The sequence below is a fragment of the Rhipicephalus microplus genome, unplaced genomic scaffold (assembly GCF_043290135.1).
Source record: "Rhipicephalus microplus isolate Deutch F79 unplaced genomic scaffold, USDA_Rmic scaffold_16, whole genome shotgun sequence".
NCBI lineage: Eukaryota > Metazoa > Arthropoda > Arachnida > Ixodida > Ixodidae > Rhipicephalus > Rhipicephalus microplus.
In genome coordinates this window covers 8,789,090-8,861,178 of record NW_027464589.1, presented here as the reverse complement: position 1 = coordinate 8,861,178, position 72,089 = coordinate 8,789,090, and positions in this window count along the sequence as shown.

Below are 72,089 nucleotides of genomic sequence, written 5' to 3'. Positions count from 1 at the left end.
AGCACGCGGATGTCGTAGTCTTGTAAGCGAAGAGCCCAACGGGCGAGACGGCCTGAGGGATCCTTCAAGGATGAAAGCCAGCATAGTGCATGATGGTCGGTGACGACATCGAATGGGCGACCATACAAATACGGTCGAAACTTTGTAAGAGCCCAGACGATCGCCAGGCACTCTTTCTCCGTGACGGTGTAGTTTGTCTCAGCTCTCGTGAGCGTACGGCTTGCATATGCTACGACATATTCAGGGAATCCGGGTTTGCGCTGCGCCAGGACAGCGCCGAGGCCTACACCGCTGGCGTCTGTGTGCACCTCCGTCGGGGCCGTAGGGTCGTAGTGGCGTAGAATGGGAGGAGATGTCAACACATGGCGGAGCTTCGCGAACGCGTCGTCGCACTCAGACGACCACGAATTGAGGGACCCGTTACTTCCAAGGAGCTTCGTCAGCGGTGATATGATTGTGGCAAAGTTTCGTATGAAGCGTCGGAAGTACGAGCACAGGCCCACGAAACTACGCAGTTCTTTGACGGACGCAGGTTTGGGGAATTCGGCCACGGCCCGAAGCTTGGATGGGTCAGGAAGAATGCCATCCTTAAACACGACGTACCCAAGGATGGTGAGTTGCCGTGCTGCAAAGCGGCACTTCTTCAGATTTAGTTGCAAGCCGGCATTGCTGACACGTGCAAAAACTTCTTTCAGACGTTGGAGGTGCGTAGAGAAATCTGGAGCGAACACAACAACGTCATTGAGGTAACACAAGCACGTGTACCATTTCAAGTTGCGCAGAACGGTGTCCATCATGCGCTCAAAGGTCGCAGGTGCATTACATAGACCAAACGGCATGACGTTGAATTCGTACAAGCCGTCGGGTGTGATGAACGCAGTCTTCGGTCGAGCGTCATCAGCCATGGGTACTTGCCAGTACCCCGAGCGCAGATCGAGAGAAGAAAAAAATTCGGCTCCGTGAAGGCTGTCAATTGCGTCATCGATGCGCGGCAGTGGGTAAACATCCTTGCGAGTGATCTTATTGAGCCGTCTGTAGTCTACACAGAACCGCGCAGAACCATCTTTCTTCGCAACAAGAACAACAGGAGACGCCCATGGACTGTCCGAGGGCCGAATAACGTCGCGTCTGAGCATATCATCAACCTGCTCATTAATTTCCCGACGTTCAGCAGGCGACACGCGGTAGGGACGTTGCCGTAATGGTGGATGGGCACCAGTGTCGATACGATGCGTAACAGCGGACGCACGACCGAGAGAACTTCGCCCGACATCGAAAGAAGAACGATATTCTCGCAACAGGTTCAGAAGCTGGGAACGCTGTACCGACGTGAGGTTGTCATCAATGCAAGGGCCAAATACATCAGGAGATGACGAATCAGAAGTGGAAACAGCACTGATGGTACGCAAATTGGGACAACGCGAGTCATCAGGTACGTCCAGGACTTGTGCGTTATCCACTGGTTCCACTCTGCCGAGACATTCCCCTCGAACCAAGGCAACAGTGTACGGGGATGGGTTGGTCACGAAAATAGAGGCGTTGCCCTGGGTGATTTGCACGGTCGCGAAAGGTACTAGCAACCCTTTCCTTCGGCAAGCACGGTCGGATGGCGAAACGAGTGCAATTGTGTCGGAGAGTCCAGCGCAGTAGACAGATACACCCATCGTGGAGCTTGGAGGCACTATGGTATCGTCTTTCACGAGAATCTTGCTCACTTTCGAAGAACTGTCTTCCGGCGTCAAATGCGAGAAGGGGGAGAGTTCAATTTCGGCGGCGGCACAATGGATGACGGCGTCGTTGCGGGAGAGAAAATCCCACCCCAGGATGACGTCATGAGAGCATGCGGGAATGATGATGAATTGGGCGACATACAGAACGTCCTGAACGACAACGCGAGCTGTGCACCCTGCTGTAGGATGGATACGATGCAAACCGGCGGTACGAAGGGACAATCCAGAAATTGGCGTCGTCACTTTACGAAGCAAGCGGCAAAATTTTTCGTCCATAACGGATACTGCAGCTCCTGTGTCAATAAGAGCAGATGCGTGAACACCGTCCACAAGCACGTCAATGACATTAGATGGGCGACTCTGAGGGCTTTCACAATGCGATAGCATCGCAGTCCTTGCCTCGGGGACTGCGACGACTAGTTTTCCCGCTCGTGAGCAGCTGAACTTGGCCGCATGGGGGACGGGGAACGACGTCGTGGAGACGGTGACCTACGAGAAGATGAAGCTAGGCGAGTTGGCGGTGGCATAGACGGCGTTTCCTCGTGATAGGTACGCCTAATCTGGCCAGCAACAGGCGACGAGATATGGGGCGTCTGTACGCGAGTGCAATAACGTGCTACGTGGCCGGCGTAACCGCAGGCAAAGCAAATGGGCCGGTTGTCGGATGTGCGCCATCGGTTCGCCGGGGTAGGTCTATTCCATGACGCAAGAGCCGATGGACGGAACGGTGGCTGGAAAGGCTGCAGGGGGTGCTGGATCTGAGTCTGAGAGGTCACGTCAACATACGTAGCCGGCATACCCGCTGCAAAGGATGGAGGTCGTGCGGCAGCTTCGGCGTAAGTCAGTGGGGCGGGCGCTTGAACGACTGGAGGCGGCCTGGCGACCACTTGGGCGTAACTTGGGGATACAGGAGCCGGAAGCTGTTGTGGGTGGTACGCAGGTATAACCTCCGCTATTTCTTGCTCAATCGTTCGGCGGATGGGGGGGAAAATGGTAGGGGCCGATTGTTGAGCAGCCGGTGGGTGGGCGAAGGGCAGGAGAGAGAACTGCCGTGCGATTTCCTCACGTATGAAGGACTTGAGGTCTGCCAGCAGTGCCACCTGGTCACAGCTCGCCTCCAAGCCTGCAAGCCCTGCATCTCGTGGTGTGGAGCGACGGGTCATAGAACGCTGCCGGCGGAGCTCCTCGTAGCTCTGGCACAGCGTGATGACCTCAGCTACTGTGCCTGGGTTTTTGGCCAGCAGCATCGTGAAGGCATCATCGGCAATGCCCTTCATGACGTTCCGGATCTTGTCTGATTCGGACATGCTGTCGTTGCATTTCTTGCATAAGTCCAAGACGTCTTCAATGTAGCTGGTGAATGATTCACCGGCCTGCTGAGCGCGTTCGCGTAAGCGCTGCTCGGCTTGCAGCTTACGAACGGCAGGGCGGCCAAAAACGTTGGTGATAGCGGTCTTAAAATCGGACCAGGTTGCGAAATCAGACGCGTGGTTGTTATACCACATGCCAGCCACACCCGCGAGGTAGAAAACCAGGTTGCCGAGTTTACCTGCCTCGTCCCAATGATTGGGGACGCTGACGCGTTCGTACATGACGAGCCAGTCCTCGACGTCGGTGCCATCCGCGCCGGTGAAGACAGGTGGGTCGCGGATGCGGGGTACACCGGAACATGGCGTCGGCGCAGGAGGAAGCGTTTGCTGGGCGGCGTCTTGTTGCATGATTGAAGGCACGGTACGGGATCTAAGCTCCAAGGGCATCGAATGTGAACCGAAGATGTTTGAAGGGCACAGCACTCTCCACCAAAATGTTAAGGCGTTTAATAGCCGGTCCACAGCGAGCAAGCACAATGGCGACAGTAACGGCCAAGCACGGGCTCTCAGTGCGAGCGGCGTCCTTGTTGGGTAGCCCCACTAGAAGGTACTCAAGAGTTCGACCCATTTCATAGTTCGGAGGCTTTGCTACAATATATATATATATATATAGGGAGTAATAATATATATATAGTAATATATATATAGGGAGTAATAATATATATATAGTAATATATATATAGGGAGTAATAATTCAATGGGCCAGTTAGTCTTCGTAAAGGTATGGGATATGGCATAACGAGAGCGTTGTCAATAAGGATAAATATATTTATTTCCCAACAGTTTCGGGAGGGGTCCGTCCTGCCTTCATCAGGGAATGAGTCATATATATATATATATATATATATATATATATATATATATATATATATATATATATATATATATATATATATATATATATATATATATATATATATATATATATATATATATATATATATATATATATGTGTGTGTGTGTGTGTGTGTGTGCGTGTGTGCGCCTACTCTGTGCATATACGAGTTACGTGATTCACCACTGCCTGCCTACGCTTTTGACACTTAAATATAGAACCACGCTTATAATACAAAATATCGTCATAAATTTGCTGGCTTGCAATGGCGTTACGCCAATAGATATTTTGGAAAGCAGCACACTTTAAGCAGTTCATACAGAATGAAAACTAGTTACAATGAGTTTACGCAGATTAGCTGATGGGCTATATATATTTATATATATTTGGCACTTTTTTATATGTTTGTGTGTTGTTTTTATATGTTCATTATGGTATAAGCCTTTCAGAAAGCAATATCTTCCGCAAAACTGGCATGATAAATCCGAGTCGTCACTGATATAAATGTTGCAACAACGTTACTTAAACGCGGGTTTCTCTTGAAACATTCGAGCACATGTAGGCTCATATGAGAAACACTGTGCTCTGGTTATCGTAAAGACTGTCGACAACACGAGCGTATGATTTAATCGCTGTTTTGATACTTATCCTCTATTCGCCAGTAGTCACTTATGATGCAACGCAGCCCGAAATGCTGCTTGAGTGAGAAGCTAGGCGGATGCGTGCCAATTTCGATTGACACTTTGGGAGGGGGGGTGTAGGGAATCTTGAAAATTGAAAACTGTGACTGTATCGACGCGATTTCGGCGTGCCTGCATATTCACTCGTGCACCATGGCACGTCACAGGTGCGTCCACAGATAAAGGCTCAGAAACTCGTTAAATGCGCCAAAAACGGGATATCACAAGCTTTCGCAGGCTACGGCGCGCGCACTCTAAATGCAGACGCTCCTCAGATCTTCAGTACCATGGCACAACAGCGCCGCCGCTGCTGTCACCCGCCGGAGAATCAGCCGAGATGCGGAGCGGCCACCTCCGACACCTTATCCATTCTACTGCCCCCTTCTAGTACACTGTAACGGAAGGGATCAGGCGGCGAGGCGCGGTGACGCTACAGTGGCTGGAATGGGGAAGGTTGAGGAAGGCCCGGCGGCTCGCATGCGCTTCTTGGATGCAACCGCACGGTAGCGCTCATGCTTGCTTTCATGTCGCCCGACGGGCTGGTCAGCGCGCGTCAGTTGCAATCGGATGCTTTGGGATAAATGCTTTAATTTGCGATGCGTTTCTTTTACATCAAATTAGTTCAAAATCCAAGCAGTCATGCAATAATGTAGGTGCACTATTATTTCCACATAGAACATGGTATTAGCGTCGCAATGAAGGCTGACTACGTGTTCTCATTGGAGGCGGTCAGCCTGCTAATTTCGCTTCATTGGAGTCGTATTTGGCGCAGAAATTAGACCGTGCGAACAAAAACTCTGAAGAACCTTTCAACCTTCACATGAAGGGACCTAACCAAAACATTTGCCCTGCTTGTAAAGTTGAATATCAGCCTGAACTGCTTTTTTTAAGAGATGCCTTGGGTCACTGAATATTTTCGCTTCTGCGCAATTTATAGAAAATTTACTACGCAAAATATGAACAAGTGTGGCCGGACATAAGCAAAATATGTAGGAATTTCGACTCAATGTTTTCAGCAATCACTGCCTTTCTTATGCTGTCAAATGTTGATTCATTATTCTAAGCCATATTAGTTCCGGGTTCGTTACCTGCAACAATTTTAATTTTAGTTAGTTTTGAAATAAAGCACGCAATACGTCCGACAAGAATAACAGGCTTGTTTGACGCAATGCTGGTTAGAAAACAATGCCCAAAACAAACTCTTAATCATACTCTTTTTTTAAAAACAGACAGGTTTGCCTCAATAATGAGAGCATGACAAGTTTAATTTCTTGCACTTGCGCATTTTTATTTGGGAGGACCAAGGAAAACAAGTAATAGGTCGTCAGCGCATACACTTAGAGGTGGCAGCATAGGATACAGCAACACTGACAATTGAAATTGCAGCAACACTCATTTACTTGTAATTACTATGTCATATAAGCAGAAGTATCAATTTATACAAAATATATGCAAAAAATACAATAACTATCTGAGAACTACACAAAGCATACATGAAAGACAGAGAACAGACCCTGAAAAAGCCTTTTTGTAAAGCAGAAATTAAAAGTATATGACTAACATACTAAATCACTTCACAATCCGAAACAACATGTAATGCAATGGGATGGTAACTGAATACATCATTCTCTTTTAGTTCTAAAGTCACCCTGCGAAGCTTTAATTGCTTCTTCTTCTCTCTTTTCGATGCTCGCTCTTTGTTGAGAGACTTCGTGTGAAAGTGAAGGTGAGTCAACATGAAAAACTTCACAATGCTGCTAGTCAGTGCCTTATTGTGGGTAGTGCAGCCTACAAGTGGCAAGTTATGCAAAGAGTCCATCATTTCACTCATGCTGTCCCTGGGCAGTTCGTTCCAACTAAACCAAAGTGTAAAAGAATCTTCAAGAGCTCCTATGAAGGAAAACACCTCTTGTGACGGGTACAGCAGCCCGCCATTGTCACAGAAAGCAGTGAACGATGAAATATCCTTGTCTGCATCTTCTGCTGATGTGAGGAGGTCCTCGAAACAGCCACGGCACTTTGCAGTCAGGATCTTACGTCGGGCAACATATCCAGCGAACTAATATATCAGTCTTGCATCGCTTGTTTGTTTTGGATATACATGATCGGGGACTAATGAGGAAGCTTTCAGTGTTTTTGATGCTTCATCCAGCTTCCCAGAGTCTAGGAGAATATCTACATGGCCGGCCACGTCACTTGTTCCAACTAATGCCATGAGTGCTCCACCAGCACAATTTACAGTGTCTGGAGCTTTCACCAAATTATAAAAGCTGAGGCAGTTTACTGCCGTCAAAAACTGTGCAGAAGTGGGGTGGTCATTGCAGCGAAAAATTGGCGAATGATACCAAACAGGTTTTCAATGGGATCTTGGCTCAACCGGGATGTCAAAAGGTATTTGTAGCCAATTTTCTTGATTGGGTATGCGAGAAAATCCAGTGCGCCCTTCAAAGTGACTCTGAGGCCCAGTGCTGTGCTTTCCGACAAGAAGCCTACCTTTTTACTTCCAGTGGCTGCTTCCCACTCATCAATGTAACTAAGGGCTTCCAAAAGCACCTTTTCTTCTCTGGAGCCAGGCTTGTGTGCACCAGATGGTAGCTTTGACGTTATAACAAGAATTAGCTTCTACATGAAACTAACAACTTCCCAGTTTGATCGCCATAGTCGTAAAATTTTACAATTTCCTTCTTGTAATAAAAGGCCACGTAAAACCTCTGCACTGAGAAGATGGAAGGCAAAGTTTACTTTCATTTTTTTCGAAGTCATTAGGACGAACATGCACGGTGGTAATTTTGGGCATTACCTTCAACGTGGTAGCACACTTGTCATTCTCGTGAGCTACTATGTTAGGCTTGACGTCTACATGCCCTTCTGATGTCTTGTAACCGTGGCTAACGAAGCCATTGCGAATACATTTCACAAGGTGTGGGAAGTCTGACAGAAAAAAAAAGACGCCGGTCTTTTTCACACGGATGAGGCATTGATGGCTTCATAGCGTTTGCTGTTGCTGAAATGCCAAACTTCTGCCACATCGCACGATTCCAGCTTGCGCCATCACAGGTAACAAAATCAACCTTAAGGCCAGCATTTTCTGCTAGAAGCACAGCTTTCATGACTTTATTAGAAAGCAATGGTGCTTTAACATTGACTTTGGAGGCAAACACACAAAGAATTTGGTGCCATGATCCCGAAAGTGGTTGAAACATAATCACTAGGCCATGGTCACATGTCTGAGATTTGTCAGCCTCGGTCGTGAATGGTACAATATTGATACACAACAGCCGGCACAACCTGTCTGCAAGAAAGAGAAAGACAACGTTGGTGGCTGGTTGTTGATGAACTGTCGCCATCTTGTTCGCCGAGCACGGTGCATCGTATTTATTTATTAAATAAGTTACCCGTAACATTCTTGGTGGAGGTGGACGACTCCCGTACCTCGATGGAGACGCGCAGCGGTCGCAACACCGGGGACTCTTCGGCTACTTCAACTGCCAGTGCCTCATCCCCACCGGTTTCTCGATCCGAGTCGACAACCTACGTCACCCTGCCACCCCTGTGGGATCCTGTAACTTTCTCCGCTGACGGCACCATCGACATTGACTCCTGGCTGCACCGGTGCGAGCGAGTCAGTGCTACCCACCGCTGGGATCCCACGCTCATGCTCACCAATGTTGTGTTCTACCTCGACGGCACGCCGCGGACATGATTCGAAACCAACGAAGCCGAAATCACAAGCTGGGATCTTTTCAAGTCGAACATCCATGATCTTTTCGGCGATTCATCTGGTCGTCAGCTCGCTGCCAAGAAGACTGTCGCCACTCGAGCCCAGACGTCTACTGAATCGTACGTCTCATACATTATTGACGTCTTGGCGCTTTGTAGCAAGGTCGACCAGTGCATGTCAGAAGAAGAAAAAGTTAATCACGTCCTCAAAGGGATTGCTGACGATGCCTTCAACCTGCTGGTTTCTAATAATGTCACGAGCATCGACACGATCCTGACAGAATGCCGCCGTCTAGAACAGGCTAAAGCCCGCCGCGTCACCCAAGGCATCACGTGCCTGCCGAACACAGCTGCTACTTTCTCTTGTAATGACTCCGTCCGCCCAGTTCCCCGATGTGACAACCTCACCCGCATCATTTGTCGTGAGGTCGAGGCAGCCCAACCAGTAGCTACTCCATTTCCAACGCCTAATTCTTCACCGACCACTATCTCACTGATACAAGCCGTCGTTCATCAAGAATTATCGAACGTTGGCCTACACCCCATTCAACCAGTCTAGTCTGCCGAGCCTTTTTATCGTCGTCCCTTCGCTCCTCGATTTGGTTCCAACTACTCTCGACAGCGCAATTTGTCCGAATGGCGTACACTGGACGCCAAGCCCATATGCTTCAACTGCCGACGTGTCGGTTATATTGCTCGCCACTGCCGCAATCACTGGGCTCCACCGGCACGCTATGGGCCTCCTACTCAGGCCACTTCTGACCACCAGTCTTCCACAACATTTGATTTTGATTCCCCTATGCCGACCACATCCTCCGATTCTGCCGCACCTCTGACAAGACCTCGCTACGCCCGCTCACCATCTCCTGCTCGCCGTCAATCTCGTTCGCCCCCACAACGCCGTCCTGCCTCTCCGACCTATTCGCGGCACCCCCGACTGGAAAACTAGGCAGTGCAGCTTCTGGAGGTGAAGCTGCATTGACGACGACTTCTGCAAGAAATCCTCGTGTAACATTACCAACCACCCGGAATATGTTGAACGTTACTTTTGTAGTGAAGAGGAATGCCCACTACCCAAGCGACATCGACACGTTCGCGCGAGGCGCGAGCTGGGACTGCCTGGTTGCTGCTGCGATGACGCCCGTATATTCGGCCAGCTCATGCTGCTTCTGTCCTGACGCTGCTACCTCTTATCGTCTTGCATTTCACTCTGCAACTGCCTGAAGCTTGGCGGCGTCAGGAAGAATACCGTCTTTAGAGACAACATGGCCGAGGATTGTGAGCTGACTTGCACCGAAGTGGCATTTTTTCAGGTTGAGCTGAAGGCCGGCGTTAGTTAGGCACTGTAGTACTTCATCTAGCTTGCAGAGATGCGTGGGAAAATCTGGCGAAAATATAACCACGTCATTTAAGTACCACAGGCATGTTTTCCACTTCAGGCCACGCAAAAGATTGTCCATCATCCGCTCGAATGTTGCGGGCGCACTGCAAAGACCGAAAGGCATGACGCGGAATTCGTAAAGACCATCAGGTGTGACAAAGGCCGTTTTAGGCTGATCTTCAGGCGTTATAGGGACTTGCCAGTAGCCGCTCCGTAAGTCAATAGAAGAGAACTCCGCACCTTGGAGGCTCTCAAGGACATCGATTCTCGGTAGGGGTAAACGTCCTTTCGAGTTATTTTGTTAATACGACGGTAGTCAACACAGAAGCGAATTGACCCGTCCTTCTTCTTAACGAGAACGACTGGAGATGCCCAGGGGCTATTCGAAAGCTGGATGACGCCACGCTTGAGCATGTCAGCTACTTGGTCACTGATAACCTGGCGCTCTGTCGTGGACACACGATATGGTCTTTGACGCAGTGGTGCATTGGTACCCGTGTCGATGCGGTGACACACAGCGGATGTGTGGCCGAGGGGACTATGCTGGCAGTCAAAGGAAGAACGGAACTTGTTCAGGAGTCGTGGAAGCTGAGCACGTTGCGAAACGGTTAACGTGTAGGCGATGGAGCTGCTCAGTATGTCAGGTCTAGGTTTCTGCGGCGTAGAGGCACACGTTAATCCAGCGACTTCGTGTTTGGCGAAAGAACCAGTTGGCATGTCAATAATTGCAGAAGGGTCGAGACTGTAAACACGCCCGACGCACTCGCCCCGGAGTAGTGTCACAGGAGATGACAGCAGATTCGAGATGAGCATTCTGCTGACACCGTCATGAAATTCCAAAAGGGCATGAGGTAGCGGCGAACATTTGCGACGAACGAAAATGGCAGATGGCGTGAAAAGGGCACTTGACTCGGCGAGCACGTTGCAAGACACCATGGCAAGGGCGAAAGAGTGCGGCGGTATCGTAACGTCTTCAGCAACAAATAGTTTGTCCCCGGTTTCAACAGCGTCGTGTAAAGTAGCGTCGCTAAACACTTCAAATGCCACCTCAGCGCGCGAACAGTCGATGACGGCCTTATTAGCGGAAAGAAAGTCCCAGCCCAAAATGAGGTCTTGGGAGCAGGAATCTAACACCAGTAATTCGACGACATAGATAAGGCCATCAATCGCAATGCGAGCAGTACAGGCAGCGGCCGGCGTGACGTGCTCTGCGCTTGTTGTACGAAGCGATATACTTGCTTGTGGCGTCATAACTTTTTTGAGCAAGCGGCAGAGTCTGGCACTGGTCACTGAAACTGCGGCACCAGTGTCGGCGAGAACGAGTGCAGCGACGCCGTTCACATATACTGCCAGTACATTCGTCGGTGAAGAGAGAGGCCTTGGTCTTTTCGCGGGTGTCGCAGTTCCTGCCTCTGAAACTGCGGCAATCTGTTTTCCCGCTCCGGCGATGAAGGACGACGACGCATCGGCGATGGCGAGCGGCGTCGAGGTGATGGCGAGCGACGGTTAACAGGTGAGTGGTGGCCGGCGTACGATGACATCTGGTCGGGATGCTGAGAGCCTGCGAACGAAGGGCGCTGTGGCACATAAGAGACAGGTTCGAAGCTCTGGTGGTAGTTCTGCTGATAGGCAGGGACACGCCGGTGGCAGTATCGCGCTATGTGGCCAGGCAAACCACAGGCAAAGCATATCGGCTGATTGTCGGGTGTACGCCATTGTCCACTACTCTGGAGGGACCTTGGCTGAGTGAACCGAGGAGTGGGCACAGCTGATGGTAGTAACCTGAATGTCTGGAGAGGTGGCCTTGCGGCAAACTGAGCATAGCTTAGAGGTGCATTCACCTCGGCACAGGCCACAGGGGTCGACAACGGCGAAGTGTCACGGGCAGGTGGCAGAGCCGCGCAAACTTGCTCCTGGATGACCTCACGCATGTTCGCTGGCAGATGTGATGGTGGTTGGCCGGCTGTTGATAGCAGCGACAGCTGACGAGCAACCTCAGCACGAACAAACTCCTTGATCTGCGATAGCAGCGAGTGATGGTCAGAGGTGGTTGTTAAGCCTGAGAGGGTGTCATTCGGGACGTTAGGGTGTCGCGTGAGACGACGCTGTCGTCGGAGTTCGTCAAAACTCTGACACAGCTCGATGAGCTCCGAGACACTGGCCGGGTTTTTCGAGAGGAGCATTTGAAAGGCGTCGTCGGAAATGCCTTTCATAATGTGTAATACCTTGTCAGTTTCCAGCATCGTCAGGTCAACACGCCGGCAGAGGTCGAGGATGACCTCGATGTAGCTGGCGAATGTCTCACCAGTTTGTTGGGACCGGCTTCGTAGGCGTTGTTCTGCGCGAAGTTTTCGCACCCCAGGGCGTCCAAAAACAGCTGTGATGCAGGTCTTGAAGGTCGTCCAAGCAGGAATGTCCGTCTCGTGGTTTCTGTACCACAGCTTGGCGACATCCGTTAAATAAAACATCACGGTACCCAGTTTCATGGCATCATTCCATTTGTTGGTAGTGCTGGCTCGTTCGTAGATGATGATGATGAACCTTCGGGTTTGCTGGCACTCGCCCACAAAAGGGGATCGGCCAAGAACCGGGCGGCAGGATCATCAAGTGTGTTCAGTCAGGCATTCAGGTAGTCTCGTAGCCGTAAATAAGAACAATAGGCTAACAGGGTAATCTCTTTGTTGCCCTTATGTACTCGCACACAGCAGAGAAAACCTCCCTGTGGCTATAACCTAATGTAATCCCTCCGAAGGATCAAATTAGTTCCACGTTTACTTTAAACCTAGCTTCTCAATTGGTTCGACCAAGTATCTTTTCCTTTGATAAGCATAACGTTTACAGGATAAAAAGAAATGATCTATTGATTCCGATTCCTTGCAAAAGAGACACAATGGAGATGCTGTTAGTCCAGCTTTATGTAGGTAGTAATTCAGATGCGGAATTCTGCATCGTAACCTGGTGATTGTAGTTTCTAACTGCCGAGATACACACAACTGTTTGTTCCAGCAATATCTTAGATGTACGAAGTCTCTGACTTTATCCAATGATAACTTTTCTATTTCTTTGTGCAAACAAGCCTTTCTATATCTTAGTGCTGTTACGTAGGCGAAATCAGGTAAAATAGGTAAGATTGGTCCGCTTAAAGATGCTTTGACTAACGAGTCTGCCATCTGATTTGGATAAATCCCGCGGTTGCCGGGTATCCATAGCAAGTGTAATTTTTTCAGGTTTTCTGGTAATAAACTGTTAATCATACTCATTAATGTCAAATTTTTTGCTGTAGATTGTGCAGTGTATACTGATAGAGAATCGGTAAGTATGACCGCTTCTGATTCGCTTGCAGGAAGTTTACGAAGCGCTAGAATTATAGCAAATAATTCAGCGATGAATATAGACGTGTATTGTGGTAATCGAACTGAGAAAGACCAGTCGAGAGAAGTACAGAAGATGCCTATTCCAGCCTTTTTGTTCAATACGGATGCATACGTCGCAATAATGTTGTTTATGAACAGATGAGTCAAGTAATCTTTTAACCGAATATTTAAATATTGAAGGGGCAGTTGTTTTGCATTAGAAAGGAAAATATCATCAAATTTAATTTCATGTTTTAAATTTGATGTCTTCGTTATGCAAATCTGATAAATATTTACATTGAGAGGCTTTAGCAACGCTTGTACGAACCTAATCTGAGGGGAGTGCATTCTAGACCATTGTGTTCCAAAGAATGCGGTTGGTTCTTGAATAAAAACGTATGAAGCTTGTCGCAGAGGCGAATTGTATATTTTTAAGAAAGTTTGAACTGTAAGTATTCTAAAGCGAGTTAACAAAGGCGGAAGGCGCGCTTCCACATACAAAACAGTATTTGCCACAACTTTTGGGAGTCAAAGACACAAGCGCAAAGCTTCTCTTTCTTATATTATTAATTGTTTCATTTTGTAAGCCACGCTGCCTGAAAATAATACACACCCGAATTACATATTAGGCCGTACATACATCTTGTAAATCATTATCAATGAACTCCTACGCAATCCTATTTTTCTGTTTCCCAATTTGCGTAACCACCCCAATGCACGTGACGCTTTACAGCCAACCTAGTCTATATGGCTTTGCCAATTTAGCGTCCTATTATATACGATGCCTAGGTATTTCAGGAAATCGACCTGGGGAATGAGCTCGGTACGATACATCAGGGAAATCTTGACACGATCCTTAAAAGCGAATGGCAGAAGCGCGCTTTTTTTGACGTTCAATGACATATGGATATTGTCAAGCCATCCTTCTAGCATGTTCATGTAATTTTGTAATGCCTGATACAATGAGTGCAGATCACTGTTTGTTGCAAAGAAAGCAATGTCATCTGCATATACGTAAATTTGAATATCCTGATCAGTTGGAATGGAACTTAGTAATACGTTGAATAACACCGGGGATAATACTGAGCCCCGAGGTACACCTCGTGTCTGCTTATATTTTTTAGAAGAGCATCCATCGAAGAAGCAATAAAATTCTCTGTCTTTCACAAACTCTGTAATCCATGCTGTTATATATTTTGGAAAACGATGGTCTTGCATCTGCTGGATTAGGATAGGATATTCCACTTTGTCGTACGCTTTAGCTAAGTCTAGAGTGACTAGTGCACAGTATTCGCGGCGATGCCGAGCCAGCTGTATGCGACTTTCCAAATCCACATGTGCACACCAAATGAAGAATCCCAATCTAAAGCCAAATTGTCTGGGGTTTCGTATTGTATGTTCATTGATGTAGTTTATTATACGGGCATTAAGACTCTCTCTACAAGCTTGACCAAGTTAGATGTCAATGAAATAGGCCTTATGTTATCCAGAGTAAACTCCATACCCTGTTTCTTAAGTATTGGAATTATTTTGGAAAGCTTCCAATCGGCCGGAATCCAAGAATTTTTCAGTGAATAATTAACTATATTACGGAATTCATGTGGCGATATTTCCGATATTTCGTATAACACTTTAATCATTGTAGAGGTCACCCCATCAGGTCCGGGAGCAGCGGGCGGTGAGCTCTTCATCACATCCGCCAGTTCAGCTAAAGATACCTCCTAGAAATCACAATGCACCCTTAATTTCACCATGAAGTTTGGCATAATTGTCGTAAACCCGGTTTGCAAGCCTTTAGCAATATTTTCCAAGAATTTAGAGAGTTCGCGAGGAGACACAATGGTGGAATGACTGCTTTATGTCTGTGGAATCATTTTTCTCGCACGTAAAAAACCTGAAAAGCATTTTCTTATTTTTAGAATTAGACAGATAATTAAATTTATTCAAATCATAGTCTTCTTTTGCTTTGCGCACTAGACGCTTAAAATCGGCGGCCATGAATTTATAATCACTCCAATTTTTGGGGCATTGGTTAATTAACAGCTTTTTCCAAGCTGCTTTTCGCTTTCTATACCCCCTGACACATTCTAGATTCCACCACGGGCTAAAAGATCCCGCTTTGTTCGAGTTTATAGTAAACGTTGAATTTTTTAGTGATCGTTTCAACACCGCACATAGACTCATAGCCCTAAGGTCTTCCTGCATTTCCTCGCGAAAAGTTAACGTAGATTTTAAGTATTTTTGTATTTTGCATAATTTACGAATGAGCCAACTTTCCCTGCCAAACTAAACCTCGGGAACTTAATTTCAAACGTAATGGGAAGGTGGTCGCTGTTTGTAGCCCAATCTAATATATTACACGAGGATATGCTTAAAGTGGGGCTGGAAAATGTTAAATCAATAGTCGATTTAGAGTTACCTCTTACAGATGCAGCAACGTGTGAGTTCAAGCAGGAAAAGTTATTATCAAGCGTCCATTCCCACAAACGTCTTCCGCATACATCAGATTTGAAGCCCCAAGACACATGGTGTGAATTGAAATCACCACACAGTACTATTTCTTTTCTGCATGAAGCTACCTTAATATCGGGGCATCTCGTGTCTTGAACTCCTGCAGGAAAGTATACATTTGCAAAAGAGAAAGGCGAGCAGTCTGGTAGTGTTATGTCTAACACCAGAATTTCGTAATTCGTATCCATACACTGATACGATGTCTTGGCTCTGTGACTAAATTTAGTTGATATTAAGAAAGCCAGACCGCCACCTCTACTCAGCCGATCCAGCCGTATTAATCGATAATTTTTCATGTAAAATTTTTCCCCGTTACCAAGCCAGGTTTCCTGAATGGCAAATATGTCGGGAGAAATATGCGAAGAAATATATTGTAAATCTGTAGTTGCCGACCAAATAGACCGGCAGTTCCACTGCAGAATTTTTAGGGAACCTATTTTGATGCTATACGGGCAGAAGAAACTGCCTGATCCAGAATATCTTTTTTCAAGAAATCATTTTTTGAAAGGTTCTCAAAGAAGTCTTTCTTTGACAAGTATTTCTTGGATTTTGGGTTCTGAGAAGACTTTTTAGAAGGGGGAGATCTGTTACGTTTCAAAGTTCTTAGAGATTCTGTTTCCATATCTGTGAAGTCTCCTGAATCATCTGTCACAGATTCTGACTCAGCCTGACGTCTATTTTTTGAAGGTCCTGCTTTCGGAGAGATAGATCTATGATTGACTGTCTGATTTTCCTCCTCTGTACCCCTTGAAATCAACAAAGCGTGGGAATCCCGATTTTGCACCGAAACTGTACCAATGATTTGTGTCAGCCGTTGTGTTAACATATCAGCCAACGCTTCAAAAAGAGTAGCTGTCAGACGCTGCATTGTCTTTTCAGTGGACTTTTCAATAGCCTCAGTTATCGACTTTGCGAGTGATGCATCCATTGCCGCTGTGTGCCGGGATGTTATGCCTGCGTAACCTTTCGATCTTTCATGCATTTCTGCTACCACCTCCCTCCTAGAGCAACGCCTGCGTTCTATGATTTCTAGAACACCCATTTCTCTTTCTTTGGCACCACAATCAGCAGAGTCTGCAGGGTGCGCTCCATTACACAAGCAGCACTTCTGGTCATCGGATTTGCAATCGCAGCTGTCATGACTCTCTCCGCACAGATGACATCTAGCCTGTGATCTGCATCCGTTCATGCTGGGGCCGAATCGCCAACATTTTGAGCACTGCAAAGGTTTCGGGGAAAGTGGTTATACTTTGTAGATTAGTGGCCATGCCTTAATTTCTGTTGGCCTAACTCTTCCTGCAAAAGTTACTATAACTGATTCAGTAGGCGATTTTGTTTTATCAGTCGTTCGGGTGCATCGATAGACTGAAACTGCCCCAGCTACAGTTAATAAGTCAGGAATTTTTTGAGGTGCCAGACTCGTATGCACCCCACGGACTATGCCCTTCGTACATGCAAGATGAGCTGGAATAAACGGGCTCACCGGCTGTGCAGCAAATTCAGAGCAATTCAGGAGCTCTCGGACGCAATCCTGGTCTGCAGAGCAGCACAGGATACCCCCTCGGCCGAACTGGCGGACCTCCGTAATCTTCTGGAAAAGCGACGAGGCTTCCGGAAGCTCCAGTTGTATCACCTCCGGTTTCTTCATTGGAATGAAACCCCCATTTGTAGGAACCAGAGCCACAGGGACGTGGCTATCTCCACTGCGTAGCAAGGTATCGAGCGGCCAATCCTTGACCGGTAGTGAGGCCAGCCAAGGGGAGTGCCCTTGGCCGGGTGATGATAAAGACATAAGAATAATCCGACTTGCCTGACCTCCAAAGAACTGCAACAACGTTTCAGTTGAGAGAAACTAACAAGAAATACTAGGAATGAAAAGCAAACCAAATCTTAGCTACAACGATCCTGCCGCTCGACGTTGAGCCGATCTCCGATGGCGCGAGCGCGTTCGATCGCCAGGAACGCGTTCACGAGCAGATCCTCTTCTCGTTCGTAGGATTCCAGCCAATCCTCAACGTCTTTCTTGTCTGTGCCGCTGAAGATGTCGGGTTCACACAGGAGCTGGGCACCGGGACAGCCCCTGGGTGGCGAAGCCCGAGGAGGAGTGAAGATAGCGTCGTCAGGCATGACGGACGGCAACTTTAGGCTTCGCAATTCCAGGGTCGGGGTAAACCGCAGCACCCTTCACCAAAATATAATGTAAATGCAAGACAATAAGAGGTAGCAGCGTCAGGACTAGCCGAATATACGGGCATCGTCGCAGCAGCAACCAGGCAGTCCCAGCTCGCGCCTCGCGCGAACGTGTCGATGTCGCTTGGGTAGTGGGCATTCCTCTTCACTACACTTTAGACAATGTACCTGCGCGCGCGTTGATCGATACCGGCGCGCATGTGTTCATAATGAGTGCTGCTCTTCGTCGCAGCCCAAAGAAAGTTGTTACACCCGCTTTGAACCAAGCCGTTCGAGTCGCTGACGGGGGGAACTGCCGCAATTATTGGCATGTGCTCGGCCCGTGTGACTATCGCCGATAGAAGCACTGTTGTTATTTTCACCGTTATAGAAAATTGCCCTCATGAAGTAATTCTAGGCATGGATTTTCTAACCGCTCACTCGGCCCTTATAGATTGTTCAGCCGGTTGTCTTGACTTTGAAATGCCTCTACTTTCTGATCTGACAACCCACCCCAAAGTCGCCTTTGCTGCATCGATTTCGCAGGCCTTCCGCCTAACTGTGTCACACATATCGACCTCTTCTCTACACCACCTGTACCTGACGGCGATTACATGGTGGCACCAATTCATGCCGTGATGCTTACGCATGGAATCGCTGTTCCGCACACCATTTTGACAGTCGTTGAAAACTACACATGCCTTCCTATTGTCAATTTTGCGCTCACTGTCCAAATTCTTCCACAAGGTATCTCCCTGGCCGAAATTACTGCTCTACAAGACCATACGGTTGAACCCTTCAGAGTGGATGATTGCTACACTTCAGACCATGAACCAACTCTGTCGACGTTGATCACATGGTGCCATCAGACCTCATTCCTGATCAAGCGGAAGCCCTTCGTCACGTCCTGGAGTCCTATAGTGACATTTTCGACTTCGCCAGCACCGCTTTAAGCCGAACGAGTGTTGTTACTCATCGCATCAATACTAGTGACGCCAGTCACATTCACCGACGTCCATACCATGTTTCCGCGTTCGAGCACACAGTCATACAACAGGAAGTCGAAAAGATGCTTGCAAAATACATAATCGAACGCTCTTGTAGCCCCTGGGCTTCTCCTGTCGTCCTGATCAGAAGGAAGGATGGAACATGGCGCTTTTGTGTAGATTATAGGCATCTCAACAAAATTACGAAGAAAGGTCTTGATCCGTTGCCTAGAATTGACGATGCCTTAGACTGCCTTTACGGTGCTACGTATTTTTCCACTGTTGACCTTCGATCTGGCTATTGGCAGATCGCTGTGGATGAGATGGACCGTGAGAAGACCGCATTCGTCACTCCTGCCGGGCTTTATTACTTCAAAGTTATGCGCTTTGGTCTCTGTAATGCGGCGGCCACATTCGAAAGAATGATGGACTCATTGCTCCAAGGGTTTAAATGGTCAACCTGCTTATGTTATTTAGTCGACGTTATCGTTTTCTCGCCCACATTCGACTCCCATCTCAAGCGTTTATCGGCGATTCTTGAAGTTTTTCGTCGAGCCGGACTTCAACTGAACTCGTCGAAATGCCACTTTGCTCGTCGTCAAATAACCGTACTTGGCCACATCGTCGATGCCGCAGGAGTCCACCCGGATCCCGAGAAAATCCGCGCCGTCATGGACTTTCCTGTTCCGAAGTCAACAAAGGACGTTCGCAGTTTTGTGGGCTTGTGCTCTTATTTTCGACGGTTTGTTAAGGGCTTCACCATCATTGCACGCCCACTCACAAACCTCCTGAAGAAGGACACCCCGTTTTTCTGGGGCGCTGATCAAGCCTTATCTTTTTCCCAGATCACGACGCTCCTTACAACACCACCGATTTTAGCCCATTTCGATCCATCAGCTCCAACCGAGGTTCGCACTGACGCTAGTGGGCATGTCATCGGGTCAGTGGTATTGCAACACCAACGCGGACATGACCGTGTTATAGCATATGCAAGCCGACTGCTATCTACAGCCGAGCGCAACTATTCAATCACGGAGCGTGAGTGTCTCGCTCTTGTGTGGGCAGTCGCCAAGTTTCGCCCATACTTATATGGGCGTCCATTCCGGGTAGTCACCGACCACCACGCGCTCTGCTGGCTGGCCTCACTCAAGGATCGCACAGGACGCCTCGCTCGTTGGTCCCTACGATTGCAAGAATACACGTTCACCGTAACGTACAAAACAGGGCGGTCACATCAAGATGCTGATTGTTTATTACGCTACCCTGTGGAAGAGGCTGCCCATACTGACACCTTTCCAGACCTTCTGTCTGTGACGCAGCTACTCAGCCTTGTCCACGAACAACGCCTGGATGCTTCCCTGCGAACCATCATTGACAAGCTTGAGTCAATGCCTCGCGATGCATCTCTACAAATGTTCCTGGTAAAAGATGGCATCCTGTATCGCCGTAACCTCGATCCATATGACCATGACTTGCCCCTCAGTCATACCAGCACATCTTCGTGCGACTGTTCTCAACCAACTTCATGACGCTCCTTTGGCGGGCCACTTGGGCGTCTCTGGCTCATACGACCGTGTACGTCGTCGTTTCTTTTGGCCTGGTCTTGCCCGCTCTGTTCGACGCTACGTCGCCACTTGTGAGCCCTGCCAGCGCCGCGAAAACCATCTTCCCTACCAGCTGGATTCCTTCAGCCGATCGACATTCCCATTGAACCTTTTTGTTAGTTGGCCTCGACCTGCTTGGCCCATTCCCGATCTCCAGCTCAGGCAACAAATGGATTGCTGTCGCCACTGACTATGCGACACGGTACGCTATCACACGAGCACTTCCGACAAGTTGCGCGACCGATGTGGTGGACTTTCTAATATATGATATTATTTTAGTACATGGAGCTCCACGCCAACTTCTCACTGACCGGGGCCGGACCTTCCTATCAGCTGTCGTTGAAGAAATCCTGCGCTCTTGCTCTGCCAAGCACAAGTTTGCCACTTCGTACCATCCGCAAATGAATGGTCTTACGGAGCGTCTCAACCGCACCATAACCGACATGCTTTCTAAATGCGTAGCGGCCGACCACCAGGACTGGGACGTTCATTTGCCATTTGTGACGTTCGCATATAGTTCGTCACGTCACGACACTGCCGGATATTCACCATTCTATCTTCTATACGGTCGAGAACCCGCCCTACCATTTGGCACCTTGCTGCCCTCGGTCACTGAGTATGCCGGCGAAGCCATCGCGCGAGCCGACCACGCACGCCAACTCGCCCGCAGCCGCCTGCTGGCTTCACAGGAGCACCAAAGACAGCTCTACGATTCCCATCATTGAAACGTGCACTTTTCACCGGGTTCCCTTGTCCTCCTCTGGTCCCCCACTCGGCGTGTAGGGCTTTCTGAAAAACTGCTGTCACGCCACACTGGACCATACAGCGTCGTTCGCCAGGTGACTGACGTTACATACGAGATCGTTCCAGCCGATTCAACATCATCATCATCACCTTCGAGTGACATCGTGCACATAGCCCGACTCAAGCCTTATCACCCTTCTTCTATCGCATCCGAGTTGCTCAAGCACAAAGATGGTGCTTCTACCGCCGGGAGGTTATAATACGCAACAGCCGGCACAGCCTGTCTGCAAGAAAGAGAAAGACGACGTTGGTGGCTGGTTGTTGATGAACTCTCGCCATTTTGTTCACCGAGCACGGTACATCCTATTTAAATTAATAAATAAGTTACCCGTAACAATATTAACAAAGCCGTCAATTTTACCTGTGCAAGCTGCGACAGCGAAGTTTTCATCCAGCTTCCATCTCATCTAGGATGATGCCACCATGGCGTCCGAGCTTGGTCATCTTCTGCGTCTTTTTTTGCTATATCAGAAAGGACAGTACCGTTGAAATCGAAACTGCTCTCGTACTGCATCGAGTATTTCCTGAGACAAGTGCGGCTTAGAAGCACGACAATCTTTTCCCTCCGCACTTGCTCATAAACGCGGGGGCTTTTCATACGCATAATAATGCCCTCCAGAAGCCACTCTGGGTTGTAACGCGTCCCTTTCAGTGACTTGCGGTTTGCAGCTTCAAAGCATTGCAGCACCACTGCCTTCTGTTTTGGTGAGAGCTTGTCGATCTTCTTCCTCAAGACGCTGTCTTCCATTTCCTCATTTTGCTTCTTCATTTGGGCGATAGCCTAGTCCAAGCTTTTGACTTTGTCTCTCAAACGGCGCACTGCTTGAGACTTCAACCTCAGCTTCCTCGCGGACTTCTCTCTGCACTTTGGCTGCCTGGCACAACATCTCTGATTTAGCAGAAGCCTTCTGAGGTACTTGCAGGAGATGCAGCACTTCTTAACGCCACTTAAAGCCCCCTTACACTTCGTGTGATAAATGCTTTCATTCCACTTCGTCATTTTGGCGTTGCGTGCAAGAGGGAACTTTGCCAGTAGCCCTGCACCAGAACAAACCTTCATGCTGTCAACAGCGAGTAGAACTGACGCTGGTTCACAGTGCTCTTCAAGTGAAAGTTTGACACCGCGCACAAACACTTGCGGTTCCACCCCGTTGTCCCCGCCAAGAAACAACACAAGCTTTTGTGCATGGAGGAGACCCATGTCAGGCCCTGCCAAACTGATACTATGAGCGACACAAAGCGGCTCTTCGTAGAAGACGTGCTTACCCCACTTATCCGAAGGAAGGACGATATTCCTGTAGTCTACTGAACTGGCGTCACGTGCGGGTGTTTCGCTGAATCCGTCGGGTAACGACTGGTCGGGCGACGACGACTCAACCATTCGTGACCTTTTTTTGTGGAGGCTCAAGATGTGGGTCTAACCTTTCCTTCGGCAGTTTTTTCTTGGGCACTGGCTTGGACAAATACTCAGGCACGTTCGGAAAGATGGTTGGAATCGCTTCCGGCTTAAGAAACGGCCTGCTCCTATGCACGCGCACAATTTCACTTCGAATGTTGTGCTCTAAGTGAAACGACAGAAACTGCGGGTCGAAGTGCAGTTCGCGCACAGCAGAATTTCGTTCAAGTGGCTTGTCGGCTCGAGGAATGTTCCGTTGCCACTTGCGGTATGTTTCCTCATCTTTCGGCACCCCGAAGAGTGAAAACTTCTTCTTGCACGATTTGTATCCCGTAGTGCAAGCGGGCACAAAACAGTGGCTTTGACGGCGGCTCATTCGAGAACGATAGTCAGCACCTCATCAAACTTAACTGTGATCAAGCGGGACAAAAACGAAGAGACAGAAAAAAAACACGCTGGCGCCCACGTTCTGTGCGCTCAGCTTGACGTGGATGAATGGATGGATGTATGAATGGATCTATATGGCTGTACCCTTTAGATCGGGCGGTGGCTAGCGCCACCGAGCCATAATACTTCATGAACCAAAAACTAGATTTATTTTTTCTCCTTAAATAGTGAGGTTGACGATTCATACTTTGCAGTTAAAGGTTTAGTTTTCACTCGTGCCTCGAATTTAGCCAACAATCAGATAACCTCCTTCTAGATAATTCTACCCACTTAAAGTCTATTTTGACCTGACTGCCCCTAAACCACAGTGCTTTGAAAAACTGTGCGCCATCATCCTGAACCATTGGATGAAGCCCCTTAGAGAACATTATCAAGTGTTCCGCAGTTTCATTTTCTTCTCCACACGCACTGCATATCGTGTCTACCCCTTCGTATTTGACCCGATATGTTTTGGTTCGCAATACTCCCGTCCTGGCCTCAAAGAGTAGAGAACTACCCCGAGTATTATCATAGATTCTTTCCTTGGCGATTTCCTGCTTAAGAGTTGGATAGATCTCTAGTGCGGACTTCTTAATCATGCAGATTCTCTACATATTGGTCTCGGCTTCTTTCACCTTCTTCTTAACCGATAATTCTTTTTGGTTTAGTCCCCTGCGGTTTTCCAAGTATTTACCAGTTAATTTCCTGGTTCGCTTCCTTCATTTTGTATCGACAATTTTGATGTACAAGTAGCTGAAAACCTTCCTAGCCCAACGCTCCTCGCCATTTCTCTCAGTCGCTTCTCAAATTTTATTTTGCTGCTAGCTTCTCTGCCCTCAAACGATGTCCATTCCGTATCACCTTGTGCTCCCTGATTTGGTGTATTCCCGTGAGCTCCTAAGCCAAGCCTACCTATTCCACGTTGCTTAATTTGTAATCTTGTTTGAACTTCTATTCTCATGCACAAGACCGCATTGCTGAACGTCAGACCAGGAACCATGACCACTTTCTATATTCCTCTGACATCATACCTATTGTAATTCCACAGTGCCCAGTTTTTCATTACCGCTGCATTCCTGTTACCTTTAGTCGTCACGTATGTTTCGTGTTCCCTTAGGTACTCGGCCCCATTGCTTATCCGTACGCCCAGATATTTGTATCTATCTGTTATCTCCAGCGTGACCGCCTGTATTCTAATCTCACTACCTTCATTGTCATTAAAATTATTAACTGCTCATTTTTTCTTACTTAATCTGAAATCTAACCTATCTTCCTCATTACCGCAGATGTCCACTAAACTCTGCAACTCTTCCTTGTTGTCGGCTATTAGCACTATATCATCTGCGTACATCAATGCTGGTAGTGCCTGTTCAATGAGTTTTCCTTGTTTGACGAAAGAGAGGTTGAAGCCCAGTCCACTTCCCTCTAATTTGGCCGCTAATCCTTGTAGGTACGTCATGAATAATAAGGGTGACAGGGGACACCCCTGCTTAAGCCCCCGTTTTACCTCTGCAGGCTTGGATACCTGTTTTTCCCACTTTATAATTACCTTGCTACCTTTATCGATATCATTTAAAAGATTAGTGACTACATCACCCACGCCAAGTGTGTCCAGTATTCCCCACAATTCCCCTTGAACCACGCTATCGTACGCTCCCTTGATATCCAAAAATTCTAGCCACAGCGGCCCGTCTTCTTTTTCTGCTATTTCGATGCACTGTGTCAGTGAGAACAGACTGTATTTCAACCTCCTTTGTTTCCGAAACACATTCTGCAGTTCCCCCAGCACCCCTCATCCTCTATCCATGCCTGCAGTCTTTCCTTTATAATCTGAATCACCAGCCTGTTGACCACTGATTTCACTGTTACAGGACGGTAGTTGTTTATGTCAGCTTTGTCACCTTCTTTTTTATAGATCATGCTCATCCTGCTAAGTTTCCAGCCATCGGGAACTTCCCCATCGGTTATTATTTTGCTCACTGCCTGTCTCAAAGTAAGTTTAGACTTCGGACCCAATGTATTTATCAGCATAATTGGAATGCCATCTGGGTCTGTTGATGTACTACTAGGAACCCTTTTCTCAGCCCTTTCCCACTCTTTTTTGAAAATGGAGCCATTGCACCACTTGATTCATCCTTGTCGATTGTGGTGCATAAAGCACTTCTTTGTTGAAATTTTTTCTGTCACCCTTGGTCTTATATATTCAATAGCTCTGTCCCCTTCTAGCCTAGCGCCTTGAGCTGTAGTTATAAAGCTCTGCTCTAGCTCGTCTCATTTCTTAGGGAGTTTAGATGGTTCCAAAATTTCGCAGCTGCCTTTCTATCTTTTTTATGTACTTCTGCCAGCCACTGGGCTCCCTTTCTTCTAATCTTTTTATTGATCTGAAGGGAGGCATCCCTTCTACAGCTTAGAAAGATCTCCAATTTTCTTTCAACATCATCTGGCGGTTCACTTCGCTGCTTAGCATGTCTGTGTTCCCTAGAGGCTTCCTGACGTTTTGCTATGGCTCTCCTAACTTCCTCATCCCACCAACTTTTAGGTTTGTGTCTTCTTTTCCGGGGTGACTTGTCACGTGCCTTAGCAAGCTCTAGCTCAAACAATCTGATTAGATTCGTGTATGTTCACACTGTTTTATTATCCTCAGTGGTTACTTTCTCACTTTGTTTAGTGGCTATTTATATTAGTCTTTCCGAATAAAAATTTTCCTGTAGTTGCTCATCTTGTCTCCTTCCCACTTTCACTGTTCTTACAAAACTTAGCTTGATACGTTTGTGATCACTACCCAGACTTCTGGAGCCACCTTCATCTATGTGAATTCCTTTTAGCTCATCATACATCCTATGTGACATTCGACTGCAGCCTTTCTATCTCCCATGTTATTTGCCCTTCACACTTCTCGGTACTTTTGCAAATGATCAAATCAAGCCTTTCACATATATCCATGATTATTTTGCATGTTGGGTCGGTATACCCATCTATATCTTCTATGTGTGCATTCATATCTCCACGTATAACTATCTCGCACTCTATTCCTAACTCCTGAATGTCCTTTGATATACACTCTACCATCGCCTGGTTTTCCTCCCTGGCCCTTGCTCCCGTCCACAAGTGCACGAAACCAAGCAGTGTCGTTTGCCCTGCCACTTCCCTTTTTAGCCAAAAATGTTCCTTGTCTTCCTGCTTGACCCTTTGCCAGTCTGTACTGTTATGAATGAATGCCCTAATACCAACCCCCTTTCTGCTGCCTTCTGTTCTATTACAATATTCCCACGCGTAGTCTGCATTGTTAGAAGGTTGTTCCATGTCCCTGAGATGTGTTTCTACAAAACCGTATACCATCGGCCTCTCCTCCCTTACTTGTTCTTCAATCTCTTCCCACTTCAGCCTGTTCCTACCACCCTGCATGTTAATATACCCTATGTCTGACTTGGCTCGGCGCTCGTGGCTACGTCTATTTCTGCCCTGAACTTTATCTATCCTAAATACTGGTGCCACTTTGGAATTGTATTTGTCCTTACTACCTGTGAAAGAGACTCCCTGGTTGTTTTCTTCGTTACTAGCTATCCTGCACCCCGAAGGGCCCGCGTGACCTCCCAAAAGCTACTGCACGTCTTGCAAGTCGCCAACCCACCTCATGACCTAGCCGCCCATCAAAGTGAATTCTGTCTCGTTGGGAACCACCGCACCTAAGCACCTCTCTGTTTTTTCCACCACCTCAAAGCCTTTCTCTCGACTCATCTGCCATATCTCTTGGTTTGCGTTGACAACCGCTCTTTGCAGGTTGCTATCCCGCACTGGTACCTCAGGTATCGTGCATATCGCTAGCTGTACCTGAGAAGTGGCGCGCATGTCATCGACACCTTTCGTCAGTGAAGTTGCTAGTCCTGCTGTATCTTCATTTAGGACACCGTTTAAACCACCTGAAATTATCACGAGGTTTCGTATATCAGCTGTAGTTTTGAGTTTTGCGCTCGCTTGCCTCTTGACTGCTTCCAGCTTGCGTCCTGGGAACGCCCCTACTGCAACCCCTCTTACCCTCTCTTTGATGGCTTCTGTGCATCGATTTAAATTCGAGTGCGGCAATTATCACATGCTGTGACTTTTCAGCTGGAGCGGCCTGCACCTGGAGATTACTTGCACCTGTAGCCCCGTGTACATGGACGTGACGGGGGCGGGCTGAGTTGAATGGCGGGTTCAGCTTACCTCGACGCACCCGAGTTTATATGAACTCGCACGGACGAGTTGAGGTGAGCGGTGATCGCAGCGATGCTTTGCGTCGAGGCGAGCCGAAAGCCCATCTTCCGGTACCGGTTTCCGCTCTTCCAAGCCTGCGCTCTCGCCGCTGTGGGCTGCGGTTGTTTACGCAGTTGTCGCTCCGCCACCGCGATGGCTGTCTTGGTATTTTTTCTCAGTTTGCACCAGCTGCACTTTATGGTTGTGTAGGTGTCTTGGCTAACACTGCACAACGCGGTGACAGAAGTGGTTCTGTTGCGACACAGCGCTCGCCGCAGGCGTATCCGCAGCCTGACACACCGTCCTCTGTTCACCCCTGGCTGGTCTCTCCAGGAATTTGCCGTACCGAATATAAATAATATTTTCTCGCGTAAAACAAAGATTCGTATTAAACTTACAGAAATAAATATCGTTTCTGCACCCTTTGAAATGATCCAAAGTGTATATTTTTTATATGGAGCGCCACACAGACCGATAAGTGCCTGAACATGAACAATATTGCAAATTTTTCAAAGTTCATGTGCCAGCGCTTCCAAACTACTGTCTTCGCGACTCGTGTTTTTCCCCCATTTACCGTCAACAATGCAAGCAAGCTATGCAGCTGCGTTGTCTCTGGAAAAGTTGAAAAGCTGTAAAAATTTCTGATTTTGGTCAAGAACACTGCATTGCTTCCCCGCAAAGCACATTAACATACACTAGTGGTGAATGCGTTTTAACAAAGAAATGTGGTTCTTTTTCTACCGAATAGAATCGTTTTACCGTACTGCGTATAATATTTCACTTTTTCGAAGTTTCGTCGCAACCTAACTGCCACCATATTTAAGAAATTAAAATTTTCTTTAGAAAATTGGTTCCAAAAATGAATAGTGTAGTAAAGTGACCAACCATTACTTTTTAGAGTGTAATCGTAGATGGTATAGCGTACTGTCTGGGATATTTGGCGTGGAACGACCCTCATCTCCTCCAACACCCGAACACTAAACCCGAAAAAACGTTCGAAATGCATAAGTTAATTCAGGGATTCATAAAACACGAATTAAAAAGAGCGAAACCAACCCTGGACTACGCTTTTTCTCTGGGGGAAATTACACGTATTGGTAAAGGCACTTAATTTTTGTGATAAAGTCAATTTACACCACTTGCAGAAAAACCCAAAACAAAACTTACAAAGAATAAAATACCCGAAAGTATTTGCCTTTTCATAGTCGAACCTGGCTGTGAAGAACGCAAAATAAATGCAAGCGGAGTTGGAATGCTGTGCATTAGTAGACAATTCTGTGAATTTACGCTAATGTATTCTGATGGCGAGGTGACCAGAAACTTTATTAAAGCGTTCATGTGCACTTATTTGAGATATCTGGCGCACAAGCCGATTTCCTGCTATGGGCAGAGCAAAATAGCCGGTCGTGAGAACGATAACCAACAAGCTCTCGTAAGACGTGCCAAGCAAGATTTAAACGTAAAAGTGATCTGCATTTACCGCATAACAGAACGATGTCCTCCGCGCGTACCGCACGTGCCGGCCGACAGAGAAAGAGCAACGTCGGAGTGATGGGGACAGGGGAAGCGGAGACGGCGACGGGCGGGAGAGGTCACGAGCCGCCAACTCAGCGCGATCAGTTATACATGCCCTTTCTGAGCGCGGCGAGTTCGGTGAACCTACCCCCGGTCTCCGGGTCGACGGGACTCGCCACGACGACTCTGCGCCCCGACGCGTCCGCTTATACATGGGGAGGGTGAGTCCAGAAAACCTGTTTACTTCGACTCAACGCGCCCTCGTCGGGTCAATGTAAACGGGCCTTGTGACGCCGGCTGCTTTGTTCCCTCCCAGCCCCACCACTACTTCGCTGAAGCTGGGCCTTGCGACTATCGAACCGACTGAACCTGTTTTTTCCAAACTTGCTAGCTCTTTCTTCTCCTCTGTTCTGGTTGCCGGTTCCCTACTGTTCTCTCCGTAGGCCACTCCTCTGTTCACCTTTGTCTGTGCTTCTTGGGCGGACTTCAGCCTTTCTCCCATTGCCCTCGTTTTCCCTTGCTCTGTCGCTAACGCAGTCTCGAGCTCGGTGATTCTCATCAGCAGGTCACTCTGGGTAACCACCATTTTCTACATTTTTTCCTTGACCTCACATTGCCTACACTTCGCGTCAGCCTATTCTCCTTCCGCTTCTACACTTGGGTTCACTTTCGAACCAACCCCACATCCTGAACACTTCACACTCTTTTTAACCATGTCTTTCCGACACCAATTGTCGCTATGACTTGTCTCACTCGATAATAACAAAACTCGAGCCTTGCCCTACGAAAAAGAGAAAGTCTAAGCTCTACTACAAAAATTTGCGTGTTCAATGTACGTGAACCTCCCCCACGGGGGGGGGGGGGCAAAAGAAAAAGAAAACATAAAAAACAAAACAAATCAAACACACACGCGCACAAACTAATAAATACCTGGTGACTGACCCCCGAAAAAGCCGTAGAATAAAATGAGGGCTACAGGGATTTCAACTGCTGCCTTATAAAGACAAGGTCAAAACATGCAAAACAACTTATCTGCGCAGTTAATCGGGAGCGCTCAAAAAACACGTCCATCCACCGTGACAGTCCGAACTGAACCATGTATGAATGGATGGATGGATATGGCTGTACCCTTTAGATCGAGCGGTGGCTAGCGCCACCAAGGCGTAATACTTAATGAACCAAAAATTAGATTTATTTTTTTTCTTTATAAAAAGTGAGGTTGAGGATTCGTACTTTGCTGTGAAGCGTTCAATTTTCACTCGTGCCTTGACTTTAGCCACCAATCACATAACCTCCTTCTAGTTAATTCTTCCCGCTTAAAGCCTATTTTTCCCTCCCTGTCCCTAAACCCTACTGCTTTGAAAAACTTTGTGCCATCAACCTGAACTATAGGGCAAAGCCCTTTACAGAATATTATCAAGTGTTCGGCAGTTTCCTCCTCCTCTCCACACGCACCCCTTCGTATTTGGCCCGATATGTCTTGGTTCGCAATACTCCCGTCCTGTCCTCAAATAGTAGAGATCTACCCCGAGTATGATTCTTCTATCAAGGAATGATCCAGCAAGACAACTTTACCTGCTGGCTCGAGATCTCACACGCACGTTCTGGTCATCTACCAGCTTCCAAAGGTGTCAATTTTATGAACTGGATCCTTCGCTCAAGATAAAGCTACCATCACAACTTTCCCGCTTCGATGCGGCACTGTTATGCCGCCTTTGGTTGGGTGTTGCATTTACAAAGGTATACTCCTTTCGCATTGGTATGGCAGACACTCCTACATGCGACTACTGCGGAGCTGAAGAGACCATCGAACACGTCCTGTGCAGCTGCGCTTGCTACGACACACAGCGATGCCAGCTCCGGATGGTTTTGAATCAACTTGACCCCGGACAATTTTGTGTGCAGAAGATACTAGGACCTTGGGCATCTGCCTCAGTTGCGCAGAAAGCGACTAAAGCACTGCTACTTTACTGAAAGTCAACAAACCTGAGCGACCGCCTGTAGACTGTGTGTGCTCTCCGAGTGTGCTCGTGATTATGTGTACCTTCTCATCTCTCTGCAACCTCTTTTCTGCCCTTCATCCCTTCCCCAGTGCAGGGTAGCAAACAGGATGTGAGTCTGGTTAACCTCTCTGCCTTTCCTTGCATCTTTATCTCTCTCTATTGTGTGTGTGGAGGAAGGAAGTGTATGCTAAAAGGTTGGAATAACACTTTCGTTGGAAGAGCATTCAACAAGTTATTTAAAAATCGCAGGTTCAGTTCCTCCTGCCGATGGCAAGTTATCTTTTCATCCACTTTTTCCTTGGCATTATTGTCTGTTAGATCTGGGTGTGTGTCTATATATATACAGTCGAGCACACATATAACGGCCCCACTTAAAACGAACTTTCGTCTAAAACGAACAATATCCACGTGACCGTAAAAATAAACAATGGTTCAATGGCACAAGATTGCATTTACAACGAACGTCTCCAAGCGCCACTGATCGGTTACAGCAAACGGAGTCAGCGGCGGAAATTATGTCACGCGCAGCCATATTCACTGCGCACAATGGCGGCGTTTTGTTATTGTTCATGTGATGCGGTGCGGCACCGTTCAGTCGGTCCAGCGGCGGTGTGCACGTTTTCATGGGCCTCGCACCTAACCGTGGCGTACTGCAGCTGTTCGACAGCATCCGTTGTTTGTGCCGTATTGTTAGCTACGCACCACGCAAGGCGCTTAGCCGCCTCCCCGCTAAGGGAAACAGAAACAAACGCATTCTCTTTCATTTCCTCTAATAAACAACCAATTATGCCGAACACCTTTTCCATCGCCTTCCGCCGGCTGGCCTTCCCCGCCATCCTCGGCGGTTGGCGCTGAGCTGTGTTCCAGATAAATGAGACAGAAACAAGCGCCTTCTCTTTATTTTCCTCTAATGACTAGCCACTTATTCCGGAGACATCTTCCCTCGCATTTGGCTGGCTTTCCCTGCCGTCCTTGGCGGCTGTGTCGACGCGTGAAGGTTCCCGCGGACCTTTTCTCACGCACTCCTTTGGATAACTTTCCCACCTTTCGCCCTAACGCGATCCTGGTCTCCGTTCTCTGTAGCTACTAGTGCGCGTGAATCACACTGGAGACGTGTTCCCACGCACTTTCGGGTGGTCTTGGCTGCTTTCGTCCTAATGAAATCATGGCCTTTAAGATATCCGTTGGAACGAGTGCGCGTTGAACAGAAGAGAAGCGAAAACCAAGAGGCCGGCGCAAACTCAACGGGCTGCCACGCACACAAGCTCCGCCGACGCCGACTTTACTGGAATAATTACAGACCTCCGGGTTTATTGAGGGGAAGACATTTTTTCTTTTTTTATCGTTGTGTCTAGCCCACAGCCTGACCGGAAATTTCATAAAGCCTAAAGAGAAGCGCAAAAGGGGGGAAAAGTGATTTGAAAGAAGCTGTACAAATTTTGGTGCCTTGTTCGTCGCACGGCAATGTCCGAAATATCATCTTTATTTTAACAAACACATCAAATAAAAAAAGCTTAACCTCCAACTTGCCGTGTTTATCGTAAACGCCAGCAGAGCAAGAGTACAACAATAAGCAGAGATTTGAGAGTGGTTCTTAAGATAGAGAAAGAAAGAGAAAAGTGAGCCCCGCTATTGTCTGCTTCAGGAGCGACACCGCCACAGGGCTCACAAGGTATGGGGGTGAGGAGGGATAAAAAGGAGTAGAAGTAAAGGTATAGAAAAGAGGAAAAAGAAGCAACAACAAACTGAGGGGATAGGAGAGACAGGAAAGATGGAAAACGGTCACTGGAGTCTGAGGACGGGGTACACTTGCGAGAGATGTTGTCGGCGTCTGTAGATGGCGTAGAGCAGGTCCAGTAGGTCAGAGCTGCGCTGTCACCGAAGACCGTCGGCGACAGGAGGTGACGTAGGGCCAGCCCAGTCGGCCAGAGCTACGATGACGCCGAAGGTCACGAGCGCGCGGAGCGCGCGGGCGCACAACCGGTCGGCACGAAATCTAGGGAGCCAATAAGCAGAGATTTCGTCAACCGTATCGCAACAAGACAGCGTGTTGAAATTCGTTCTGTTGGTTTCGGATAGCACCGGCGCACGCGGCGCGCAGGCCACGTGCGTTTTGAGACAGAGAGGGGGTCACGCCTTCTGCTTCGCATTCATATGTAAACAAGAGAGGAGAATTCGCCCAGTCAATATGGCCGACTTCCGGCTTCATCGCGGCTTCACAACGAGTGACGTCAGGGCCTCTCCTTACTGTTCCTTCCTACGTGCACTTCCCTATTCCAGCCACTGTAGTAACGCCGCTCAACACTTCTGGTACACCCTAACACCGCCGCCGCCACAGCCAACCAATCGGTGCGCCGCCGCCGCCGGCGTGTTCTTTCGGCGCGCTTTCGGTTCGGGGTCGGGGGTGAAGTGGTTCTTAAAATTGGAAAAGAAAAGAAAAGTGAACCCCGCAACTGTCTGCAGCTAAGTGCGACACCTCAGCAGTGGTTCACATGGGAAGGGGAATGGGGGATAATAGACTTGAGCGAAGAGAGGAAAGAGAAAGGAGAGAGCGAGCAAAGGAAGGGGGGGGCGCACAGATCGTCTACCAAAATCACGGGGCGCGAATTCTCTAAATTCGCTCACGCAGTCCGCTTCCGTCTACAAAGTCGAGCAGCGCTGAAAGGGCACGCTTGATATGCGCGCGGCCACTGTTCGGGAACAAGAGGTGCTCAGTTGTTGTCCGAGGCAGGCCGAGAGCTCCGTACGTTGCGAGCATCACCTGTCTGCTCGCGTCACCAGCCGGGCAATGAAGCAAAAGGTGGTCCAGAGTCTCCAGGTCGCCGCAGTCCATGCAGTATGGACTGCCACGCCCGGAGTGCCGATGTTTTCGCTCGGCGGTGTAGTTGTCTCCGGTGCGGAGACGGAGAAGGAAACCGCGGTCTCGTCTTGGGAGTCCCTTGAGAGGGAGCCGCCGCGGCGGCTTTCCAGCTGCTACGCGAGGGTCGGGATGACGCTCGCGCACGTAGCGGGCGGTGAGGAGGCGGCCGGCATCCGCGGAGCACACGAAGTTGGTGACGCCGGTGTCGGGGTCGTGCGCATCCCTCGCGGCACAGTCGGCCGCCTCGTTGCCGGGTATTCCGATGTGCGAGGGCACCCAGTGCAGCGAAAGGTCGCACCCCGTTTGCTGCACGGCGTGCAGCTTCCGGGCAACTCTCTGCGCAAGGAGGCTGCCGTCTTCCTCGCGCGAGATCGCGGCCAAGGCCGCCCGGGAGTCGCAGATGATGGCTGCAGCGCTCATGGGTGCCCGCTCACTGAGGAAATCGGCTGCCAAATTTATAGCGGCGAGTTCCGCCACAGTGGAGGAGGCGAGGGAGGGGAGGCGGCACTTGAGAACCGCGCCGACTGATGGCACAACGCAGGCGGCGGCCGCGGAGCCGTCGCGAAGCACTGACCCGTCGACGTAAACAAGCAGCCGGCCGTTCGGCTGTTAGTGAAGGAGGGCGGAGCACTCCTGCTGCATCGCTGCCAGCGGGGTGCGCGCCTTCGCTTTGATGCCGCCAATGGTCTTGGTGATCACCAGAGGGGTGTGGCGGTAGGGTGGGATAGCCAGCCAGCTGGGGTACTGCATGTCTGGCACAACCGTCAAGAGCTCACTCGCCCGCTGCCCCATGGATGAGTGAGGTAGAGCATATAGCCTGTTCACAAGGAGCTGCCCCTGCCTTGTGGTTTTCAGCCGCAGTACATGATTTAGTGTCCGCTGGGTCACCCGCAGGGAGATGGGAGTTTCCCCCGCTTCGGCGAGCGTGGGGCCCACCTGGGAGGTTTGGGGAAGTCCGTAGTACTCCCGCACGGCGTTGCGATGGTCCGCGTCCAAGGCAGCTAGCTGGCAAGCACTCAACGAAGCCACTGCTGCAGTGTAGATCACGCGTGCCGATGCGACTGCATTGTAGACTCGCAGGGCAAGGGCAGGGGTGCAGCCGTGCCCTCGCGCGAGGAGACTGCGTGCGGCGCCGAGTACCTTGCGGTTGCTCGTCCGCAGATCGTTGACGGCCGGTCGCCAGCTGAGCCGGTGGTCTATGGTCACCCCCAAGTAGCGCACCTTCGTGCTCCACTCGATGGGGAGGCCCCGGAGTGAGAGCCGAGGCGTGGAGCGGCGTGTCGACGCTCGCGGGTGGACGAGCAGTGCCTCCGTCTTGGAGGCGGCGAGCGCCAGTCCAACCCCGTTCAGGAATGCGTCAACCGCGTCGATGGCCACCTGGAGGGACTCGAGAAGGGCTGCCCGGTGGCGACCGGGGCCGCAGGCAAACAGCGCAATGTCATCGGCGTAAATCGCCACATGCACTTCACACGCCGTGTTGCACGGGATGTAGTCGGGCAGCTTGGCAAGAGCCAGATTGAACAGAAAAGGGCTCAGTATGCTGCCCTGGGGTACGCCTGCGGTGACGGAGTGGGGACCGCTGATTGTGGAGCCAACACGAACGCGAAGAGTGCGGTCGCCCAAGAAGCTCTCCAGGTAGTCAAACATCCGCCCGCACACACCGAGGTCACGAAGTGCGTCCAAAATCGATGCGTGGGGCAAACAGTCAAACGCACTTCTCACGTCGAGCAGCACGAGGATGCCGTAATCGCCGCGGTACTTGGCCTCCTCGAGGGTGGCGATCACGTCGGCCAGTGAGTCGAACGTACAGCGCCTTGGGCGAAATCCTCTCTGTTCGGGAGGGAATGCGTTGGTTGCGGTGGCAATCCAGCGAAGGCGTCGCAATGCTATGGCTTCCATGACTTTCCCTGCGGCCGAGGTAAGTGACACTGGCCGGTAGGATGAAAGCTCCGTGGCCGGCTTCCGTGGCTTCAGGATGGGCACCACGAGCGCCTCTTTCCAGCCAGGAGGCACCTGACTTGTGCGCCACACTTCGTTGTAGGCCTCCAGCAACCGGGGCCGCGTGGAGGGGTCAATGTTGCGCAGCACCTGGTAGGTGAGGCCGTCCACTCCCGGGGCAGACCGCTTCGTGCGGTTGTTGAGCACTGCGGTCAGCTCGCTGAGAGTAAACTCCTCCGTGCACAATGCGCGGATCTCTAGCAGAATGCCCTCGGTGGGAAAGTACCGCTCGGGAGCGAAGAGCTCAGGCCTGTTGAGTGCAGGCACAGGTGGTAGTCCCTGTGGAGGCTGTGGGCAAGCAGGAGGGGCAAACTTGTCTGCCAGCAGCTCAGCCAATTCCTGCGTGGCGATCTTCATTGCAACAGCAACACAGAGAACCGGGCAGCGAGGCTCTCTGGTGCGAAGAACGGCAGCGAAAATGCGCCAGGCTTGGGCGTGGTTCTGAGGGTCATCTAGTGACGAGCAGAGGCTCCCCCAGCTCTGGTTGCGACGGCGTCTGGCGTGCCTGCGGCACACCGCGTCAATACAGTTATAGGCACGCCAATGTTCCGCCTTCTGCGAGCGCACCGCCACAATCTGCGCCCTGCGACGCGCGGCGCGAAGGTTGAGGAGGCTGATGTCTGGTGCGGGGGTGCCCGCAGGCACGGTGCAGTGGGTGGTAGCTGCGTCGTGACACTCGGCCAGCGCGGTGAAGAAGTCTGCAGAGACTGGCACTCTAGCACACAGTTCTCTGAAGCGAGTCCACTTCACAACACTGTAGGTCCGAGTGTACCTGATGTAAGCTGAGGGGGGTGTGACCACGATGGGGTAGTGGTCGGAGCCCTGAGAGTCCGGTGCACGTTGCCACTCATATTTACACGTACCACCCACGAGAGTCAGGTCGATGGCACTGTCGGACACACCACGGCGCGCGAGAGTACAGCTACCCGTGTTTATAACGAGCAGTCCGGCCTTTTGCACGGCATCGAGAAGGTCGCGCCCACGGTGGTTCGTCACGCCACTGCCCCAGGAGGTGTGGTGAGAGTTAAAGTCGCCACCGATGACCGCGTCGCGATTTAGGCGGTCTGCGAGGCGGCACACGAATTGGGTGTCCCAGCGTGCCGAGTAGTTCGATGTGCGCACGTACACGCTAGCGACACTGGTGTCCGTGGTCCCGATGCGCACAGTCAGGGCGACGGCCTCGAGGGTGTCACAGAGAATGTCCTCGATGTCCACTGCAGCGTGAGGGAGGTCGGCGCGCACATAAACCGAAGCCCGCGACGTGCCGGGAGGATGCGAGGGAGTGCTGCACCGGACTGCGCTACACTCTTCAAGTTCGCACTGCGTGGTGCTGTGATAGCCGACAAAACCAGGTAGGTTGAGTGTTCCGACGCGAGCGTAGGTTTCCTGCAGCAGCAAGACGTCGTACTCGCGTCGGAGGAGTTGGGTAGACAGCTCGGCGTGACGGCAGCGGAGGGAACGAACGTTCCATTGAAGAATCCGCGGCCGAAACACCTTGCCGCTAGCCATGTTGATTGAGGGCAGCGTGGGCGGCCAGGGCCGCGTTGCACAGCTCGAACACAGGGCCGGATTGCGGTATTGTCCCGATGAGGGCCTGCACGGCAGCGGCCAGGGCACTAATCACCATGTCCTTTTGCACCTCGCAGTCGGGGCCCGAGGGTTCGGCGGCCGGGGGCGAAACAACCGCGCTGTACGTCCGGCCCGGTTGCACTACCGAGGAAATACCAGTGCACGGTGCTCGAGCAGGGACGGCTTTTCCCTCGCTCTTAAGGTTCCTCTCGGCCTCACGACGAGAGAGGGGCGGGTCCGCAGAGGCCATGATTTCTAGCACCTTCCTCTCGTGTTGCCAGCGAGGGCATCGGGGCTCGGTGGCGGGATGTGGGCCGCCGCAGTGTAGGCACTTGGGGCCGGGTGCAACGCAGTCGGCGCGGGCGTGGTCGCCGCCACAGCGCGAACAGCGTGGGGAGCTGGTGCACGTCGCATGAGTGTGTCCGAAAGCGCCACAGCCAGCGCACTGGAGAGGGCGGCGACGACGACAACGTACAGGGCGGGTCTGCTTAAATAACGCCACCTCAGGTGGCGGTGCGTTACCCACAAATCGGAGAAGGACATTGCGTCCGGTACGGGCACAAGAGAGGATGGGAGCAGAGCTCTCTATGTTGTTTTTGAGGACCTCCTCGTCAAAAGCCGCGTCAACGCCGTGAAGTACGCCGGTACAGGTTCCTTTGTTGGCGGTCTTGGCGTTGACAGCCACATTCCCGATGCTTTCCACTGCCAGGAGAGCGGAGGTGTCAGCTCCGGGTGTGGTGTCAACCGCAACAACGTTGCCGCTGAAGTTAATGCGCACACGCTTCGTGCCGGGCACCTTCGAGAGCTGTGCTGCAATTGCGTCGCGGCTGAGGGAGAGGAAGTTGTTCTTCCTGCCCTTGGGGCGGTAGAGGATGGTGGCAGAGGTGCGGCGGGGCTCATTCGCGACCAGGTGTTCGATAATATCGAGTTGGTGCTGGCGGCGACCTGGTTTCTGGCGGGGCCCCTTTCCCTTGCTTGGGGGAGCTGCACTGGCTGGCTGCCTACTGGAAGGGGCATTTGTAGCTGTTGATGCCTGGCACGGAAATCCGTTTTTCTGCTGATTCTTGCGTCGGGCCTCTTCATAATCTGCTTCGGTAGAGGCGTCCAACGTCAGTGGGCGCATGGGGCCGAGAGCAGAAGGAGGGTGTGGCGCGGTGCTAGCGGCAGAGTTCAGAGGAGCTGCGGCCGTAGCAGACGACGCGCCCGTGCTCTCCTTTGAGCGGGAGAGTGGAGGAGAGTGCTGTTGTTGTGGCGAGGAGGTGGGAGGTAAACAAACCACCCCATCAGACACCGGAGAGGCCGCTCTCTCTGGAGGACGGGTCGGACGGGTTGCGTGACCGGAAGAAGGTGGGGAAGGCTCGAGGAGGGTGGGATTTCCTGTGGCGGTCTGGGAGGCTCCCGCTTGCGCAAGAGACTCCAATGTTGCCTCGGTTGCCCTTCCAGTAGAGGTCATGCGCGTTCCTTCGCCTGGAAAAAGGGGAGAGACAGCACTGCGTGCACACCCCTCTCCGAACAGGTCTTCTTGACGCCCGGCGCGGCAGGCTTGCCCGGCCGGCAGGCAAGGGCAGAAAGTGGTTGCCGGCGGCGCAGAGTGAGCGCGCGCTCGCTTGGGGGGAGCTGCAAACGACGCCTGTTGTGTTGCTCGTTGGCGGCCTGGTCCGTCAGCGCAGATTCCGGTTCTGAAAAGGGCCAGACCCTTTGGGGAGGGCGACAGGGACGGAGAGGAGGACGGAGGCGTGTTGTGCTCCCAAGAGGAGGATGATGTGGGCGAGGAGGAATCGGTACTGGCCTGTTCCTCGCTGTCTGCCGGTGTTGATGCGACCGATTCTTGGTAGTCCTGCAGCTCAGCCTTGCTTCCCTCTTGTAGTGTGGGTACAAGATGGAGTTGGGAAGGCTGTGGTACTAAGGAAATGGCGGCGGCGGCCTCCTCGGCTGCGGCCGTTAGCTTCGCGCTTTTCGTGGTGGCGGCCTTGATTGTTGGTGCCTGACGCCGGCGTGGTGGCAACAGTTTCCCGATCCTTCGTACATGGGGCCGAGAAGTTGGGGTGCTGGTAGATGAGTGCTTTTGAAGACGATTGGCAGCAGCCTTCAGTTTACGAGCCCGGGTAATCATCGGGGCCGCAGGCGATTGTTTGGGTGAGCTGGGGCGGCTCGTTGCGGTAGCATGCAGGCTCGCGCAGAGGGTGATCTCGTCAGGAGCGTCCTTAGAAGGGGTGTCCGTCATTACTGGTAGAGGCGATGGGCCGTACTAGGCGAGGTCATTACAGATTAAAAAAAAAGAACTAAGGGGAGATGAGAGGGCTCTACATTTCCTCAATATCTTGATAGCCCTGAACAGGGCTTGAGACAAAAAATGGCTCAATAGGACAAGGGAGGGAAGAAAAAATTAAAACGGCGCACGGGTGTGCGCAGAAGCTATCAAAATAAAAAACTGGGGGAGAAAAAAAAAATGGAAGCATGGAAGCGCCCGTAAGGTACGGCGCCTCACTAGACGCTCGCGTGCTCCTCTAGGAAAACCGGTCGGGGACCGACCGAAAAACACGTCTGCTCTCTTCGGCGGTCGCGACGAGACTGCTTGTTGCAGTGCAGGGCGCGCGCAGTGCGAACGACGCTGCGTTTCGGCGTCAGCATAATTTCGCTCGCTGTCGAAAGCTGATGCCTCAGTGTGAGCTAGTGGTAAGAGTAGAGTGGCAGCTGAGGTGCGAACCTGAAAACTTGCGCTTTGAGCTGCGCCCGCGAAGAATCTGATCTTTGGCAGCGCCTACGCTAGTGCATGGCAGTGGCAGACGCACTGTTTACGTGCACTTCGGTTCGGGGTCGACTGGTTTCAGCTAACATACATTTATGTATGTTAGCTGAAACCATTCAACCCCGAACCATGCGTGAAAGGTCGCCTCTTGTGACTCGCTTGCTGGATTTCGGGCCGACCGGCCGTGCGCTCGGGCGCTCCGCGCGCTTGCGACCTCCGGCGTCAACGTGGCTCTGGCCGACTGGGCTCGCCCTACGTCATCTCCTGCCGCCGACGACCTTCCTCCGACGACGACAGTGCAGCTCTGACTTACTGGACTTGTTCTACGCCATCCACCGACGCCGAAAGGAGCTCTCGCAGGTGCGCCCCGTCCTTGGACTCCATTGACCCTGCTCCTATCTTTCCTATCTCTTCTATCCCCTCAGTTTGTCCTCGCTCGCTGTGGCTTACCACCACACGTCTCTTCTTCTCTTCTCCTTCTTCGGCTTTCCTACATCTTTACTCCTATCCTTTTTATCCCTCCTCACCCCCATCCCTCGTGAGCTACTGTGGCAGTGTCGCTCATTGAAGCAGACAATAACGGGGCTCACTTTTCTCTTCTTTTCTCTTTTAAGAGTCACTTCGTTGGTCGCCTCTTGTACGCCTCGTGAAGTGAACCGCCCGACCGGCCACACGGCGCCCCGTCTTTGTGTAGCGTCTGCCACCCGATACGCCTCTCGCCCGCGTCGTCCGAGCCATTTCGCGCATTTGCCATTTGTTTTCGCAAACAGTCGTGCTGACGCCGAACCGCCTGCCCGGTTAAGTAGCTCGCCTGCAGAACCCAAAAGGTTTAACCTGCCCGCATTTTTGTCTCTCGTGACTTTTCTGTTACTTTGTTGTGAACGCCGTGCCGCTCGTGAATTGGAGAGAGGCTACGCCTGAGGACCTCGCTGGCTTTACAGCGGACTTTCTCCAGGAAGAGTTGACTCGCCGAAAGCTCGATGCCACCTGGTCAAAGTAAGAAGTTATCAATCACCTCCTCGACGATATCTCCCAAAATCACTCAACGACGCCTTTGTTGCCTCCCCCAGACTCCTCAGCGCTCAGCCAGTGCCCAAGCACTACGTCGCCACCGAGTTTCAATGCCGCCCAAAGTACCGAGTTGCTGACAGGGTTACTTCAACAGCTCCTTCACGTGTCACAACGCGCTGCAGCCCCAGTCCAAGTCACTGCTCTTTTAGACCTGTCGGAATCTCTTTCTTCTTACAGCGGAGACAGCAGCATTTCAACGCCCTACTGTATTGAAAAGTTGGATCGAACCAGGAACCTAGCTTCGTGGGAGCCTTCAACCCTATTCGATGTCGCCCTGGGAAAGCTTCGTGGAGCAGCCGCGGACTGGAAAGCAGTCATTGGCTGTCAGTGCCCCACCTGGGAAGCCTTCAGGCAAGCTTTCGTAGACTAATTCGGCGCCAAACAAACCACGCTACAGTGGCAACAAGCTGTTATTTGTCGCGTGTAATCGCATGGAGAGAACCTTGTCAACTACTCTCTCGCGAAGTTGAAGCTCATTTCTGGAAGCTCAGTCACTCTCACCGACACTCAGCGCAATAAGTACGCCCTTCAGGGCATTGCCGACGCGAACCTAGCCACTACTATTTCAGAACAACGACTAGAAACCGTCGCCACGTATATAAAGATCGTAACGCAACTTGACCAAACATTGAGCCACTCGTCTCGTCGACTCCCACGCCCAGTGTATTGAAGCGCCAAGTTATTAATGCCAAGCACACAGGCGCCCCGCCACGTATACAGTGAAGAACGCACGAATGTTGCTACGACTCGCACCGCCGCCGACACTGTTGCGTAGTGCGCCGTGGTCATGGGCCGCCAAGGTCACAGCCGTTTGGTAGCTTGTGTTTATCAGTTCGCGACTGCTTCTGCGCAGAGCTGATAGAAGAGCGGACAAGACGTCGTTCAGTTAAGGCACGATGCAGCACAGAAATAGAAGCATTACATATTCGACACTGGGGCAGACAGCTTAGGGACTCAAAGGGCCGAGATGTCTTCTCTCTGACGCATACGTCGGCTGCTCGTCGACGCACTGCTTGGCTTTTTTTATAGGCCCCGGAGTCGTCCCTTACGTAACGAACGTTAAAACGGAACCGCCGCTGACGGCGTCAGCTTCCTCACATCGGGACCCGCCACTGGGTGGCGTCATGATCGTTGAATCCGGAGCCGCTGCGCTGGGTTTCACCCAAGGGCGAGTTATGTTGCCACGTGTTGCGTAAGGCTCACCAGACTGGATGACGCTGATTGCTTCATCGGGCTGCTGTCGGGCCGTGGGCGGAGGGAGCTCGCCGTGCGTTGCGTATGACAGACCGGCGCGCCGCTTGATGACGTCGTTGAGTTGACAGCATCAGGCAGGCTCGCTCGCTTGCCTTGACACAGATTGCCTTTGCAGAGGCAATGACGTTCGGTCTGGACTCTCAGGTGCAAGTGCACCTCAGCTGCCAGATAATGCGCGGGAGAGGCGAGCTGCTTCCACGTGGCTCGGATGTCGGGCATGCTCGTTCGGCTGGTCCCTCTAGGTTCACCTCCAGGGCCATGGATAAGGATGTAGCTCGAAGGTCAGGTCCGTGAGCACATCCCATTCTTGAGGACGGATCCTAGCTCCACTGGCCTGTCGCCAAAACTTGTCGACAATATTCGCTCATCTCTTCTGACGATTTGTGGTCCCAGCACTTGTTGATGGTTCTGCAACTTTCAAGAACTATTCGACAACAGACAACACACGACAAAAGTTAGTGCCCTCGGTTACCCGAGAGAACACCAGAAAAATATAGTACAACATATACCTAGCTACGCATTTATCAGAATTTCGTTCCCTCTACATCAAGAGGCATATGTGGAACACATGACTCTTACAATGAGAACTCAAGTTTTTACACGTACAACAACGTAATGAAACAGAATATAACATGATGTTGGCCCCTCGAGATAACTATGGATGAGAGCGCTCGGCCAAGGTCGTGATGAGACCAAAATTTTGCCCCGGCTTGCCAGTGAAAAACCTAAAATTGGAGAAGGCACTAACTGAAATGCACGGCTCAATGCGTCTGCATTAGCGTTTAGCTTTCATTTCTTTGTAGCGAACGTATAAGTTGTGCTGTTGGAGTATCATGCTCTACCGCAGTAACCAGCCGCATTTCGGTGACATGTTATTCAACCAGGTTAAAGGACAGTGGTCATTTCGACCACAAACCTTGAACCGGAGACATAACAGGCTAGCTTTTGAACGGCCTACACGAGGCAAGCACATCCTTTTTCAGAAGCACTGTATGCTTCTGCCCTAGCTGCAGGTCAGTTTCCGACTTAAATACAAAACAGGCTTCAGTTACCAGCGCTGTCTTCCTGGCACAATATAGCTCCCATGCTGCGATCACTCGCGTCGCATTGAATGACAAAGCTCATAGAGAAATCGGGTGCCATGAGAACAGGCTTTTCGCCTAGGGCCTGCTTCAGCTTTCAAAACGCATTCTGTTTTTTTTTTTTTGAGTCCCATACCACTTTAACCGGCTCGGACTTTCGAAGTGCGTCAGTTAGAGAGCTGATAAGGCTAGAGCAGTTTTCCACGTAATGCCTATAGTATTTAGCTAGGCCCTTATCCCAGATTTCGTGGTTGGTCGTGGATAGTTCACGATGGCGGCTACCTTAATTTCAGAAGGTCTACGCCGGCCACGCCCCACAACGTATCCCAGGTAACACACCCCGCCGCACCCTAGGTGACATTTAGCCGGTTTCGCGGTAAGACCAACTTCTTTCAACCTGTTCAGCACGACTCGTAAATGCTCGACATGTTTTTCCCAGCTGTTTCAGAAGATGGCGACATCGTCAAGATACGGCAGAGCGAACTCAGAAAGGCCATTAAGAACACGCTTCATTAGGTCTGAAAAACAATAGGGCGAATTTTTGAATCCAAAGCCCAGCTTAAGTGAACAATACTTTCCGAATGGAGAAACGAATGCGGCATAACACATAGCGCGCTCCTTAAGGGGGACTTGCCAATACGCTCGCACGAGGTCTAATGTGGAAATATAACTAGACTGTGACACAGTTTCTACTCTCTCCTCTAGATTTGGGATCGCGTAAGTTTGGTCTTGAGTTATGGCGTTAAGACGTTGATATTCAATGCATGGCCTCGGATATCTTCCCGGCACATGAACAAATATTAGAGGGAATTTATAGCAACTCTCACCCGGTACTCTGACTCCTAACTCCAGCATTTATTCGATTTCCTCTTTCATGATCTGCTTTTGCACAGGGGAACATCGATATGGCCTGTTATGGATTGGCTCTTCACAAGTTAGCTCGAATCGTGTTCAGTCACCGCCTTGATTCGGGGCTGTCCGAAAACACGTCTTGAAACTCGGAAACAATCCTTCTCAAGTCCTCCTTCTGTACTTCACCTAACCTAAGTTTCAGGTTCAACTGCTCCAAGATTACACCGGATCCCTTTTCGATTACATCACTAGAAGTTAAAATTTCTGCTCCTTTTCCATCCGAAACATTCAAAAACATATTTACGACCACTTGACGTTGAACGTATGGTTTTATGAAGATACTGTGGGAAACTTTGTTCGGCCGCCTTCGTATTTTAACTTCATGATTGGTATCAGAAAGCTTCGATATTACTTTGGCGGGCCCTTCTCAATGCACCTCAAGCTTGTTCTTTTTGGACGGCCGTCGCAGTACTACCTGATTACCCGCTTCAAAGGTGCGTTTCTTACCAATTTGTCGTAGTACGCCTTCGACAACACTTGTGCAGCCTTCATGTGGCTTTCCACACGATTTTTCGTTTTCCCAAGCCTCTGAAGGAGGTCGCGTGCATATGCAACTACATTAGGGTCCCCATCGAATCCTTCCCAGCACTCGCGTAGCATTCGCAATGGTATTCTTAAACTCCTGCCATACACAAGCTCTGCAGGGCGAAAGCCAGTGCTCTCATGAGAAGCTGATCTCAAAGCAAACATTGCGGGAGGAACACATGCTTCCCAGTCGCAATTGTTGTCGTAGCAAAGAGCTCTCAGTATCCGTTTCAGAACAAAATGCATACACTCTACGTGATTCGATTGCGGGTGATGGATCGAGCTGTGCACTGCTTTTATTCCGAATTTGTTCAAAAAGGTAGAGGAAAGGCAGCTGGTGAGGACACTACCGTTGTCACATAGGATTTCAGATGGAAATCCGACGAGCGCGAATATAGAGGGGAGAGCATCCACGACATATGAAGAATTGAGCTCCTTAAGTGGTATCACTTCTGGAAATTTTGTGGCTACTCAGAAGGCCGTCAGGATGTACCGACCGTCTTGCCTTGACTCTGGCAATGACCTGACTCTGGCTATGACCTGACCTGACTAGGAGTGAAAAAGGTTCTGTGATAATCCACGGACAAGTGGAAGGCGCCCATGAAGCTTGTGCCAAGCTTCATGGGCGCTATCCACTTGTCCGTGGATTTCTCCGCTCTCTGACAAGTGTCGCATGAGCGTACAGTCTTCGATACCCTTCCAGCATTTCAGCCAATAAAACCCAAGGGAAACTTTGTCCTTGGTCTTCTTTATGCCGAGATGCCCTGCCCACGCGTCTTTATGTGCCAGTTCCAATAGTTGACGACGATACATTTGTGGCACCAAGAGCTGCTCATACCTGCGACCTTGCACATTTGTGTAGCTCCGAAACAGCAGCCCTGCCTTCTCAAAAAAGGAAACATTCTTTTTCTTTTTTTTCCAAGTTTACGCTTTCCATTAGCACTTCAATCGAGAGGTCCTCGCGCTGCTCTCGAATAAGCGTTTCTCAATCAACCCTCGACAGCTGACTTCAACATTCTGCTACAGGCGAGAGCGTTGCACCCCTCTCGCTCTCATTCAATGGCGTCATGTTGTCTTTTCTGCCGACAGATATGGCTTCCGCTACCGGAGTGCTCGAGAGACTCATCCGGAGAATAACCTGTCCGAGGCACCATCGCCTCACCGCTAAGGTCACGCAGATCAGCCTCTTTAGCAGGTGGTATCAAGGGTCTAGGGGCGTTTGTGTAAGAAAACATTAACATGTGATCTCCCACATGCTCGCTAACAAAATATTTCAGTAACAAAAATAAGCAACACCCAATACACTTACCCCAGTACTCACAAACGCTCCTCGACTCGACTTTCACCCTTCACTTGAAAGAGTTGTGCACTGCGCCGCTGCTCGGCTGAAAACGACGCAGTGCTACTCAAGAATAGCAGCAAATTGTCACTGATATGCAGTGACTTGCCCTGCCTAGAGATGGCGCGCCCATTGACTTTCTCAAGTGAAGGTGGAGCGTTGGGGGAAGGGGCGTTCTAGAATACGGGTGTTAACATAGTGTAGATTCGCAAGTCTTACACATAAAAAACAGAAACAAAACTGCATACGTTGCATACCACAATAGAACACACTGTCCGAGCACTAGTGAATATGTCACCGTCCATTTATACACCGACACTTTGTATTGTGATAGCGATTATATGGACCCTCTCGGCTGGAATTGGCTTCCGGGGTCGACGTCGGCGTCGCTTTCACTCAACATACATGTGTACGTATCTATATATATAAAATGCAAGAAAGAAAAAAAATCAGAAAAAACCTCTGGCATGCGCAATCGGACTTGGGTCCTCTGAATCGTGAGTGCGAGGCGTTAACCACTGAGCCACCGAGGAGCACGTTCTTCAACGCTCAAACGGCAAGCTATCTATGTATTCCACTTACCGCTGCTGACGGGCATCTCGAGGGGGAGACTATCGTGTTTTCAGCATTACCAACAAGATGGCGCAATAAGCGCGCGTAGCAACATCGTCAGGACGCGGCGGTCGTGCTCTCATCTCCAACGCGCACTTGCCCAGCAAAGAGCAGGGGGTCGACGCTCCTCGCCCACCATTATGTCGCTGTAGGGAGAATCGTACGTCTTGACTGGTGTTCGGCTTTTACTGAAACGATGGTGTTTTAGTTACCGGGTGCACAAAGGTCACTGCAATTGTTGCGCAGTCTACGTTTGCGAAAAGAGCGCGCTTTTCAGACACAGCGAGGTAACAACTGAGACGCCTATTCGTGTTTATCTGTACTTGTGAGGACGTTTCGTGCGTCATTTGGGCGTGAGAACCGTGGGGCACATTTCTATCTGCTGGCCATTCTGCGTGTGACCTTCCAATTTGTTGCCATCGCGTTCATTGCTTCGCCTTTGTGGCAAAGCTGTTACTTTTTTACACTATATAGATTAGTGATGATAAGTTATTTCTTTTTAAAGACGATAGCCTTCCTTGGGTAACTTCGACGCTAAAGTTTTCGTCTGTCTGTTTGTCCGCCCTAACGGCACTTCAAACGGCACCAAACGGCCAACCCGATTCGCAGCACCCACCAATATTGCTCAGGGTTTAGCGTTCATTGTCGTGCGATTGTCAATTAAAAAGCAATTATTGCGCATATATGAGGCACCATAAAAATACTTCAAAGATTTGTATGTCTGCCTTTATTCTAGAAGAGGCACACACAAGTAATTCTAAAAATTGTAGCGTTTTAGCGCGCTGCGCTGACAGTGCAACGCGATGCTCAAAAAGTTCTTTCCAACGCTTTGCTTCAACGTCGCTTCGACGTCACGGTGGTGGCACCTGCCCGTCGCTTTGCGTTCTACACCTTATTACCTCCTAGGCTGGCGCGCATCTTTCTCCACGGGCTGCACGCCTTCATTTTCGAAGATAACTGCCAGCTGGCGCTTGTGTCTAACGTGCCTTAGAGCGTATAGTTGTTTGCCCTGGGTTAAAATGTGAAAAACTGTTAGGGCTTCACCACATCTGTCCCACAATGGTGGGTCGCCACCGGACAAAAGATATGAGTGTGTCGTGTATGTGTGTCCTATCCTGAGCCTCGTTAGTGTTGCCTCCGTGTGACGTGATTTTGATACTGGTGGCCAATGACCAAGGTGTGGCTTATAAACGTGTGTCTATCCCGCTTGCGCTGCCAGTAGTCCCTGAGCTTTCGTATGAGAGACGGCTTAAGATCAAGGGGCGTTATCAATATGGGTGTAGTGGCACTCATTTCGTGGACGGATGCAGCAAGCTGATCCACCATCACGTTGCTTCGGATCTCACGGTGCCCTGGCACCCAGCACACTACAACATGTTGTTTGAGTGTGTAGAGTGTGCATAAAGTGGAGTAAAGTGAGACGAGGACAGGGTTTTTTTGTTTTTTAAGATCGTGCAGAGCTGTTACTACACTGAGGGAGTCCGTATAAATTACTGCTTTATGTATTTGTAGTTGTTTGGTGTGTTTAGCCACCACAAGTATCGCGTAAGCTTCCGCTGTAAAGATACTTGTGTCTGGATGTAGAAGGCTAGCATCCGAAAAGGATGGGCCGACAGTAGCGTAGGACACAGAGTTAGACTTAGAGGCACCTGTAAAGAGCTCAGGATGTGTGTATTTGTGTTGAAGTTTCAGGAAGGATGTTCGGATATGGGCAATAGGCGCATGTTTCGTAACTTCTAGGAAAGGCACATCGCAGTCTATAGTCTGCCACGTCCACGGTGGCGGGTATGCTACAGGAGCCATTAAACTGTGTTCAAGTGACACTCCAGTTTCCTCAGATAGACCCTTCAGGTGAACTGAGAAGGGCTGCCTCATCGAAGGCCTATTCTGAAACAGAATGGAGCTCGAGAAATCATTATAGTATAGTATGAGGGGTGCTTCTTGTCTGCTCTCACCTTAAAGAAATATACGAAGAACATGTAAGTTCTCTGCAGATGAAGCGACCACTCATTTCACTCAACGTAAAGGCTTTCTATGGGGCTGGCGCAAAAATCACCCGTAGAAAGGCGGATGTACAAATGGTGCACGGGGTCCAGCATCTTCAAAGCACTTTCAGTCGTAGACTGATAAACAACGGCCCCATAATCTAAGCGGGTTCGAATGAAACTTCTATAGAGATTCATGAGACATTGCCTGTCACTACCCCACGTAGTACGTGACAACACTTATAAAACATTCATGACTTTTAAACATTTTGTTTTTAAATACTTGATGTGCGGTACGAAGGTCAACTTGTTGTCCAAGATTAAGCCTAAGAATTTATGCTCCACATTAACAAACAGACGTTGACCGTTCAGTTCAATGTCGGGTTCTGAGTGCATGCCACTCTTCCGGGAGAACAAGACACACGAGCTTTTTTGTGGGTTCAGTCGTAATCCGTTTTCTTCTGCCGATTTGGTGACCTTGTTTAAACCTAACTGAACCTGCCACTCACACATTGCCAGGTTGCATGACTTAAAGCCAAGCTGAACGTCATCGACAAAAACTAAACGAGTCGTTTTCTAGGTTTTGCGCGTGGTGTAAAACGTGGCAGATGTCCGTAAGTTTCCGCAAAACAGTATCCATGTCTTTTACTCACAAACGTTCCCTGTCTAATTTCACGTACTCATCCGCTGACATAAACCTCCAAAGAGTGACAGAATATAAGTATCTTGGCATTATTTTCACAAGTAACCTATCCTGGTCGAAACACATCGAATATGTATGCACAAAGTCACTTAAAAAACTAGGTTATCTTCGGCGCACACTCAGCCAAGCACCGAAAGACACCAAACTCCTGATGTATAAAACACTAATCCGACCGACACTCGACTACGCATGCTCCGTGTGGAACCCTTACCGAAAAGGCGAAATTAACAAAATTGAAGCCGTTCAAAAGAAAGCCATCCGATTCATCTGTCGCAGGTATGACTGCGCTTTTTCACCAACCACAGCCCTCGTATCTCTAGAGCTAACCACCTTAGCTGCCCGTCGCGAAATTGAATCACTAACTTTTTTTCACCGCATCATTCATTGTTCATATCGCCTGTCATCGAACAAATATGTCACATATGCAAGCCCCACTCAGACCAGAAGCAATCACACCCTTCACGTTTCCTCGTATCATCCCCGCACAGACACGTTCAAATATAGCTTTTTTCCGCGAACAATTGAGCGTTGGAATTTGTTGCCTGGCCACGTGCGCTCTCTTGACTTGCTTACATTTCCTTCTGAAATACAACTATTGTAAACTACGTACATATACCGCTTTGTTTCCTTTCCCCCTTTGTACGAGTGCACTTTTGTACTTAGATGTGTATATTAGGTCGATCTTATGTAACCCTTTACCATGCCGCTAAAACTGTACACCTCCTTCTATGCCGTCTTTCGAACACCTAGTTTCGTCGTTACTGTGTTTTCTTTCTTTCTTTTTGCTTTTGTTATTGAACTTGTTCGATGCACGGTTTTGTGTGATGTACCCACTCCTGCTATAGCCCCAAGAGGGGCTGCAGTATGTTAAAATAAATAAAAATAAAATATGTACAATAGAACATGTTGCAGGGGATGGACAGGTGCAAAAAAATTCATTTTGATAATAAAAAGTGCACAGCTAAGTACACCACATTGCGGTACTCCCGTTTCTTGGAGAAATGTTTGGGAGAGAATACTTTCATTCATTCATTCATGTTACCCTACAGGCCCCAGAAGAGCATTGAGTAGGGGGGGGGGGTTACAGAAAAATCACAATAACATAAATCATAAAAAGAAATTATATCGAAGAAAACAAAGAAAATTGCACAATGGAAGGGAGAAGAACAAACACTATAAGCAAATGCAGCAAAAAAACAAAATGAAAAAAAATAAAGCATCGTTATACAAAATCAAGAGAACATATAAATTTGCAGTAGCTCACGAAGTTTGACCGGATCTCTCACAGAAACAATTTCATCCGGAAGGCTATTCCAAACTGCGATGGCGCGTGGCAATGCAGAATTATTGAATGATTGAGTGTTGCCGAAGATGCGTCTGAAACTGAGATGATTATGAAGTCGACTAGATGTACGCGAAGGAATGTCAAGCGATATACGACTGGTCCACGAGTTGTAGTAGTACTTATGGAGGAGGCATAGACGGGAGACAGAGCGGCGGGAATCCAAGTTAGTAAGGGCAATATCGCGTTTGATTTGGGTGATGCTGGAGTGGCGGTTATACATTGAAGTGATGAAGCGGGCTGCACGATTTTGGATGGATTCCACTTTATCTATTAGGTATTGTTGATGCGGAGACCAGATCGATGAAGCGTATTCCAGCTGAGGACGTACAAACGTTTGGTAGGCCTGCTGCCGAATGGTAGATGGGGAATGATGCAGATTCCGGCGCAAGAATCCCAGAGTTTTGTTTGCTTTCGCGCATATCTTGTCGATGTGAGTACACCAGGCAAGATTAGTACAAAGATGGACACCAAGGTATTTGTATGTAGATGAACGGGGAATTACAGCTGAACAGATAGAGTAAGAAAAGTTAAAAACCGATTTCTTACGGGTGAAAGAAAGTACGCAGCACTTAGATGTGTTAAGCGTCATTTGCCAACGGTCACACCACTGATTTATTAAGTCGAGGTCCTTTTGTAAATGTACGTGGTCTTCTTCAGAGTTAATAGTTCTGTACACTACGCAGTCATCCGCGAAAAGACGAATAGAGGAAGAAATGTTACAAGGCAAATCATTAATATAAATCAGAAAAAGAAGAGGGCCTAATACACTGCCCTGGGGCACACCTGATGAAACAAATGAAGTAGACGAGCTGAAGTTATTGACAAATGTAAACTGCTGTCGATTTGACAAAAAATTTCTAAGCCAAGATAATGTTGATGAGTCGAGTTTAAGTGCAGACAGCTTAGCTATTAGGCGACAATGGGCAACTCTGTCAAATGCTTTCGCATAGTCTAAAAAGATGCAGTCAACAGTTTTATTACTATTCATGCCGTTATGTAAATCAGACGTAAATTCTAATAGCTGAGTATCACAAGATAACGCTTTCCGAAAACCATGCTGATTTAGAAAGAAGAAGTTATTTGACTCAAGATGGCTGTATATATGAGAGGTGATGATGTGTTCAAGCAGCTTGCAACAGATGCATGTTAGCGAAATGGGGTGGTAGTTACCGGGTGTGTGTTTGTTACCATCCTTGAATATCGGAATAACCTTCGCTATCTTCCAGTCAGTGGGAAGTTGACCAGAAGATAAGGACTGTTGAAAAATGTGGCATAAAATTTGACTGGAGGAAGCGGATGTGTTTTTAAGTACCTTGGAATTAATATTGTCAACACCACACGATGTAGACAGCTTTAGACCGTGTATAAGTTTAGATATGCCTTCAACAGTAACAATGATAGGAGACATGAAGCAGTACTCACGATCGGGAACACAGGGAACCGAAGAAAAGTCTTCATTAGTAAAAACCGAGCAAAAAAACGAATTGAAGGTTGAAGCACACTCATATGCAGAGACAGGAACATTATCGGCGTTATGTAATGTAACAATGTCACTGCCACGGTCAGGCGAAATGGCACGCCAAAACTTTTTAGGGTTAGTCAGTAAAAGTGAAGACAGGTCGGCGGAAAAATATTTCTTTTTCGCTTCGCTAATCGCAAGAGAATAAAATTTTAAACAGTTTTTATACATAGACCATGACTTAGAAGATGATAACCTTTTAGCTGAAGCATATAACCTTTTCTTTTTATTTCTGAGCGATCTAAGCGATTTATTAAACCAAGGGTTGGATTTGTCGTTAGAGATTGTTATTAGTGGAACATATTTATCAATGAGGAGCGCTATAATGTTTCTAAAGGAATTCCAGTTATCCTGAACAGACCTGTTGGTGAATGAGGGAAGAAATGTATTGTGTAGGAAGACATCAAGTTCCGAGTTCATTAGATCGTAATTTGCCTTGCTATAATCCCTGATTACCTTGCGCTGAACACCCGGAAATTTTAGTGGAATATTAATTGAAAACTGTAGAAGGTTGTGATCGCTAAAACCCTCTAATTGCACAATTCTACCTATAGTATGTGGCTCTGTTGTCAGAATAAGATCTGAAATATTAGTATCGCGAGTGGGCTCTGAGACAAACTGGGTGAAATTAAAGTCAAGGCATAGTTCAATGAATTCACTTGACGTACTGTTTGAAGAAGACGTGCGAGACCAATCAATATCAGGAAAATTAAAATCACCGAATAAGTAAATTTTTCTGGTGGGAAACAGGTCAAGAGCCCTGGAAATACTTCTGTGAAGCTCAGACACGAAAAGGCAGTCAGAGGACGGAGGGCGATAGCATACGCCCATCAATAATTTTCCAGCCATGGTAGGACAGGCGACCCAGACTATATCGAGGGGAGTGTCAGTATCGACAAGGAAGGAAGATATAGTTCGTTTGATGGCTAACAGCACGCCACCACCCCTTCTATGTGCCCGGTCATGGCGATAAATGGAGTACTGATTTGAAGCATGGAGCGGCAGGCACTTCGCGTTTGGAGCGGCAGGCACTTCTCACACGGACACGGGATTTCTGATTGGACAAGTAACTGTCAATTAGGGAAAGCATTCTACCGCGCACACCCAGGTGAAACAAGTCTCTTAGTATGCCAAATCGCCATGTTGTGTCGTATGCCTTCTCGATATCGAGAAACACAGAGAGGAAGTATTGTTTGTGGACGTAAGCGTCTCGGATTTCTGCCTCAATGCGCACCAGATGGTCGGTGGTAGATCTACCCTTTTGAAACCCGCACTGGAATCGATCGAACAGATTGTGTGTTTCAAGGAAATGTAAAAGTCGGCGGTTTATCATCTTTTAAAAAGTTTACAAAGGCAGCTTGTAAGTGCAATGGGTCTATAACTCGAAACTGAGGAAGGGTGCTTGCCCTGTTTCAAAATGGACATAACAATAACCTCTCTCCAGGAAGCAAGGATGGTGCCAGAAAGCCAGATGGCATTGTATAGGGAGAGCAAAGTTCTTCGCGTTTGGAGCGGCAGGTTTTTCAACATTTCATACGTGACTCGGTCGTAGCCTGGGGCAGAAATACTGCAGGAGTTTAGTGATGCTTGTAGCTCAGGTAAGTTGAAAGGTTGGTTATATGCCTCGTAATTTGTGCACTCGTATTCTAGTTTCTGCTTTTCTATCCTTACTTTGTATCTTTGGAAAGCTTCAGTATAGTGTGACGCGCTAGACACCTGCTCGTAGTGTGCACCGAGGAAGTTCGCCTGATCTTCCAGGCTGTCACCCTGTGTGTTTACGAGTGGGAGTGTGTGTACTTGTCTTCCTGCTACCCTACCAACCGTGTTCGAGACTTTAGCCTCCTGTGTATAGAAATTTATCCCTGATAGAAACTTGTGCCAGCTTTCTCTTCTGGCCTGCAGACGTGTTCTCCTGCCTTGAGACTTTATTTTCTAAAAGCTTTCAAGATTTTCGGCTGTCGGTGAATTCCGAAGCAACTTCCATGCCCTGTTCTGCTTCTTCCGGCAATTCCGACACTCCGTGTTCCACCATGGGACACGTCACTTGCCTGGCATACCAGATGTTTGCGGTATGCACTTGGCTGCTACATCAGTAAGAAAAGCTGTGAAGTACTGCACAGCTTCATCTATGTTTAACCTATATATGTCAGTATAACTTAAACGAGTAGTGTTGTGAAACTGTTCCCGGTCCGCTTTGTCTGTCTGCCATCTGGGAACATGTGGAGGACCTTTTTCTAGCGGTGCACTTAGAATAAACGGAAAGTGATCACTTCCGAAAGGATTGTTGATCACTTTCTATTGAGTAGAGCAACCAGTGATGTGGACGCAATGCTGAGATCTATGCATCAGTAGGTTTTGTTGACAAGGTAAAAGTATGTTGGCTCTTTTCTATTCAACAGACACGCACCCGAAGAAAAGAGAAACTGTTCGATTAGGCGACCTTGTGCATCAAAGCGAGAGTCACCCCATAAACCATTATGTGCGTTCAAGTCCCCAAGGACCACATCAGGTTCCGGTTGTTCATGTATCAGTGACTGGGATTCTTGTTTTCCGAGACGGTACTGTGGAGGTATGTAAAGAGAGCAGATGGTGACAAGTTTGTTCAAAAGAACTTTTCGAACAGCCACTGCCTCAAGGGATGTTTGTAGCGGTAGATGTGTACATGCTACGCCCTGATCAACTATATTTATTTATTTATTTATTTATTTATTAGAATACCCTCAGGGCCCGTAGGGCATTACAGAGGGGGTGGGTACAACATATATAACACACAAGAAAAAAAGACAAGATAAAGAAACAAGTATCAGATGCGCAAATCAGGAAGGCAACATAAGTCAACTAAAAATGTATAAGAATTCAAGCACATACAAGACAAAGATAGATAATGGAAACTGCGTATAGTTACAAGCATTGCTGAGAAATTGCAGTCTTGAATAACAAAGGGTCTGTTATTGATACAACGGAAGAGGGATAATCAACCAGATGATTCTACAGCGTCACTGCGGTCCTTTCTGAATATTACATAATGACGTAGAAAATTGGTGTTTTTTGAATTTGAGTGTGTCTCTTGTACACGCAGCACCTCTGGGGAATGTTTGTGTAAGAGTTCCTGGATATCATCGAGGTTTCTAAGCAGTCCTCTGACGTTCCATTGTATTATTTGTGTATCTATTTTGAGTGTAAATGAATGCTGTGTGTACTAACAAAGTATTTCGTGACCAGTGACCATGCGTCATAACAAGATTTGTGTTTCTGCGTACATTGTTACAACGACAGCTTCAGTGGACACTGGAGCAAGTGCCTTCGTTATCAGCATGGTTTTTAAAACACAATTAGGCGGTAAGGTGATGTTCAAGTTGCATAATGCGCGCACATTATGGCTGTGTGTGGAGAGTTGCTGCGACCTCCTGGTGTGTGTACCGCGAATGTCTGTTTCTCTAATAACGTCTATCAAACCGAATTCAGAGGGCTCGCTAAATCAACGCATAATGTGATTATGGGTCTAGATTTCCTGCAACAGTGCGGTTTCACTTTTGATTACGGTACCGGCGAGCATTTAAAGTGTTTCTTGGGGACCTTCGACACGCAAATTGTGGTCTGTCTGTCTGTATGTCTGTCTGTCTGTCCGTTCGTCTGTACTTTTGTCTGTTTGTCCACTCCTAACGGCATCGGGTACTTGAAACGGCCGACACCATCCACAGTGCCACCTAAGTTGCTCAAGGTTGGGCGTTCATGCTTGTGCAATTGTCAATTAAAAATCAAATATTGGGCATGTCTGGAACACCATAACAGCACGTATATATTCTGCATGTGCGTCTTTCACTAGAAAAGGCATACATAAGTAATTTTAAGGATCGTAGCGCTTATCACAATGCGCTGACAATGCAACGCTTGCACGGAAAGGCGAGTGTTTCCAACGCTTTGCTAAAACGAGACGGTGGTGGCACATACCCGTCGCCTCGCGTTCTACACCTTATCACCTCTGAGAATGGCGAGCACACCCGTCTCAGATATACGTGCTTTGTTTTCTAAGAGAACTGCCAGATGGCGCTTATGTGTCTGTGTGACGTGATTTTATGCGCTCGATTACCTCCGCTGCTCGCTCGAGGCACGCAGCGCCTCCAGAATACCATTCACCGATTTTCTTGCACAGAACATCAAATAAATGTCTTGTTCACTCTTTCCACACGCAAGACTATTGTCTTTAGACGACATCTGCAGATTACATTCAGATACAGGGCCAATTTTTTGTCTCTACTTTTGTTGTCGACCAGCTGCAACTTGTTCGCACACCGTCGCCGTCTGTGAAGATTCCGTCATACCGCCCTGTTCCTTATCCAGCGTTCAGGTTACAGTTGCTTGTGCCCACAACAGTGTATTCGTATTGTTGAGCCGATGCTTTCAACCGTTGCAAAGAAGGGTGTACTCGTGCCTCGCTGTGTTTTCTCTGTTGCCAGTGGCACCAGTACATTCTGGGTGTCAAATTTATCTAACCAGTTTGTCAAGAGATCGAACCCCGGCTAAATTATAAAGAAACTGATACACCAAAACCTCCACAATGTAGCTTCCATTTCGCTATTGTTGCTTCTTACCTTCGAAAAGTTCTACAGCTTGTCGATGATGAGCCAGCTGCGGGTATTTACACTGTCCAGGAGGTGGAAGAACTCGCCGATATGTCTCAAGACACTGTCGCCAACGACGATATCGTCGAGCTATGGCGGCTAAAGAAGTCCTCAAGATCTTTCCGTGGGTTCAGACACGGCAGCCACCGAAGGGTAATACAAAATGCTTCTTCTTCGGGGATACGCACTGTTTAAGCTGTCACAACTGTTTTGGGAATGCGCAAGGCGACCCGAAGGTTTCGTATGTCCTTCTTTTTGAAACGGAAATATGTTAGCACGCCGTCGTCCATGACATCGATGTTGAGCAGGCCACGGGGGGAAAGTGGATCACGTCTTTTTTTCGTGTAAAACCTCGAATACTAAAAAAATCTCCAATCTCCGGCCACTTCAGCTCAGAGAGAATCAGCGGGTCGTGTAATATACTTCGTGGCATAGCGCTACCACCCATATTGCTGCTGGTAGCCCCCACCACGGTGGTCTAGTGGCTAAGGTACTCGAATGCTGACCCGCAGACGCGGGTTCGAATCCCGGCTGCGGAGGCTGCATTTCCGATGGAGGCGGAAATGTTGTAGGCCCGTGTGCTCAGATTTCGGTGCACGTTAAAGAGCTTCAGGTGGTCTAAATTTCTGTAGCCCTCCACTACGGCGTCTCTCATAATCATATAGTGGTTTTAAGACGTTAAACCCCACATATCATTGCTGCTGGTAGCACGTGAAAGGCACTTGATTCCACAACAGTGCTGCAAAAAGTCCAGATACTCGATCACTTGGCTTCACCCTTAACCTGTCGGCGGCGACAACCTCTCCCCCCTTTTTTAGGGGGGGGGGATGTCGAGCAGTTCGTCATGCATTCAAATCACCGACGACAAATCAGTGAGAACCTGCGACGTAATAAAATGCATTTTGCAATACTTTTTTTTTTTGCATTGACTTCTCTTTCACTCGGCAGGTGACGCAAAAAGGTCTCTGGGTGGTCGACAGTAACTTCCACTGCTTCAACGTTGGTCAATAAGCGGCGCAGCAATGTGATCCACTGAAGCGAGCGGGGCGTCGCTCAGCTATCACTCTCTTACCGTGTCGCGCTCAGCTGCCCTCTCCGATCGCCCGCTTGCTCGTAAATCCGCCCAGCTATAACTCTGTATTGACCTTGCTGTAAGCATTCCATCTGGACATTATGTTGTGCTTATAACCACGGAATGGAGTCACGTTTCTAGAAGGGCGAAGTTAGTGCATGCCTCCGGTGGTGAAAATTGTTTGCAGTCGCTCATTACAGCATGTCTGCCACACGTATCGTGGTCTTCCATACCGAACAACACGACACTGCCAAGCCTTGCGTGCGCACCGCATTGATCTCCATATGTTTGGTTGTATAGCGTAAATCTTACAGGAGCAGGTTTGCTGGTGCCGGAAAACAGAAGCTTTTAAATGATTTAGATTTATCATTGCTTGTGGGTAGAGTACAATATGGTTAAGGGAAAGGGAATAAAACAAAGCCCTGCAATAATAAAATGTTCTGAAGCAGCTAATAAGACAGCAGCAATGGTGTACATATAACATAATTGTACAACAGCAATAAAAATTGTAGCAATGCCTAATGTCTCTTAGTTCAGTTCAAGTTATGCAGAAATATACAATCTCAGCTGACCTGCGTGAGTGGGAAGCTTCATTTGACGGAACATTAAGGCTTGTTTAGGACATGATCTTTAAACGCTGCTAACTTTTCTCCCATTCTTTTTTTTCAAGGTGGTCAAAAAAGCCAGCTCAGCGTTTTATAAATCTTCGTCGCACCTTGGTCCCGGCAAGTGCTAGAAGTATTAACAAAAATCAGAAATCCATTGTTTTGCAAAGAGCGACCATTAGCTATTCTTTACAACTTGGATGCCTGCAGCGGGTGAGCCTGCAGGCCTGCTCTATTCCAGATAACGCGTAATAGGGGATAACAAATGAAGTCATAGGATTTTGTTTATTTACCAAAAGAAAGTAACAGTCTAAAAGTGCTGTGTAGAAAGAACGCTAAGCATAGTTTGTTTCAGGAAGCGAGCTATTAAGACTCCATCAGAAGGTCATGTAAATATAGAATAATTACATTACCAGTGTAAATATTTGGGCGAGTTGTTAGGGGTCCATGTCGTAATTGATTCGTAGCTTGACAATAACAGAAACTGAAGAAATTAGAGGCAAGGACAAGAGTGTGTGTGCCACTGATATCTTAATAAACAGAAAGATAAAGTTAATATGTTTTTGTGTGCTTTTCTTTGAATAATATGCTCTTGCCCTTGCGTGTCCTTTCCTAATTCTGTTTTTCAATTGCGGCACCAAAGAGCAAACGTAAAGATTCTGTAACGTGCACTAATCAAAAAGTGTGATAACGGTTGCTTTTGTACATTATGGTTATGTGTCCCCAAACCATAGATTGTGTGTCAACAAATATAGACGTTCAGTGCTCGATGTTACTTCTTTATGTAGGCTCCAGTGACACACTGGTTAATCCTGATTCCCCATTGCCTGGGCCAGCGGGCCTTTCTATGCGCGGCCGTCCGGATGAGGGTGTGTCGTGCCCATAAACATCCGGCCAGAAAAAAAAACGAGTAAGAACACGTGTTTTTTTCTTGTTTATCTGTTCATCATGTTTGATTGGTTTAATCTTTTCAGCGGAATGCAGTGGGCCCTTCTTTTCAAGCGAAGAATAAAAGGAGGATATTTGCATTAGCAAGTTGGACACAACAATATTACATGCTTCAGATGTGATATAGCTCACATTCATGAAGAGAAGTCTGAGCAAACAATAAACCAAGCTATATTTGCCAACAGTTAACATTTCATGCCGTCGTTCATCTAAGATGCCATATCGTGAAGTGCTGTTATTGTGAACGCTGGTTTTGACAACCACAGTTATCTGTATCGAACTGAGAGTAAAAGTTTCATAGGCACCTGAACCAACCACGAATTAGGCATTGCGTTTTTCACAGACCGGTTATATGCATCAATATTATGGAGCGATGATATTTAGTCTTCATCGGTTGGCAATGAAGTCTTTCTTCTAAAGTAGATTATATTTGCTTATAATTCAGACGCTGGGCTCGTCCTGTGTACCTTGACCCAGATACAAGTTATATTGTATACATCTCTATTTTGCAGGTTTTACAACACCTCACCGAGGCCCAAAGTGAAACATCCATTCACCGGAGACTGAACTTGTCATCAAGGAGCTAAAGAATAATGTGCAAAGGTATCGGCAGTCAGCTAAGGTAAACATCCGCCGAAAAATTACTGTACGGAAAGCACTCGAGAAGTAAAAGCATTATGTGAGCCCTGAGCTGTACAAACTATTAGGTAGCCAAGTGGCACTCCATTGTCGCAAGAGGAAGGGAAGAATGTGGCCCCGCGATTTGAAGGAATGGGCCTTGAATATGTATTTTCATGGGCCAAGCTCTTAACGCTAACTCTCGAAAGTGCTGGCTTTGCGATCACCAGGGGCGCTTCGGAGGTGGTTGTCTGAAATTCCAATGACCACCAGAATTATTTGCTCCACTGTGGTGATCTAGTGGCTAAGGTACTCGGCTGCTGACACGCAGGTTGTGGTATTGAATCTCTGTTGTGGCGGCTGCATTTTTGATGGGGGAAAATGCTCTAAGCCCGTTTGGGTGTTCGTTAAGTGTGTAAGGTTTGGGTGTGATTTAAAGAACCCCCGGTAGTTGAAATTTCCAGAGCCCTCCACTATGGCGTATCTCATGATCACATTATTACGCTGAAGCGGCAACGTGTGAAGTAAGAAAGAAGAGAACGAAGTGGTCTTTTTGGAAGCAGCTCGGTGTCGGCGCGGCTACCCTTAGCCATTCGTTCTTGAATAAACACGTCCCATCGTAACTGTTTTTGGCGAGAGGGGCTTGGTACGATAACGGCGCTACCGAGGAACGACGGCTCATCGACCGCTGATGCGCGATACGCGGAGCTTCGCCGAAGCCGACAACTTGGTGGTCTGCCACCTGCGATAACGTCTCACGACAGCAATGACTACGAGCCACCTGCTTCCCGCATTCCATAGCAGCCCTACATCCAGCTCACATCCTTCGCTGGACAAGCTGGGGAAGATGTCGACACATGGCTGAGCTCCTATCAACGGGCGAGTCAGTTTAATGGCTGGGATGCCACCGGCTAACTCGGCAATGTGGGACTCTTTCTTAAAGGAATAGCATCCGTATAGTTTGAAAACCATATGAAGAAAGCCTGACTATGTGGTGGAAGTTCATTGATGAAATCAAGGTGTGCTTCGGGGATCCGGCAGCAAAGAAGAAACGAGCCGAGCAAACTCTTATGAAACGAGCGCAAGCCCCTTGGGAAACCTGCACGGCATATATCGAGGAGGTGCTCAAGTTGTGCGTGGCACTGGACCCCTGAATAACAGAAGAGGACAAGGTTGGTCATCCTGTAAAAGGGATCGCGGAGGACGTTTACCAGTTCCTCATCGCAAAAGAAAGTTTGGAGCGTGTAAGTGACGTCACCAAGCACTGCCATACGTGTGAAGCGCTGCAAGCGCGGCGAATTACACCAAAGTTCGGCCGCCTACCCAATGTCACTAATGTCGCCAGCGTCGATGTGCATCCAGCCCCATTGGATCCCGCGTCCATGATTCGCCAAGTAGTGCGCGAAGAGCACGACCTACGTGAGGCGGCTTCTCGGCCGGCACCTGATGTCCGAAAGCCCTTTTCTCCCTGCGACTTCGGCGCCACGGCTATTAACGCCACCTCCCTTGATGCCTACAACTATACGCCTCGGCCTCGAGGGCCAAGCCAAACTATGCGTCTGTACTACTTATTGCATGGCGACTACGCGCAGAGACCACCTTGATTACTTATAATGCCTTTTACTAGAAAAGGCATACATAAGTAATTTTAATGACCGTAGCGCTTATCACACTGCGCTGACCATGCAACGCTTGCACGGAAAGGCGAGTGTTTCCAACGCTTTGCGAAAACGAGACGGTAGTGGCACATACTCATCGCCTCGCGTTCTACACCTTATCACCTCTGAGAAAGGCGCGCACACCCGTCTCAGAGCTTCCTGCTTTGTTTTCTAAGAGAACTGCCAGACGGTGCTTATGCCTCTGTGTGACTTGATTTTATGCGCTCGTTCGCCTCCGCTGCACGCTCAAGGCACTCTAATGCAGCGCCTCCAAAGTGCCATTAACCGATTTTCTTGCGCAGAACATCAAATAAATGTCTTGTTTACTCTCTCCACACGCAAGACTATCGTCTTTCGACAATATCTGCAGATTACATGCAGATACTGGGCCAATTTTTTGTCTCTACTTTTGTTGTTGACCAACCTGCAACTTGTTCGCACACCGTTGCCGTCTGTGAAGATTCCGTCATACCGCCTCGTTCGTTATCCAGTGTTCAGTTTACAGTTGCTAGTGCCCACAACAATGTATTCGTATTGTTGAGCCGATGCCTTCAACTGTTGCAAAGAAGGGGGTGCTCGTGCCTCGCTGTGTTTTCTCTGTGGCCAATGGAACCAGTACATTCTGGGTGTCAAATTTATTTAACCAGTCTGTTGTGCTTCCAAGAGGTAGGTGACTTGCCTCGTTTGAAGCGGATGCAAGCCTTAATATTGACGCCTAAAGAAATGACACCTCGAACAAGTCCCGTGCGCATGAGACTAGCCCTGGTGTCCCTCAAGGCTCTTCGGCGTTTTCGAACATGATTAACATGGCACTACCCTCTGAGAAACGTCAAGCCCTGGTCAGCGTCCTTAGCAGGCATGCTTCTTTGTTTGATTTCATCCAGGACGCTAAAGACGCTACCAAAGTTCGTGTTTTCTATACGCAGCCTCGCCAGAGGATTGACACGAGGTCCGCGCATCCCATAAGGCAGAAACCATACCGTGTGTCTGCGCCGGACCGCAAGGTGATCGCCGAACAGGTCGATGACATGTTGAGTAAGGGCGTCATTCAAGACTCTACTAGCCCATGAGCTGCGCCGGTCATCCCAGTGAATGAAAAAGACGGATCCTGGAGGTTTTGCGTCGACTACCGGCGTCTGGATTCGGTGACAAAAAAGATCCGCTTTCCCGTATAGACGATGTTATCGACTGTCTCCATTTGTCATCTTACTTCTCATGCGTGGACCTCCGATCGGGTTATTGACAGGTGCCTATGCAATCCGTCGACAAAGAGAAAACCACTTTTGTCATGTCGGCTTGTTTGAATTCAATGTCATGCCGTTTGGTTTGTGCAACGCCCCTGCGACATTTCAAATGTTTTATGGACACTGTACTGCGTAATCTCAAATGGGAGATTTGTTTTTTGTTACCTCGACGACATCGTCATTTTTGGACGCACTTTTGGTGAACACAATCATTGAATTGCCGTTGTTTTAACATGCTTAGAACAAGCTGCTTTTAACCTGAACTCCAAGAAATGCCACTTCGGTCAGCGAGGAGCACTTTTACTTGTTAATCTTTTAGGCAAACTTGGTGTACGCCCAGACCCTCAGAAGGTTGCTGCAGTTAGCTGTTTCAAACAATCGCAGTGACAACGTAAACTGAGGAGTTTTCTGGGCCTCTAATCCTACTTCTGCTGATTTGTGCCTTAATTTGCTTATACTACCTACCCTTCGACTTCACTGCTGTGCAAAGATAAGGATTTTATCTAGACAGCGCAGTGTGATTCCTCGTTTCGTGAACTTAAATTCCTTTTCACGCCTGGACCCATGCTGAGCCATTTCGACCCACCTGCCACGACAGAAGTGCACACTGACGCGAGTGGCATCGGTCTCGGCGCCGCGCTCATCCAGAGCTTTGATGAAGCCGAGAATGTCATCGCCTACGCCAATCTTTCGTTAAGGAAGGCCAAGAAGCATTACACTGTCACTGAACAAGAGTGCCTTGCTGTGGTTTTTGCTGTGCATAAGTTTCGGCCATATCTCTACGCGCGTCACTTCACGATCATGACTGACCACCATTCACTATGTTGGTTGGTTGGTCTCCGTGGCGCTTCTAGTCGCCTCGCGCGATGGGCGCTACGTTTGCAGGAATTGAACTTTACAATATGCTTCAAGAGTGGCCGCCGTCATGCAGACGTCTACTTTTTCTCGAGGCTCTCCTTACCAACCACTCTATGTGACGCCGATAATTTTTACAGTTTTCTAACTGCCATCGACGATACTGCCTTTCCTGACCTGACCACCTTCCGGCAAGAACAGAGTAACGACCGTAGCTTGGATGATATCTGACTTAGCCGTTCAACCGATCGGTAGCCATGACTTTTTCGTCCGAGATGACTTGCTTTATAAAAAATTACGTGGTTGATGGATCCCGCCTTATTTTAGTGGTCCCCAAGAATCAGAACACACGTACTCCGTGGTATGCACGACGACGCATCAGTGGGGCACTTGGGGTTCACCAAAATATACCACCGCCTGCTGGCTCGATTCTACTGTCCTACCATGCAGCGAAATACAGAAAAGTATGTGGCCAGTTGTAATAAATGCCAGCAATTCAAGCGACCAAGTACTACCCCGGTAGCTCTCCTCCGCCCCTCGACCTCTCCTTTCGAAAGGGTTGAAGTGGATCTTCTCGGTCTATTTCCGCGCTCGTCAAAAACCAACTGTTAGATTATATTCTGCGTCGACCACATGACACGTTATGTGGAAACCAACGCGCTACCAACAGCCACGGCCATCGATGTACGAAGGTTTCTTCCCCTCTTCTGTGGTACTGCGACTGGACCACCTCGGATTATTCTGAGTGATCGTGGTCGACAATTCTTAGCCGATGTTGTAGAAGAACTCTTGTGTATTTGTGCTTGCCAGTTTCGCCACTCGACCCCATATCACCCGCAGACAAATGGTCTAGTAGAGCACACTAAGAAAAGATTTACTAACATGCTTTCGATGTACGTTGACTCCGGCCACAATACCTGGAATGACATCTCTTCCAACATAGGAAAACTTGAAACTCCTGGCTACAGCCCATTTTATTTACAGTCCATCTCCGACCTGACATAGCTACAGTCCATGTCAGACCACCACGCCACTTTCTTGACACCATTCTGCCTTTTCATGCTCATGAGGACTCCTTCATTGACCACACTTTCTGCCGCGCAGATGAAGCACGTCGCCCAGCTCAGCTCCGTACGTTGGCATCCCAAGACCACTGCCAGTTCGCCTTAGATTCACGGCACATGAATTTGTCGTACGAAAAGGGGGAAAAAGTATGGCTGTGGACACCCTTTCACAAGCTTAGCCTGTACCAGAAGTTCCTGGCTCGTTACACCGCTCCTTTTGTCATCCTCGATCGCCTAAGTGATGTGACATAGTCAATCGCTCGTCTCGTATCTCGCGGCTACCGTTCGAGGCAGACGCAGCTTGCTGACATCGCCCGCCTAAAACTCTTTCATTCTCGAGTCTGATGCTCGCCCAGGGGGGCTTCTGGGAAAGGGGTAGTGTTACGCTGAAGTGGCAACGTGTGAAGGAAGGAAGAGAACGAAGTGGTCTCTTTGGAAGCAGCTCGGTGTCGGCAGGGCTACCATTCTCCATTCATTCTTGAATAAACACGCCCCATCGTAACACTATGATGGTTTCGGAACGATAAACCCCACATATCAATCAATCAACTATTCAATCAATGCCAAAAATATTCATAATGTATTGAACATTCTTAAACACGCAGCAAGAAATTGGCCAGTAGAAGATCGGGAATGCTTAATTACGTTTGATGAATTGTCAGTGAGACCAAGTTTACAGTGTGATGACACAGGAATGATGCAGGTATTGGATTTTCAGACGATGGTTTAGAGAGGACAACACCGGTGGCACACGTAGCGTTTGTAGCACTCCTTCCTGGAATCTCGTGATTGTGGGCGATGCCTGTGGCGTTCGCTGTTGCCAAAACGGCTCTGCGTACGGAAAAGATCGGAGACTGCTACTAACCTTCATAGAGCAGCTTTCAGAATGCAAGCTGCATGTCAAAGCCGTGGTGAGTGATAAGAGGTCAAGTAATAAGATATTTGATGAATTGCCAGCCACACCAGAAAATCTGTATTTTGAAGTGAGCAGGCAGAAAGTTTATTTCTTCTCAGACACATTAAATAACCTTCTAGCCTCTCACAGGCTTTTCTTTGGCACAAAAATTGTGAAATAGGCCTATATTTGTGAACTATACGAGTGCTCCGGCCCACTTCAGGACATTTCAACAGCATGAACTTCAGCTTTCATAGAACAGGTGGACAAGCTACTTGACTGCCTCTATAGCAAAGTTGCCACCGCCACTTCTCCCGTTAAAATGAACGGTGTGGCTAGGGTAACATCCAGACGTAACTGTAAGCACCGCAATCGTAATGTACGTAACTATAGCCAGCGTTATTAGAGAGTTATAGTATACCAGGCTGACCGGGTTGCGCATGCGCACTGCGCATGCGCAACCCGAAGTGCGCTTGCGCAGATACGTACGTCACCCGTACCGCTTCCAGTACGCGCGGTATTTTTCAGATTTCACGTTACCGTGGTAGCGTAGGTGTACGTAGTGCACGTAAACATGGCGGCGCTCTCGGGCGACCACTTCGAAGTGATTTTGGCGTAGTTGTTGAAAGATTCACCTTGTTCGCAGCAAACGACTGTTCCAAGTGGCTTCGCTTGCCTACAGTTAGCTTCGATGACCGAGTATCACGGAGAAGTTGGCGTAGTTTTTTACATAGCTTCCCATTTCGAACGCGTCTAGGCCTAACTGCAAGATTGATATAAACAAATCGGCAACATAGATGTTTTTGCGTTTGGTGAGTGGTTCATATTTATTTACTTTTATTCTCACTAAAATAAACTTCTTACAATGCTTCGCGTGGTGGCATAGGCAAACATTATCGTTTTCTTTTCATTTTCACTGCTTAACTTAATCACCATCTAATAGGTGGCGCCACCATCCCAGCTAAGGCACGTAAATCGCGTAAATGCTATCCCGCTAAACAATAAGATGCTTCCCACAATGAACGTTTGCTGCACGGTAACGCCATTCCCTTAACCTACGCCATCACGCTAACACTAAACTATAACTGTCTATTGTTACGTATAGCCGTAACTATAGCCAAGGATAGGGCTACGTCCAGGTAACGCTAACTTCAGCCGCTGCTTGTGTTACGTCCACGGTCCCACGGTGACGTTTGCATCTGCTACGGTAACGTTTGGCACTGCCGCTCGCCGAATGAAGTGGTCATAAGCTCGGATTCACCGATTTACCGGAATCGCTTGTGTGTTGAAAGCTGCGTTGTTTATTGTGCCGGACTTTTTCGCGTATCAGCAGCTCTGTTGAGACAGACTAGCTGACGAGCTTTTTGGAAGACGTTGCCGGTACCACTCTACCGTATCGGGTGCTGCCTTTTCGTTAGCTTCCTTAAAGTGTTCAACAAGGGGACCAATCATGATGGAGCCCAGCTCATACCGCAGTTAGTGGTAAACAGCAGCTCTCCAACTGGGTGCAAGTATGGTTTGCGTGCCAGTTCTGAAGTATAAAACGTTCACTAGGGTTACGCCCATACGGTAACAGTAGTTACAGCTGTCCCGCGTCGTGACATGTAAATATTTCGTCGTCCGAAAACCTCATCCGCATAATTTTAATGGCGCAGCCCACGCCAATGTAGTATCTATAAAGGTGTTCTGTGGAAGTATCTCTAAACGTTGGCCCTCACAGCCTACTTGTAGCGCATCGCCACTTGTTGCAGCCTGTAGCTGCGATATTAGGCTACAAGTGAAGCTGCAATTTTGGAAGAATTCATTGTAATTTTAGATACATGATCGTGAATAATTCTTGGTTGATCACGTAGTTTGCAATATTTCAGAATCTCTAATTTATTTTGCATTGATATTAAGCATCGATAGCTTGTTTTAGGCCTGTATTGACCACAGCGCGATCGCGTCACATCAGACAGTAGATGGATGACACGTACACTTGAAATATAGAATAATTTAGATTGCGGTTGTTGTTGATCGACAAAAAGACATCCATCTGACTCTTTATATATATATATATATATATATATATATATATATATATATATATATATATATATATATATATATATATTGTGAGACGACGTCAGGTACGAAGGAGCGACCGTTTTATTGTCAACCCAGACGCGCGAGCCAGCAACCGAACAAGCAGCGAGCCGCTACGATGATGATGATCACGGTGCTTTGTATGCGCAGGTGAAAGTGAAAATGATGAGCAACACAATCAGCGCTCACACTATTTCCCCCCTACACGAAAGCGGTCTGCAAGACGTTCATTTAGTAAGTGTATGAGCGCTGGATATAAGGTTTCAGGCGAGACACATGGACGATCTCGGTCCCGCGACGACGGCGATCAGAAGCCGAAGTAACCGGCGCGACGCGATAATTTACGGCCGATGTTCGTTCAAGCACGGTGTAAGGACCCAGGTATCTGTGAATGAATTTTTCACAGAGGCCGGGTGTGCGAACAGGTGTCCAGAGGAGCACTTCGTCGCCTGGGTAGAATGACACAACTCGACGTGTCGCATCACAACGAACTTTTCGCTGGGCCTGAATGGTAGAGGTGTTGGCGCGGGCGATTGTGCGGCAGTGGTTGACACGGGCAGCGAATTCTTCCGGAAGGGACGCAGATGGGACAGAAGGCGTGGACAAAAAGCTGGTGTCTAGAACAAAAGATGGTGCACGGCCATACACAAGAAAAAACGGGCTGTAACTTGTAGTGCGTTGTATGGCAGTGTTATAGGCAAACGTGACGAAAGGTAGTATTGTGTCCCAGTTCTTGTGATCGGGTTGGACATACATAGAGATCATGTCTGACAAAGTTCTATGAAAACGCTCAGTAAGACCATTGGTTTGCGGATGATATGCCGAGGTGGTCTTATGGATTGTGTCAGAGGCCTGTAAAACTTCAGCGAGCACAATATATATATATATATATATATATATTTAGGTGTGTAATGGTAAAAAATGAAAAAAAAAAATCAACTCAGAACACAAAACGAATTGTCGCTGAGGCCACAGAGTTTTCTGTGGGAAACTCTATGACTCCTAGAGTTAATACACAGACTCTACAGGAAAAGCTCCCAATAGCGCTCATGCTGGGATAATCTCGCGGTGCGCTTTCGTCGCTAACGCTCACTATTTTGCTACAGCAGAACTGCACGGCGCTGTAGCAACGCGGTTTTACGCGTTCGCCGCGGCCACGAAGGCTATTTTCTGTAGGGAAAAATATATATACATAAGCGACGCTCTTGGAACAATAATGCTGCACTGTTTAAAAAATACTTGCGCAAAAAATGAATGAAAAATTTCTAGTATGGCTTGAACCAACGACCGCACTATTCTGCACGTGCTGCGTTAGCTCACCATGCCACTGCTGCCGACTGGTTTGGTGGGTTTAACAAGCCGGTTTTGTATTGTTGTCACGCTGGACGTAACTCTACGTCTTCTTTTTACGTCTGGACGTAACTTTAAGGCTTCTATTGTTACGTCTAGACGTAACACTAGACACTTCGTAAAACGAATTGTGCTCTAAGTGCCACCTCCGAGCACATGGCTTTTTTACGAGAGGTAATCAAATATATATCAGGCTGAAGATTTGACAGCCCTCGACAGGCGCACAGTATTCGTGGCTGGCTAGTCACCATTCAGGCTGTCCTTATGCTGTGGGAAAACCTTCATACTTGCCTCCTGACTCGTCGCCTCCAGCAAGACTCGCTGGAGAATCTATTCGGCACTTTGAGGCAGAGGCATGACTTCAATGAGCATCCTAATGTGTTTCAATTTATTGCTGCGTTGAAACACGTTTTCGTTGGGAAGCCCCCAATTCTGCCATCGCGCGGCAGTTGCGTAGTGGTGGATTCACACCTACTTGCACGTCTGTCTTTTGGTGAGCCTCGAGCTGAACAGGCTGTGATAACAGAAACGATTTTCCCAAGTGAGTACTCAGGTGACAACCTCCTTGACATCGTGGAAGAAAATGCTATGTACTGCTTTGCGAGATGCATCGCACAGCGATTTCTTGAAATTAGGCCAGCGGATTGCATCTGTGAGCCATTTTTAAGGAGTGCCGATCGGGAATTGTCAGGTTCCCACCAAACTTTAGCCATGCTTCAGTCTAATGATATGGAAGGCTGCCTTTTTGCCAGTTTGACGCTGCCTTCTGTTTCTTTTTTCGAGGTAGTGAAGGGCACGGAGAAATGTTTTGCGGAACGTATTGGTGTGGTCCCGCGTTCCTGCTGCGTGACTACTAGGCTGGATGATACGGTTTGACCAAAGAAACATTTTGCTCTGACATGTGTCGCTTGGACTTGCTGCGGCAATTCAGCTATCTCTACGGCTGATGCTGCATATAAATGGCATAGATCAGGCGCTCAAAATACTGCGTGAAAGAAAGTCTACTGCAAAAAGGTAACTCCAGAAGCTTGAACATTAAACCAAATTGCTTTAATAAAGCCTATTTTTTCAAGTGCAGCGTTTCGTGGGGTATTTTTCTGAATAAGCTATCTTTAAAAGACACTTTAGCGCACTTGCATGTCTGCGCTAAAGTGTCTTGATGCATATAAATGACATAGATCAGGCGCTCAAAATACTGCATGAAAGAAAGTCTACTGCAAAAAGGGAACTCCAGAAGCTTCAACATTAGACCAAATTGCTTTAATTAAGCCTATTTTTTCAAGTGCAGCGTTTCGTGGGGTATTTTTCTGAATAAGCTATATTTAAAAGACACTTTAGCGCATTTGCATGTCTGCGCAAACAGCGTACAAGGTATAGTCTTTTTGCAGACATTCACAGCTCGCATTGTTGCGCCATAATTCACTGCTGCCATGCGTCAAATTTGTCATCTTGTCCTTAATGCTGAGAAGTTGCACTAATACTACTCGGCATTCTCGCCACGAACACTTTAATTTTAATATTAAATTAGGAAGGCGCTCATTGTAGAAAAGCCAGAAATATTTTACTAAGTCTAGAACACATGCTGGGCCAAAAGCAAGTGCAGCAGAACAGTTGGGGGGCTTTCACCGGTTTGTTAAGGCGTCTTCAAAAGTCAAATAACAAATGAATTCCAGTCAATTACAAAACTAATAGTAAAGCTCAGATTTGTTCTACGCATCCAACATGACGCACGAAGCTGAACTTATGAGCTCAATCAATCAATCAATCAATCAATCAATCAATCAATCAACTGATTGATTTCTTTCTATTAGGAGGAGCACAGGACTAAAAGCTCAGGAGCTTGACGAAGTCCCAACCCCGTTCCAGAGTCTGATCAAAAGGAAATCAAATGATTAAATGATTGATTGAATAAATAATTATATGTGATATATCCAGTGGAATAAATGGTCTAATGTCAAACCAAGGTGTTTATATGCGTATACTTTATCAATGCGAGTTCCCCAATGAACTTGTTTCAGGTATCACTTTTCGCTTAGTGGCGAAAACAACGTACTTTTTTTTTCGTAATTAGTATAATTTGCGATACAAAACCCAGAGCTTCAACCACTTGTCATGATTCGCTTCGTAAAGATGCCTGGATTTTTTACAAGGATGGGGTAGGGGGAGTCCTTTTTACAGTGATGTGAAATACGCTGATGGTTCATCACAATTTACCTTGCACTCTGTTGAAACAGTTCATTTCCTCTTTCGGGTCGGTGACACGGCCATGACCGCGACGCATTCAGCCAGCAGAAACGTCATCCACTGCAGATTTCCTGTCGGAGAGGTTTGTTTGGATCAGAAAAAAAAAGTTTTGCACCATGTCTCCTTGTATTTGGTGCCGCGACGCAGACCGGTCCTTATCATAGGCGCAGCACCATTTGCGTTGCGTGGTGTTATTTACCTGCGACGCCCATGGAGCGGCGTTGACACGCCGAATGCATGCCGAATGCACGCCTCATCACTCTTCTTCAGGGTGTCATCATAAGCCAAAGAACAGTGGGTGTCATCAGAATAAGGTATCTTCGCAGTAACTTTTTGTTTCTGTTCTCGTCATGCTCTTTCTTTTTCTCCGTTTTTATTTTATGCGCCTCCTCCGCTCTCGTTATCTATTTTTTTCTCGCCTGGTTTTTCTGTTTTCCTTCTTTTTTCCCTTTTCGATCTCCTTCTGATTCATTCATGCTTCCGCCTATTTTATACGTGGTTTTGCCAGCGTTACGCCAAGCGTACTAGCTGTTTTTTTTTTTTTGCTCATCGTCAGGACGAGAGGACTTCTCCTTAGGAGCGTTACGTC